Here is a 60,948-nt window from a genome sequence, read left to right as displayed (position 1 = left end):
GAGGTCACTCGGGGGTGGCAGGCGCGGCCCCCATGGGCAGCCGCGTGCACTGCCAGGCAGCACGCGGCTACCTGGTGGGGGCCGCGCCCCTGTGCCAGGGGGGAGCGCCCCCTCCCCCGAGTGGACGTCACTCGGGGGAACAGTACCCCCGAGTGACCCCACTCGGGGGAAGGCAACCGCGCGCACGGCTGCTCGCGCGCGGTTGCCCGCGCAAGGCCGCGCGCGCGGCTGTTCCCGCGCAGCCACGCGCGCAGCTAGCCGCGCGCGCGGCTGGCAGCATATGGCTACCCGCGTAAGGCCGCGGCCGCCCAGGGATCCACACTCGCCTCCGCGGGCCTCCCATTCTTACTCAACCGCCTCCAAGAAAGTCGGCCTAAGGCTATTCCCGTGAAACCCGGTCAAAGCCCCTCCGAGATTCTTGCCACAAAACTCGGAGTAAGCGACACATGGATGCCCATCTTGTTGCTATAAATAGGAGGTCACTTTCTCTCATTCGGTATGCAATCTCTGGCTCTCGCATTTACTCTCTTACTTTCGAATACTCAATTTCTACGGTGATCTAACTTAAGCATCGGAGGGTCCGCGCGGGGATTTTCGCCCGCGCTCCTAACCGATTCTTTCTCTAATAGGTCATCCATTGCTCGGAAACACCTCCGGAGACTCATCCATCGCTCAGAAACGCCCTACGAGACTCACCCATCGCTGCCACATTACCCCGGGAGACTCATCCATCGCTCAGATAAGCCATACGAGGGTCATCCATCGGTGGTTTCCCATTTTATAAATTTTATTGTTGTAATCGTGTAACAACAATTGGCGCCGTCTGTGGGAAACGCAAACAAAAAGCTGCAACACTCTTCTCTCATCATGGCTCAAACTCGAAGCAATCGCCAGACCCTCTCCCGTGGGGCCCAATCGCCTCGACGAGAAACCCTCCCTCGAGCGGAAGATCAGCATCAGTCTACTCGCGATGGCCCGTTACCCCTCGTCCATGGGGGCCATCCGCCCCTCTCCCATGAGGGACAGCCTCCCCTCACTCATGGTGGCCAACCGTCCCTCACCCATCAATCCCCTCGTGAGGGTCACCCGTCCCTCACACACCAGCAGCCGCCCCTTCCAGAGCCCTCTCACCCACTGGGGGCCCAACTTCAGGTGCCTCCTCTTACCGCCCCACATATTCACTCGGGACCCTACTCAGGTATGCAGATCCCATCCGTCGTGCCTTGGGCTGAGTACGAAGCCCTACGACAGCAACACGCTGAAGGAATACAAGCTCTGAGGGAAATGGCTGGTATTTTGCAAAGTCTGGTCCCCCACAGGACAATCCCAGCTGCATTGAGAAAGTTCATCCCGGGGATAGTTCCATCTCACAGGGCTCGTCAAGAGGTACCAGGGAACGACTCCTATCGAGACGCAAGCCCTGAAACCCACGTCCAACCTGTCCAAACTCGAAACAATCAACCAAGGTCTCCTTTAAGGGAAGATCACAGCTAAACATCTCCTCTTCGAGGAAATCATGGAGGAACTGACCGTCGAAAGACAGAAAGACGAAGCCCACAACGAGGAAGATATTCGGAAACAGTAGCCAGCACTCCGATGGAAAGAGGCCGGGAGGCAAAACCCATAACCAAGCAAAATGATGGGCCTGAGGATAACCTTACTGCATTTAGTGCACGAGAGGCCGCCGATATGAAAAAGATGATTGAGCGGGTCCTACAACAGAATAAGTTATTACCTACCTCGGAGGAACAATCCAGAGGAAAGTTACCATTCGTGGTCGAGGTAATGGAGAAACCTTTGCCGAGGAAGTTCAAGATGCCTCAAATAAATCCTTATTCAGGAAAGAACGACCCGTACGATCACGTGCAAAATTATGAATCTTTAATGATGCTTCATGGATGGGACGACGAGATAATGTGCAGGGCATTTCCTTTAACCCTAACTGGGCATGCTCGAGCCTGGTTTAACGGCTTACCCGAGGCATCTATCTCCTCATTCGGGCAGCTAAAAACAGAATTTATCAAAGCATTCATTATTAACAGTCAGAGAAAGAAGGATGCGACATATCTGCTTAGCATTCGACAAGGGAATAAAGAGACCCTAAGGCACTACGTGGACAGATTTCGAAATGCCACACTTGAGATCTGTAATTTACCGATTGAAATGGCGGTGTCTGCCATGTTCCAAGGGACACGACTAACCCCTTTGCAAGAATCATTATCCCTAGACCCTCCGAAATCTCTGGCAGACCTGTTCGTCCGGGCTAACAGGTACATACTCCATGCGGAAATGATGAGAACGATAGGGGGAAGTGAAGACGGAGAAAGAAAGAGGAAAGAACGAGATATTGAAGAAGGATCAAACCAGCGAAAAGAACGGACCAGGAGGTCGGATACCCTGGGGCCACAATTTCATCATTACACTAGGCTCAATCAACCCCGATCAGCTATATTGGCGACAGTAGAGGGGTCTGGTCTCCTCCAGCTTCCGAAAAAGGCAGATCGCCCCATGGGGAGAAATCAAGAAGAGTACTGCAGGTATCACCGAACTCGGGGACACTCTACCGATCAGTGTAGGGAGCTAAAAAATCAGATAGAAGCACTCATTCGTGAAGGGCACTTGCAAAGATACGTAAGGACTGAAGGTAGAAATGACAGAGACCGTCAAAGAAGGGAAGAAAGGCCCGAAGGTCAAGATAGACAAAATTTACGGCAGAATGAAGGGATAAGGGATGACAGAATGGTGGCCCCCCCTGACAATGAGCCGACTCATCAAGCTATTCATGTTATATCTGGGGGCGAGACCTTAGCTGGGAATACTTCTTCTTCTCGAAAGGCCTATGCCCGTCAGGCCTACCAAGTCAACTCTGTGATGGAGGTGAGAGAGGACGAGGAGCCAATCACGTTCACCCCTGCTGATAGAGGTGATATAATGCTTCCACATGATGATCCAATGGTAATTTTTGCAGTTATCGCCAAACACCCCATCAGTAGAATTTTGGTGGATAGCGGCAGCTCTGTTAATCTAATCTATTGGAATTGTTTCGAACAAATGAACATATCCCAAGACCGGTTGAGAAAAGTGTCCTCTCCCCTGTACAGCTTCACTGGAGAACCTGTCTCGGTAGCAGGATCTGTTCAACTACCTGTCACATTAGGCGCCGACCCACAAAGTGTGACTCGACAGGCGAATTTCATGGTGGTCAAAGCCCCTTCTGCAGCATACAACATGATTTTAGGCCGACCGCTCCTCAATGATATGAGGGCTGTAGTGTCCTCTTGCTACTTATTAATGAAATTCCCCACACTCTCAGGAGTAGGGCAAGTTCGTGGAGATCAGAGGAAGGCTAGATCCTGTTATGTATCGTCCACAAAAGGAAAAAAGGCAGAAGAGACTTTATCTATCGCTGAGAAAGCCATACACAAATCCCTGGAAGAAGAGACTGCTCGCAAGCCCCAACCAGTGGAAGAGTTAGAAGCAGTGCGATTAAGTGACACAGATCCCGAGAAGTTAGTGTATGTGGGCATGAAGCTTCCGAAACCAGTAAAAGATGAAATCATGGGGTGCCTTAGAGAAAATTTGGATGTCTTTGCTTGGACACCAAGGGATATGCCAGGGATTAGTCCCGACGTGATATGTCACCATTTGAACGTGGATCCTCAGTTCAAGCCTGTTCGACAAAAAAAAAGGAATATCGCCCCTGATAGGCTACCGGCGTTAGAAGAAGAAATTGATAAGCTACTAAAGGCAGGTTTCATTCGAGAGGTGTTATATCCAGAGTGGTTGGCCAATGTGGTTATGATTAAAAAACCCAACGGAAAATGGCGCGTGTGTATAGACTTCACTGGCCTCAACAAGGCGTGTCCTAAAGATTCCTACCCATTACCTCGGATTGATCGTCTGGTGGATGAAACATCTGGGTATCATCTAATGAGCTTCTTAGATGCTTTCTCAGGGTATCATCAGATAATGATGTATCCTCCAGATCAGGAAAAAACATCATTCATTACAGAAAAAGGGACATATTGTTACCGAGTTATGCCATTCGGGCTCAAGAACGCGGGGGCCACTTATCAACGCATGGTGAATAAAGTTTTTAAGGAATTATTGGGTGATACAATGGAAGCATATGTCGATGATATGATCGTGAAAAGTCGGGAGAAGGAATCGCATGTTAAAAAGCTGGCACGAGTGCTTGAAGTCTTTAGGCAATACAAAATGCGCCTAAACCCAGCAAAATGTGCATTTGGCGTTCAGTCTGGAAAATTCTTAGGATATATGATCACACAAAGGGGCATCGAGGCGAACGCCGAAAAGATACAAGCGATACTAGATATGGAACCCCCAACATCAATTAAGGAAGTGCAGCGGCTGACAGGTCGAATGGCGGCTCTTGGGCGTTTCCTCTCCAAATCGGCCGAAAGGGAACTCCCGTTTCTTCAGACGTTAAGGACAGGAAAAAAGTTTGAGTGGACGGAGCAATGCCAAAAGTCATTTGAGGCATTAAAAGAGTACTTGAAGGAAGTCCCTTTATTGACTCGACCTGAAACTGGGGAAATGTTATATTTGTACTTGGGTGTAAGTGACAAAGCAGTAAGTGCAGTACTGATTAAAAAAGAAGGGCAGGTGGATCGACCAGTGTACTACGTCAGTAAGGTTCTACAAGGGCCGGAAACGCGTTATCCCTTCACAGAAAAGGTGGCACTGGCCCTATTGAACGCCTCCAGAAAGTTGAGGCCATATTTCCAAGCTCACTCCATTAGCGTACTAACAGACCAACCATTACGGAGCATTTTACAAAAGCCTGAGTGTTCCGGTCGTCTCACCAAATGGTCCATTGAGTTGAGTGAATATGACATACAATATCATCCTAGGCAGGCTATAAAAGGGCAAGCATTGGCAGACTTTATTGTCGAATGTACACCCTCCAAGGAGGCCAAGGAAAAGAGCATAACAGAGTGGTTACTGTTTGTTGATGGGGCTGCCAGTTCCCAAGGGAGTGGAGCGGGAATAGTGCTTATCCCACCAGAAGGAGAATCCCTTGAATACTCTCTAAGATTCGCTTTTCCAAGTTCGAATAATGTGGCCGAGTATGAGGCACTAATCGCTGGTTTGAGGTTAGCCCGAAAACTTGAGGTAGCACAATTGATAGCCCACAGTGATTCTCAACTGATCGTTCAGCAATACTACGGGCAGTACGAGACTAGAGAGCCGGCCATGGGACAGTATCTCCAGAAAGTCAAGGCACTCGCACAGTTGTTCGAAAGTTTCCGGCTAGTACAGATCAACAGATCCCTTAATGGCCATGCAGACGCTTTATCCAAATTAGCATCCACTAAAGAAACTACTGGGAGAACAGTATATGTGGAAGTCCTTCAACAACCAAGTATCGAAGAATCTGAAGTAGCATGTATTGAGAATAGTAACGACTGGAGAACCCCTTTCTACAAATATTTGACCACGGGAGAATTACCGGCAGACCCAAGAGAGGCTAAGAAAATTAAGTTTAGAGGAGCTCGTTTCACAATAATAGATGGGATGCTATACAAGCGAGCGCACACTATGCCACTCCTCAAATGCTTAGGCCCTCGAGAAACCAATTATGCTTTGACTGAGGTTCACAGTGGAGTATGCGGTGAGCATCTGGGAGGAAGGGCCCTTGCGGCCAAAATCCTAAGAGCAGGCTTTTTCTGGCCCACATTACAACATGATGCTCAAGCAAAGGTCAAAGAGTGTGATAAATGTCAGAGGCACGCCCCGATTCATTCTGCTCCGATATCGTAACTACAACCCACATTCCAGCCCATTCCATTCGCTCAATGGGGCTTGGATATTCTCGGCCCATTTCCGCAAGCTACAGGGCAAAGGAAATTCCTTTTAGTGGCAACAGATTATTTTACCAAGTGGATTGAAGCCGAAGCCCTAGCCACCATCAGTGCGAGGAAAGTAGAGGCCATGGTATGGAAAGACATTGTATGCCGATTTGGAATCCCACGAGTCATTAACACCGATCATGGAAAGCAGTTTGACTGTGATTCTTTCCGAAATTTTTGCAAAGGCTTGGACATTCAGCTAAGGATTTCTTCAGTAGCATATCCCCAAGCTAACGGACAAGCAGAAGTCAGCAACAGAACAATTTTACATGGCTTGAAAACTCGGCTAGAAGGCGCAAAGGGAGCATGGGTGGATGAATTGCCTACCGTCTTGTGGGCCTACCGAACAACCAGTCGGGTCTCAACAGGTGAAACGCCATTTAACCTAGTGTATGGAACAGAAGCTTTGATCCCTGTGGAAATCTCGTGCAGATCACCCCGATTGGATGCTTTTGATAAATGTGACGGTTCGAAAAACTCTGATTCATTAAAAGAGAGTCTTGATCTCATCGAGGAACAGAGAGACAGGGCGGCTGTGCGAATCGCTGCCTATCATAAAAGGGTCGCCAACTATTACAACTCTCGTGTAAGGAGCCGACCTCTCAAGAAGGGAGATTTGATCCTCAGGAAATCAGCCATCACCAATGCACACCGAGAGGATGGAAAATTTCGAGCAAATTGGGAAGGGCCGTACCGCATTCAAGAAATGATAGGTCCTAGTACCTGTATCCTCCAAACGCTCCAGGGTGAAACCATGGGTAAAACTTGGAGCACAAACCACCTGAAATTATATTCCCCTTCGGACATGTAACGCAATAATAATATGAACCCGAAGAGGGACCGTGGACGTAGGCACATTTTGCCGAACCACGTAAAATGCTTGTGTTTTCCCTTTCTTTATTATTCAAGGCAAAGGAAAGAGAACGACCCGCTATGGGTCCCTTCTCGCACCAAAAAAAAAAAAAAAAAAAAAAGGGCCTTTTTTGTTGCTTCCCCGCAGAATAATAAGACAAGTCTTGCCCGGAGGTGAAAAAATCAAATGGCATTAGCAAGCAAATTAATGTCCCGCTAGTAAGATATTTTACTAAGCCCGATAACAATGCAAAAGGCCCTGCCGCATAATACGCTATGAGAAAAGCACGGCTCAATAGGCCCGACGACTGCGATAGCCGTCCTGCCTCAAAGCCAAGTGGCCCGGTCTAGCGAAGTGACAAATATGTCCACAGCACCCCCTCAACATTGAAATCAAAAGGTTATCCCGCTAGCCTACTCAACTGGCCTGGCTCGATAACAGGAAAAAGGAATGGCCAAAGGACCACTATGGGCTGAAGCGCCCATAGTCCACCTTGTGGCATGAAGAGTCTAAAACCCTAAGGTCGGAACCAGACTTTCGATGGGAGATAATAGTAAAAATCAGCAAGCTGTAACTACTGTTTAAGAAAAAAGACGAATCTTATTCATACAAATAAAAGATACTTCACTCAACAGAGAAAAAGCTACTACACTTAAAAAAAAAAAAAAAAAAAAAAAAAAAAAAAAAAAGGGTCTATTCTAAGTCCGCTTCCTCCTGCCAGAACTGGGAGCACCGCTACTCGGAGCAGATGGGGCCTCCCCTTCTCCTTGGCCCGAGGATGCAATAACTGTGTCATCAGCTGTGGGTAGGGCATCTGTCATCTCCACTTCCTCTGAGGCGAAGGCATACGGCTCCCACGGCCCCGACAAGTTCTCCAGATTATCAACCAAACGAGCATTCAAATAAGCCCTGGGACTAGTGGGGTCAGGATCATTATATCTTCGCCAGTCAGGAACATCAGACTCCTCAACCTCATCAGTATAGACCAATTCAGGGAACTGTTCTCCGGGGCGTTTTAATTCCAGATACGAGCGTGCGAGATAGAATCCATACTTCGTAAAGCAGCCCCCATAACTGATCTTTCTCTCTTGACAGTCCGTTGAAAGGCGATAGTCCCTCACAGCCTTCTCCTGTGCTGCTAAAATCTCTTCCTTCCTTCGGTCCTTGAGCGACCTATATTGCTTCTTCTGACGAGCAAGCTCGTCTACCCTCAAAGAATGCTCTTGCAAAAGGTTTTCATGAGTTTCCTTAACTCCTAAAAGCTCTCTCGTCAGCGATTCTTTGCTATTCCGGAGATCCACTATCTCCCCCTTTATGCTTGACGATTCACCATCAGCTTCCGCCAGCTTGGAACGCATGTCTTCTACCTCTCGGTTCAGCTTTCTGATATCGGCTTGATAGCAACGCTCGTGATCCCTCCACTTTATCGCGTTTTCTCTTGCCTCCGCTTTCTCCTGTTCTGCTCGATGATGATAAGCTCTCCCGATGGCGTTGGATATCACCAACCCTTGAACCCCCTGGGTGCAAGCAATGTATTAGAAGACCAACAACCAAGTCAGACGGCAAATACAACATATAGGCACAATAAAGGCATCCTACCTCAATAATCTTTTGCTCAGGAGAGTTGGCAACGCTAGGCCAATTGCCAAAAAAATTCTGCTCATCTTGAGGGAGCACGGTAGCATACATCATCCTGGCGCCCACCCCCGGGTCCCTTATAGAGTCTGAATCAATCAGCCCGGGCTGCACCTGGAAGTGGTCACCCCTCACTCTAGTGCTGTTAGGAATTGGCACGGAATTCCGTCTAGGGTCAGCGATGGGAGGAAGAATAGGCCTAAAGTCTGGGAGCTCAGCCTTTAGCTTTCGTCGTTCCCTACGAAAAGGGACAAAAGGTTGGCGACTCTCCTCCCTGATTCTATCAAGCTCGCTGCCAAAAGAAGAGCGAGAGCTGCCGGTCCCCTTCCTTCGTGAGCCAGAGGCATCGGTTAGATGTGGTTCCCCGAGGGCGACTTCGGGGACAGAAAGGTCTGACATGGAAAGGCCTGAAGTGGGAACCGAGGGTTCCGGACAAGAAAGGCTGGGCAAGACACTCACCTCGGACCTCTTCACTTTTAGACGCCTTCGAGACGAGCTAGGAACTGGCGGAGGAAGAAGGCTAGGATCGGGAATGTCAGACGGAGGCCCCTGCGACAAGTCATGGAGCGCTTGAGGAGGAGGTTGTTGATCTTGCTCACCAGCCTGTTGAGAATTCCTACCACGTCGTCTGAGCGTTTGTTCCTTGAATATGTTCATATCGTCTGCAAAACAAGAGATAAAAGTCAACCACTTGCATGGATAATCTCTACAATTTTGGGGGTCTACCATCAGAAGAAGAATAACCAAGAAAGACCATACTCCCTAGAGATCTTCCCTCTTCCTCGGGGCCCTCGTCCTCTTCCTCGCCGCCCTCTTCCTCCTCAACTTGTAAGGCGTCCTCGGGCATAGCCAGTGGTGGCACAAAAGCGAGAGTAGAGGTCCCGGGCATGTCTTCAAGCCGAACACCCCACCCTGCGGCAGCAATATTCTCTGAGGTAAGCAGGTCGGGTAGATTACAAGTGCCAAGGGCACATAATCTCTCAATTACTCGGCGATAGACAGCCCGGGAAATCCCGATGTCATCAAGCTTCTCCGACCAAAAGTCCCGCTCGTTATCCCAACACCAACGAAGCGGTGCTTTCCAGCTAGGAGGAGGCTCGACCACAATCCATCGGGACTCGAAGTCCACCTTATTTTGGAGCTTTTGAAAGAGAGGAGATAAACCCACAATCCTTTGAAGTGTGAAAAAGACGCCCCTCCGTTCGACCCTCCTCAACCTATAGAAGCAACCGAACAACTCTACGGAAGGAGGCACTTGGATCATATGGCAAAGGATGGTGAATCCAACTAACTGACCCCAACCGTTAGGATGAAGTTGAGCAGGGACAATGCAATGATAATCGAGCCACTCCATGCCAAAGCTAGACAAGGGGAAACGAAGACCTGCTCTTAAAGAAGCTAAATATACCCCGAAGCCATGTCCCCCTACCATAGCGGTACTTGTCTCCTCAGGCGTAGGAAGTCTAATATGATGATCAATTGGGATATGAAAGCGAGACTGTATCCCAGCTAATTCTCTCCCCTTCACCGAAGACCGTCGTCCCAAAGATATATATACATTGGGAGCAGGAGGTGGAGGTGGTAAAGCATTCTTAAAACGGCCCATGTTAAGTGCTTAAATCCTAAGGCGCGGGTGCGAAAAGCAAATTTTTTGAGCGAGTTATGACTCCTGGGGGTCACAAAAGACTAAGGGCAGGACCCATGGATGAGGGTCACGCTTAGATGGTAAAGAGACCCATGAGAAGACTCGCGCATGGTTAAGGCCAATAATTAAACCTATGGGTGAGGTCACGAAAGACTAGTAGTTTTCCCATGGGTGAGGGTCACGCTTAGATGGTAAAGGGACCCATGAGAAGACTCGCGCATGGTTAAGGTCAATAATTAAACCTATGGGTGAGGTCACGAAAGGCTAAGGGCAAGACCCATGGATGAGGTCACATAAGACTAAAAGCAAGACCCATGGGTGAGGGTCACGCTTAGATAATGAAGAAAACCACGAATAGACTCACGCATGGATGAGATAAATAACAAGACCCATGGATGAGGGTTACAAGAGGCTACGACCAGCAATTGGACCCATGGATGAAGAAGTATACCGTGTCAAAACCTGGAATGCTGAGAGAATTCTCACGGAAGAGTGGTTGAGTAATAAAGAAATGAAAGGCCAAATCTCCCCTTTTTATAGCGGTCATGGGAGACATTGTAGAAAGGATAAAGCACGAGAAACCTGAAGATGAAGGAGATAGATGCAGAAAGAAAACATTTCAGAATGAAAACGGCCTCAAGAAAATGGAGTTACAGCATAAACAAAATACTCTTCCTCCCGGTACTCCCGACAGAAAGAGTAGGGAGCAATTGTTATGTATAAAATAAATAAAAGCAGAGTGAGTGCCGAAGAAATCGGGTCAAGAAAGCGCCCCATGGCCCCCCGAGAGAACGCCACGTGGCACCCCAAGAGAGCGCCACGTGGCAGCCCCTGGGTGGCCAAAGAAGGCCACACAGGGGGAACCACCCCCGAGTGAGGTCACTCGGGGGTGGCAGGCGCGGCCCCCATGGGCAGCCGCGTGCACTGCCAGGCAGCACGCGGCTACCTGGTGGGGGCCGCGCCCCTGTGCCAGGGGGGAGCGCCCCCTCCCCCGAGTGGACGTCACTCGGGGGAACAGTACCCCCGAGTGACCCCACTCGGGGGAAGGCAACCGCGCGCACGGCTGCTCGCGCGCGGTTGCCCGCGCAAGGCCGCGCGCGCGGCTGTTCGCGCGCGGCCACGCGCGCAAGGCCTCGCGCGCGGTTGCCCGCGCAAGGCCGCGCGCGCGGCTGTTCCCGCGCAGCCACGCGCGCAAGGCCTCGCGCGCAGCTAGCCGCGTGCGCGGCTGGCAGCATATGGCTGCCCGCGTAAGGCCGCGGCCGCCCGTGCACGGCCCCTCACGCTCTTTTTTCCATGCTAACAGATACCCCCGAGTGAGGGTCACCCAGGGATCCACACTCGCCTCCGCGGGCCTCCCATTCTTACTCAACCGCCTCCAAGAAAGTCGGCCTAAGGCTATTCCCGTGAAACCCGGTCAAAGCCCCTCCGAGATTCTTGCCACAAAACTCGGAGTAAGCGACACATGGATGCCCATCTTGTTGCTATAAATAGGAGGTCACTTTCTCTCATTCGGTATGCAATCTCTGGCTCTCGCATTTACTCTCTTACTTTCGAATACTCAATTTCTACGGTGATCTAACTTAAGCATCGGAGGGTCCGCGCGGGGATTTTCGCCCGCGCTCCTAACCGATTCTTTCTCTAATAGGTCATCCATTGCTCGGAAACACCTCCGGAGACTCATCCATCGCTCAGAAACGCCCTACGAGACTCACCCATCGCTGCCACATTACCCCGGGAGACTCATCCATCGCTCAGATAAGCCATACGAGGGTCATCCATCGGTGGTTTCCCATTTTATAAATTTTATTGTTGTAATCGTGTAACAACAATAACAAACAACCGAAAGTATGCAAAATAAATGATCGACTATTTATAAGAATCGATTGATAGTTTGGACAATCAGTTGACAGTTTTTACTCCAAAATAAGTGTTTTATTTAAAATTTTATAAAACCAATTATTATCATCAAAATTAATACAAAATAAATATCTTCTACTACATTAATATTATCTTTCTTTAGATATCTATTGGTATATAAACGAATAATATTGTTAATAATTACAAGTTTTCTCAACCAATATATATATATATATAACTTTCTAATTAACTAAGAATTTCTTATTTTTAATTAATTTTTTTCTAAACCAATCATTTGTACAACAGGAATAAAAAAATAAAAACAAAAGTAGTTCTAAAATAAAAAATTAAAAAATTAATACATCAAAATAAATACTTAAATAATAGAATAGATGATTTTTTTATATAGCACTAGAAGAAGGCAATCGCATTATTAATATGACAATCAATCCTTCCAAAAAGATCTTCTATAATGTATAATGAAGGATTTTAGTTTAAATTTTGAGTCTTATTAATGAAGTTTAGAGACAAGATAATAAGACTTATGTAAAAATTTCCATGTATAGATTAAGCATTTAATTATACTAACTATTGTGCTCAAGGCAATGACTCAGTGATAATAAATATATTTTATTTTTAGATAAAATATAATTATTACATTTTATTTTTAGTTTTTAAACAAACCTATTAGTTACACGGCACAAAGGTTGGGGAAGATTCCCAAACCCAATGAGGGTTTAGTAAATTTTTAGTTTAATCAGTGAGTGCTTTTAGTTTAAAGATAAGATTTAAGAAACAAAACAACCAGTCGACTGAGAAGGCAAAAAGACAAATTTGCGATATATTAAGCTTTGTCCCTTGTCTTGTTCAGTTGAGTAGTTGGGTCACTTTGATTTGATATTTTGATATTGAGTTAATTACATCAATAATTACTCAATTTTATATTTTATTATCATTTGATCACTGAATTTTAAAATATTACATGTTAGTCACTAATATTTTAAAATTATTACTATTCAATCACTAAATTTTAAAATGTTATCTGTTAGTCATTAATATTTCAAAATCATTTCTTATCCGTCACTCGTTAATCAGTGAACTTTAAGTTTACGAGTGATGGATGAAAAATAATTTTAAAATATTAGTGACTAATAAGTAATATTTTAAAGTTTAGTAACTGAGAAATAACAGTTTTGAAATATTAGGTGGTATTCTCTTTGTGTTTCAGTTTTGTGTTTTGAGTTTTGAATTTATTTTGAATTTTGTGTTTTGAGTGTCTGTTTTAAAATTTTTAAAAATACATTCTTTTTGTCATTCTGAAAAATTATTTCTCAAAACAGAAAACTAGAAAATGCGTTTACTTTGAAATTTTAAAAACGATTTTTTTTGTTATTATGATATTTTATTTAATAAATTTAATTTAAAATAAATAATAAATATTTATTAATAAATTATAAATTTGATTCAAATACTTTAAACTATAAAATAAAATTCAAATAAAATAAAATAAAAAAATCAACAACCTTAGAAATATCATTTAAAAAAATTAATATAAACAAAATATCACATATTCAGTTTAATAAATAACTAAAATAAATTAAATTAAATAATACAAAAAAAATCAAATCAACCGCAACCCATCTTCTTCATCTAGGGTTTTTTGGGGAAGGGGGCCCGCTGGTCACTGTGGCGATGGTAGTGGGAGGCGGTGGCAGAGAGGGGTGGGGTTGAAGGTCGATGACGGTGGTTGCGGAGGAGGGGGCGTGGTGGCGATGGCAGTGGAGGCGGTGGCGATGGGGGTGCTGGTTGCAATGACGGTGGCTGTGGAGTTGAAGGTCGATGATGGTGGTTGCAGTACTGGTCGCAGTGGCGTTGAGAGGCGCTGGTCGCGATGGCAGTGGAGTTGAAGGTCGATAACGATGGTTGCGGTACTGGTCGCAGTGGCGTTGAGAGGCGCTGGTCGCGATGGCGGTGGAGTTGAAGGTCGACGACAATGGCGATGGCGATGGCCAGAAGAGGAGAGAAGAATAGAGAGAAGATGGGGAGAGAGAGAGGGGGGAATGGGTCTGTGCGTGTGCCCGAGGGGGTGGGGGAGCCTGTTTTTCGCGTTTTGCATTTGGTTTGTATTTTCGGTGTATTTTTACTGAAAATGCCCAAAATAACAAAATTTGGGTTTTCTTAACAAAATTTTTAATTATTTTTGAAAACGCATTTTAAAAAATAACAAAAAGAACGCGTTTTCTATGTTTTCAAAAACTGAAAACAAAAAACGGCCCGAAAACAGAAAAGAGAACAGGCCTTTAGTGACTAACAAGTAACATTTCAAAGTTCAGTGACTAAACAATAATACAAAGTTGAATATTAATTAGTATAATTAACCCTATTGATATATGATATCTATCACAACCCTTAACTTAAAACACTATTCCTTCGGTTTTCATTTTTTAAGAGTTTCAACCAATCACGGCTTTTCTATGCATTATTTCGATTTCTCTTGCATACATCTGCTATTTCCAAGACAAATCCTAATCAAACCAAGATGTATTTGTGTTTTGAACAATCAGTAGCAGTACTTTATTTATTATTTTCTTCTGTTTTCTAATCAAAGAGGACCCGGGCGGGCAGAGAGCCTCCTTCTTCTTGACCTTGCTTGTGGATCGTCAGAGCTTGGCTCTCTGTAACTCCAATCTAGCAATGGTTCCCAAATGGACTTCATCTGGGCCATCAGCAATTCTCAGCGTTCTTGCGGTTGCCCAGAGATGGGACAAGACTGTGTCGGAAGATAAGCCCGCTGCACCGTGAACTTGCATCGCCAAGTCGAGCACTTGTAGCGCCATATTCGGAGCTGCCACCTGCTCAAAGAGTCACCAAACCAATTTGCACAGGCAATTCTATCTAGCGAGGAAGGATGCTGCAGAAATAAGAACCGGAAGCCAAGATCTAAGATTTATGACACACCTTTGCCATCGCAATGGTCCCACGTGCCTTTTTGTTTCCAAGTCGATCAAGCTCTTCTGCTGCTGCTAAGACCAACAGTCTAGTTCTCTCCAGCTCTATGCGACACTGCAATAGGAAGTCGAAGTAAGTATGCAACTGGACATTTCATTTCACGGCAATATAGGAAGAAAACCAATTATAGTGAATTAGGCTAGTTTTTGTGGACCATACCAAAAGAAGTTTTGAATCAAAGTTACCTTGGCAATATCGGATTGGAATGATCCGTGCTCAGCAATTAATTTTCCAAAAGTTCTCCTCTGAAGAGCCCTTTGGACCATTATTTGCATGCCTCGCTCGGCTGCACCTACTAGTCTCATGCAATGGTGCAACCTTCCTGGGCCCAGCCTACCCTGCAAGAATGCAATAATCGTGCAAGATGAGAAGTAGTAGCCATGACACATGCAAGTGCTTGGCGATATCAATTGAAGAGTAAACACCAGGAGCTTCCCTGTGGCAGGACCTAAAACCTATCAGTGACAGAACAAAAAAGCATGGTCTTCAACCAACCCGGGCCAATTCTAAATAAGTTAGCAAGTTTGCATCTTCTTTCAGCCCCACCGTTTCCAAGTGCAGTTTTTAGAGGTGACAGTGAGCATGGTCCAGGGCTAATTGAATCTCCGGAGGTAGTATTTGTTGATGGAAGACAAAATGAAACAAGAAAAACAATAGCAATGAAATTTTGATTATTAATTTCCATATTTTGGTTTGGTTAATGAGAATGGCATCTGCCAACAAAATCATTTTTTGATTTGATTACTCCCAAACATATTTCCCTTTCATTCTTATTTTCCTTGACACAAACATACCTAAATGTTAGTCCATACCAGATTTGTCATATACCTAACCAACTATTAACCAGGGGAGACCTGGGAAGGGACAGACATACTCCTGTATATCCAACACAGCAAATATATATATATATATATATAGAGAGAGAGAGAGAGAGAGAGAGAGACTTGATGCAGGTCCGTACCACTACTAAAATTTCATAGTTTCTCAAAAAATTGAATATAAATATCTGGATGTTAAACTATGCTTACTGAAGGTATAGAACACTAATTTCTAGTATTCTCCTAACTTATGCAGGTTTCTTTGAAATGCACTAAACAACTTTACCTGGGCAATCTCAAAGCCACGCCCTTCTCCCAACAAAATATTCTTGGCTGGCACACATACATTGTCAAAGGATATTTCTGCATGCCCATGAGGCGCATCATCAAAGCCAAATACTGTGAGTGGTCTCTGTATGCAAATACCAGGTGTTTGAATATCTACTAAGATCATTGATTGTTGCTTATGCTTGGGGGCTGTGAAGTCAGTCTTTCCCTGTAGAGTGTTCAAATAATGTCCGTTAATGCCATCAACTACAACCTCCGTTAGAACAGAAACGGGAAACTGATATAACACAAAATGGAAACAAGAAAATGTCATTTTTTAAAAAAGTAAAAAACGGAAACATAAGAGAAATGCGTAAATAAAAAAATATAAGGGCCTTTTTGTAAATATAATTTTTAATATAAAAAATAGTTATTCAATCTAAAAATAAACATAAATTCCATAATGCATTCAAGCAAATTCTAAAAAAAAAAATTAAAAATTTTGATTTAGAGACGAAAAAAATTTCATCTCTATTTGTGGATGGAAACTTGTTTTCATATCAAAAATATGATTTCTATATTTTCCTAATATTATGAAACAACCACAAAAAGTTTCTGAAATTGCAAAAGTAGGCTGGAAATGTTTCTTAGCGTGTCGAAAATAGAAATGTTTTGGAAATGCCGAAACGAAGTCCCCAACAAGTTTCCATGCATCATAGACTACAACAAGATTAAACTGTTTCTGTCATGCCAATCAAGAAGAACTAACCATTACAATAAGAAGTCTGCACCTAGGATCCATTGCTCCACTGGTCCACCACTTTTTCCCATTGATAATATATGAATCCCCTTGCCTGTACAACACACATGAGCTGAGTGACGTATATGTATTCAGCGGAAACTTTGTATAACAAAAATAGACAGGATTGATATGATTACATAATTTGAAAAACTACACCCTTTCATTTTCCCTATTTGAGATTCCTGATTCAAAAACCTAAAGATTTTAATGAATAGAATCTAGAGTCCTACTTGCAAATCAATCAATGAAATATAGGAACTGCTCATGTTTTGTCAAATCCAAGTTGGAGAGGGCAACAAATAAAGATGCAAAAAAAGACATGTCAAAATCAGCAGTGCAGACGCCTCTTTCAGATATCATACATTCTAAGCTAGCATTGTCAAGAATAACTGAAGTGGGTTTGTTAAATTTATTTTCATTTTCATTGTGACATTTTCTGGCTTGGGACATTCCAGTTTGCATCAGACGAGGGTGTGAAGGAAGAGGATAAAAGCAGCTCTGCAGCACATAATCCCCAAACAGTTATTTGTCGGCCATTCAGATGCTTACACCATAAAATACCTAACAGTACAATATGAACAACCCTAATAAATTAAACAAGCAAGCAAAGTTAGACTATAATGTTCCACTTTTATAATTTTGGAAGCCCTATTTTTAAAAATCAAGTTGAAGTTAGACTATGATCCTCTTTAACCTGTGACTTTATTATGTCAATTTTTATTTGATTTATGGCTATTATTTTAATGGACATAGTTAACAAAAATATATAAGAATACAATTTGCTAAGTGCATCCACATGGTGTGCATCTCCTCGTGTTTTCCAGATTGCCATCTCCCGTGTCCAGATGCATGCCTTTACCTCTATCTGAAATTCTTACCTTTAAATACTACTATCAAATGTGGAGAGGACCAAAGCAGACGGAAATATCTTTGACTGAACTAACCAAAACTCTATTTTGCCCAGAGTTTTTAAAACACACAGGATTCAAAACAGTATTTGTGTTTTCAATACAGTTGAACTACCAAAAATCAGAACTTAGTAGATGAAATGCTCAATATAGCTGTGGTAGTGGTTTAGCACTAAACTGCAAATATATCATGAAGGGGATTTTGTACTTCCATTTGGTGAAATTATGGGCAATAGAGACTAAAAATTAGTAAGAAAAAAACGACAAGAAGAAAACAACAAATTTCCTATATATTATAAATTTTGATGAGCTTTAGGAGTTCATCACAATAAAGATAACCTTTAAGTCAATACTAGATGGTTTACATAAATGCCATTATAGAGAAGATAGAACATTCATGCTCAACATCCTCAACAGTATAAAAACCTGTCCAAGATTCTAAAACCATTGTCTGATAGAGGTGATTCATTGCAACTGCTTTCTCAAATTTCACAGGGTGATAAAAGCCTGTATATTACATAAAACATCAGTTTCCATTTTAAATGCAAATGAAGCACCATTTTTGTTACATTCTCTTCCTTTTCAAAATCTAACTGGTATTCTGGCAAAAAAAAAAGATTCAGTACCTGCCACTTTTGCAAGATGGTACAGATTCTTGATTATCAAAGTAGAAACCCTAACCTACCTTTTAATTGAGCATTCTATATTGGTCGCATCAGAAGATGCAACTTGAGGTTCTGTCATTGCAAAGCCAGACCGGATCTTCCCCTCAAGCAAGGGAATAAGCCATTCCTGTAACTGCTCTTTGTTCCCGTAACGCAATAGTACCTAAAATGATTGGATGATGCGCACAGTTGCTGGATTAGTTAAAGTTTGCAGTAAATTCCCATACATTGCAAAGACAAATAACTTATACTGGTCAACTAGAAATTCAAAAAGACAAATGCATAACCTGTCTGTTCATTGGTAAAGTTCACCAACCAAAAGAAAATAAAAAAAGTAGCCATTTAATATTTTGTCAGTTTGAAGCAAGTACCATTATTTTCTTCCTCATGCTGTTAAAGATCAGTAGATGATCTGATGTAGGACAGAATAGTAAATTTAGAAATTAGTATCGTTTATTTTATTTATTTAGTTTATTTCCTATTTTTAATTTCTTTCCTAATTTATTTTGATTTCTTTTAATATCTTTTTGTTTCCTTTAGTTAGTGGAATCCAAATTAGATTGGATTAAAGACTCCTAGTTAGACTAGATTTTTATCTATCAGTTGTCTATGAATAGTCTTTTAGATTGTAATTAAAGGCAGACTTTGATTATTGAGATTGATTAATGATATTGATTTGAGTAATTGGGATTACTCTTGTGTTTTGATTTCGGGTTCTGCATCAATTGGTATTATAGAAACTTATTGAGGCTAAATACAAATATTCCACATATGATAAAGAGTTCTAGTCTCATCGCTATTGGAGGTACCATCTATTGTTACAAGAGTTTGTCCTGTATTCTGACCATCAGGCATTGAAGTATTTGCAATCTCAAAAGAAATTAGGAAACAAAATAAAAATAAGAAATAAACTAAATAAATAAAATAAACAATACTAATTCCTAAAATTTACTATTCTATCCTATATTATGATCTCACACGCTGACTATGATAAGTTGTACCACTTGCAGTATACAATGAAAATGGGAATGCCGCTGTTATACTAAAACCAAATTCATTATTTCCCAATCATATTGAGTCTTTAAGCATTTACCTCCATATTTCCAGTGTCAGGTGCCCCACAGTTGAACAACTGTGGTGCCCAAATAGAACGGCCCATAACATCACACAGGTATCCATATTCAAGATTTGAGAGGCCAGCACCCAGAAAATTAGTGCATTCCTTGTGACTTGGAAACTGATTTCTCCCATCTAGTAGTAATTCTCTAGCTCTAGCAGCACTATCAAACTGCAATAACCATAACACAGTCAAATGTGTTCATCAACAAATATTTTGTCCCATACAAAATCACTGCATCTTCTGAAATCATTTGCTTAAACTTGGCTACCAAAGAGGATAAAAAAATATGGAATAGATGAGATAAGATAAATGGGAGCCAGAAACAACACATACAGGTATCCATAGGTTCCACAATCCTTCTTTCTTTGCTAATTCCTTCAAATTCTCCTCTTCTGGGTGCACTGTCCAACGCATGGTGGATTGAGCAAGTTTGTAGAACTCATTTTCCATAGGGTATACATGATCTTCCATGAACTTAATTAGTCTTATTCTAAATTCCTGAACCTTCTTGCTAGGAACAAATTTCCTCATCTCGTGAGACAGGTCTTGACTTTCAACCTCATTTCCTAACTCTTCTATACGACCTTGCACTGCTGCACCTGACAATTTAGAGGAGAATAGGACTTCAGGAAATGGTTTTGGTTAACACTATAAATGCTGTTGAAGGAAATAGAAAGGTGAGCTTCTTATAACATCAAATGGCATGCAGTTTTTCAATCACTTGGCCTATATTTGGAACATTGGATATTAATTTGCACAATGCCTAGGATTTGGTCCATCAATTCAGAACAATCATTTTAACACCAGCATATGAGCAATAGGAAGATTCACCATATAAATTAGCATGCAAAAGGAAATTGTTCACAATATTTCAATTTGGCATGTCAGATAGCTCTGATGATAATGAAAATGCCCACCATTATAGTTTATAAGCTTTAAAGCAGTGTATCACAGGGATAAATCTAAAATTATTTTCCATTCCACCAAAATACAATCTTTCTCTTCTTTAAAGCAAGAAAAGGATCCTATGTTGAAACCTCAAAGCCAACCCAATATTTAAATATTGCACATGTTTGGCCCAGTTATGTAGTAAAATCTAACCACATATAAGGAGACGTTGAGAGTAAAAATAATAATAACAAAAAATATAAAGTTACCCCTATGTCTAACAGAACTTCATTAGTTTGGAGTTAGATTATTGGCTTTGTGAAGGAATAACTTTATAATCTCTCCAAAGCTTTGTCAAAATCCACAAGATTGTGCTGATGCAAATCCATAAATAGTCCACTATGAAGTTCTAATAATAAATGAACTTATCACTAAGAATCTCTAAATACCATACTGTCAAAAATAGTGAAAAAGATATATATATATATATATATATAAACAGCAGAAATACCAGATGAAGAGTGCTCGGGAAGTACTGACTTTCGTCCAATAAATGACCATGCAGTATCTATGAGGACATCAGCTTTTATCCCTGCATGTTGGGCATGCTCACCTCCTGAGGCATTGCCCTGAAATGCACAGCAAACAGAATCATACTGCAGACTCTTTCTGATAACATTTTGTTTGCAAATCAATAATAGTTTAGTTGGTAGATATACCATAATCCATCTACTATGTACCCCAGTATAAATTGATGCTCCACGGAACAAGGAAAATGCAACATAGAACTTCCAGTCAGCAGCAGGCCACGGTTTTCCCTGTATTATTATGCCAGTACACTTGAGGCCTTGAAAGTGAAGCATACAATAGAAAATACCATAAAGACGAATGCTATTTACATATTGAACATACACACTCAAGAGAGTAGATCCTCTCAGTCATCTGCCCCAGAAATCAGGACATTGTGCTCATTAGAAACAATTAAATGCTCTATGCAGTTTGCCTTTCAAAAAAGTCATAATTTATTCAAATCAGTTAATGATCCACATCAACACAAGATATCTTATATGCAATAGTAACCATTTGCTGCATCAGCTTATCTATGTTCTCTCATTTTCAGAACTTGGGTATATGTGACAGCAAATCCATAGATGTAACTAATGAGTTGCTTCTTACAGCTGCAGAGCAATAGTCAGCCAGATATTCTGCCAGTGAAGGAATTCCTTCAGGTATCCCAGTAGCTTCAAAACCTTCGTCTTGCCCTACTTTATCAAGTCGTGCATCCACAATGTAGTGCTGCCATGAAAGGAAACTAGAAATAAACATATAAATCTCACTAGCTGTGTAAACTCTTTTTTTTTTTTTTTTGGTGTGTGTGTGTGTGTATGTTGTTTGGGGGGCGGGGGGGACATTAAAATAAAGCAAAAGCAAACAGCAGGGGAACAAATCATAGGCAGCAAAATACTTGGACATTTTACATTTTTATACACCAAAATAATGAATCCCTTTCCATGACAAATGCTGAGATTTGTAATATGAGGCAAGTACCAGGCAGCTGTATGCAACATCACACATTTGGTTTCCAAGGGTGGATAACTCCCAGTCAAGAATACCAATCACCCTATCCTACACAGTAAAAAATAAGAAATTAGGTGCAACTCAGATTTCTTTTGACATTTAGGATGGTATTCATTAATGATTTTAATGGCATTCCAACTCAGAAACAGATAAAAATAACATAATTTTATATTTATTTTTAAACTAGGGCTTCATTAAGAATTTCATCATCTCTACAGCAGCTGAGACTGAACAACATTAACTCATTCAATTATAGGGTTCTAATATACTGCACCTCAGTGGGATGGAATACAAGATTATCAATCCGATAGTCACCATGAACTATGCCTGATGTTGCTGTTGAGGAATCTTCAAGAGGAATATGATTTCGTAACCAATCAACCAGCTCTATCATTCTTGGATTTCTATTGGACTTCCCCTCCCCAGTTGAAGCAATGTATTGTTTGGCCCATCTCTCTACCTAAGGTAGGCATCATTTGTCAGTCAAATTAAGCTACAAAAGCTTTTATTCAAATTTTTAAATGCCGAGCAAAAAGTCAATACCAAGTCCAAAAAAACAGAAATCTCAAACTGCAAGCAAAAAGCAAAATGCGAGCATTGGATAATGGCCCAACAAACTTCATAAGATTCATTGTCATGTGTAAACAAGCTGTAATTGCTTTTTCGTATGTTCATTGTAGGGCCAATCACCCTATATATACAAGTAGAGAGTTACAAAGTAGGAAAGATTACAAGAAGGAAACTGTGAGGAAAGGAAACCTAATCAAATCTGTACAACAAAGTCTACCGATAATTATAGAAAGATTCCCACAATCAATCTCCTGTGATGGGGCTAAATCCGATGGGATTGATTCCCCAACAATCTGGTGGGACTGATTCTCCCAACACTCCCCCTCAAGCTAGAAAGTATACATTAACCATTCCCAACTTGCATGTAATCCCCTAATATCTAGCCGATGGAAGACCTTTGGTTAGGATGTCTGCTAATTGGTTTTCTATTGGCGTATAAAGAATAGAAATTAAACCACCGTCCAGTTTTTCCTTGATGAAATATCTATCAACTTCTATATGTGTGGTACGATCATGCTAGATTGGATTGTGAGCAATGCTAATAACAGACTTGGTATCACAATACAATTTCATCGTTCCTTCCGATTTGATTTTGAGATCATTTAAGATAATTCTCAACCATAGAAGTCCACATACTTCATGAGCCATAGCTCTAAATTCTTCCTCGGCATTTGATCTAACAACCACACTTTGCTTTTTACTCCTTCATGTGATTAAGTTTTCTCGTAGAAACGTACAATAGCCTGATATTGATCATCTGTCCATAGGTGAACCTGCATAGTCAGCATCAGAATAGGCTTTGAGAGTCATACCACCATTACTCCGGAACATGATTGCTTTTCCTAGAATTGCCTTTAAGTAATGCAGAATCCGGTTTACCGCTTGTAGGTGTTCCTCCCTTGGGTCATCATATATTGGTTAATTGTTCCGACAGAGTAAGCAATATCGGGTCTGGTATGAGACAAATATATTAACTTGCCAACTAACCTTTGTGTTGAGACTCGACAGAAAACTTAGGGTTTTTCCTTAAGCAATCACAAAATATTTGATGGTCTAAATGAAACAAACATTCACAGTGCTAGAATCAAAAAATATAAACGCAGAGAAACAAAAATAAGAACAGAGACACAAGAGTTTTTATCGTGGTTCACCTCAAACTGAGGCTACATCCACGTTGAGCTCGAGAGAGAAGAGCTCACTGCACTATGAGATGAAAATCGGATTACACTCTCATAAGCCCTCAAACAAAACCCTCAAACAATCAATGGTTCGAGAACACAAAACTGCCGATCAATCACTTAATACAGATTAAAGGCAAACCTATCGAACCACTAAAACTATACAGACATGTACAGAAAAAGAATTCGGGAACAAACCAGAAAGAACCCTAGCCAGAAGGCGAGAGCCTTCAACCCGCAAGAACCAACCCGATAGAAAAAACCCTTTCTGATTTTCCTTCCGTCTTTTTCTTTTTGCCTCTCTCACAATTCACATCTCGAGGCAGCAATTAAAAGCGATCAAGAGCGGCTGGGATTGCGCCTCAAAAAGTGTGGATTAATGGACCAGATCAAATCGTGCAAGCACGATTATAATCCCAACAGAAAACAGCAGAGGAGCAAGAGAGCAGGAGATGATCGGGCAAAGGATGAGGGAGCATGATCAGGCGCCAGCTGAGGGTCAGCTGATGGTTGCCACGTGCAGCCATCCAGCGGCTGCCAAATGGCAGCACGCGGTTGCTGCACGTGGCCATCCAGTCAGCAAAGAGAGACGACACCGTTTGGAGCTTCACAATTAACAATCTCCACCTTGAAGCACCAAACAGAAAAAGTGAAATCCAAACATCATAACAAAAAATGCAGCATGCTACAATTCTCTCTTTCATGGCTCTGGTTGATAAGATCAACCAACACCCACATGCAACAGGTCCAAGCAATGCTTGAACTTTGTTGCATTTAGCAACTTTGTACCCATATCAGCAGGGTTATTTTCTGTAGGCACTTTAAGTATAGATATAGTGCCATTAGCATAGTTATTAAAGGCGCGCCTAGGCGCAAGGCGCCTTAAGGCGCCAGTTTGGCGCCTCGCCTGGGCTGAGGCGAGGCAGTTTCTGCAAGGCGCGCCTCATGAAAACCGCGCCTGCATCCTGCCTGCATCATTTCTTTCTCTCCTCTCCAGCATCCCCTCTTCTCAGTTTCAGCATGTATACATCACTACTTATTTACATTTCTTTAGTTTAAGTAAATGTCCACATTTTCTTTTATTTATATTTTACCTTCCATTTACTTTAATACATAAATGTAAATAAGAAAGTACCCCCCATTTGGATTCAATAAAAATATCTAAAAAATCAAAATCCATAACAATAAGAAAATAGAATTTTGATTTTAGTACAAATTCAGAATTTAGCGATTTTACCACCCCCAAAATACATACCTACTATTTCTTGAAAAATTCATTAAAAATCATTTTAACAACAATGAATATTAACTATCAAAATACCGGGAGTTAGTTTTTCAAAATGAAAACATTTTCTTATATGTCTCCTTATAATGCCCTAATCTTCTAGACTTAGAAAAAATGCGCTAATCTTCCAAACCTAGAAAAATAGCATTTTTCAAAATGAAAGCATTTTCTTGATTGTGGACTTGTAATGTTTATTGATTGTGGAGAATACTAAAGCTATTCCAAAATGTCCTCTATCAATAAAACAAGAGATTGGAGAGTACATGCAAAAGAAGAAAAATAACAAGGAATCAAGGATGAGCAAAATATGGCACCGTAAGATGATGATTTTCAATTTGGTGAAGGGTATGATGATGATGATGATTAAAACTTCTTTATTGATTGTGGACTTGTAGTGTTTATATGTTTGTTTAGAACTTTGCACGATGGTTGGTACTTGTTTGAGTTTGAGACTTTAAGTTTGAACTTTGATGATGTTTCTAGTTTAGAAATTGTATGATGAATGAATTAACTTTGATGTTGTTAGTTTAGAATTTGAAGATAATGAAACATTAATGATATGCATGTGTTATTATTGATAATTTGATAGTTTTTTATGATTTTACAAGATTTTTAATTTTTTTTCTAAAAGGTGCGCCTCGCTTCGCAAAGGCGCGCCTCGCCTTGTGCGCCTCGCGCCTCAGGCTCCAGGACCCTTTGCGGCTCGCGCCTTTCAGAACTATGGCCATTAGCAACCAAATCTCTAATATAATGATACCTGACATCCACGTGCTTGGTGCGTTCATGATAGACTGGATTTTTGGTCAAGTGAATCGCACTTTGACTGTCTGAGTATACCACAGCCTTACCTTGGAGCAGTTGGATTTCCTGGAGGATACCTTGAAGCCACACTGCCTCTTTAACAGCATCAGTTACTGCTACATATTCAGCCTCAGTGGAAGACAGAGCAACCAGAGGCTGCAGCTATGATTTCCAGCTGATGCAATTTCCACCTAAGGTGAAATATAAAGCAGTAGTGGACTTACGAGAGTCTCTATCCCCTGCAAAGTCAGAATCTACATACCCAACAAGATCAAGAGAATTAAATCTTTTCTTGTAACTTAATCCAACATTAACTGATCCATGTATATATCTCAATAAATATTTAAGAGCATCCCAGTGAGGTTTACCTGGGTTGGACATGAATCTGCTGAGGGTTGAAATGGCATAGGCTAAATCAGGCCTTGTGCTAATCATAGCATACATGATGGTTCCAATAGCATTAGCAAATGGTACACTTTCCATTTTAATGATTTCAGAGTTGGACGAAGGGCATTGAGATTTAGTTAAGACAAAATGTCCAGCTAATGGGACACTCACTGGCTTGCAATTTTGCATGCCAAACCTTTTCACAGATTTCATCAAGTAGTCATTTTGATGAACCTTTAAGATGAAATTTTTTCTATCCCTTTCTATTGTCATTCCTAGAACTTTCTTAGCTGAACCTAAGTTTTTCATGTCAAAACTTGTGTTGAGCATCTGTTTTAATTCATTTATCTTTGACTTAGACTTGCTAATTAACAGAATGTCATCAACATATAACAATAGATAAATGGGATCATTTGAGAGAATAAAATAGAAACAGTTATCATATTTACTCCTTACAAACCCAATTCCTAAGACCAAATTATCAAACTTTTTATACCATTGTCTTGGGGATTGTTTTAAGCCATAAAGGGATTTCTTTAGTAAACAGACATGCTCAGGTTTGTTTGAGTCAATATATCCAGCAGGTTGTATCATGTAAATTTTCTCCTCTAAATCTCCATGTAAAAAAGCTGTTTTAACATCTAATTGTTCTAATTCAAGATCAAATTGAACAACCACAGACAGCATCATGCGAATGGTTTTGAATTTTACTACAGGGGAGAAAATTTCAGTGTAGTCTATTCCTTCTCTCTGAGTAAACCCCTTTGCCACTAATCTTGCTTTATACCTAATAGGGTCAATGAGAGTTATGCCTTCCTTTAACTTATACAACCATTTACACTGGATTAACTTCTGTTTTTGAGGTCTAGGCACCAACTCCCAGGTGCCATTAATTTTAAGTGAGGCCATTTCCTCATCCATGGCCTGCTGCCACTTAACACTTTCCTTAGAGCTGACAGCCTCCTCATATGTAGAAGGCTCACTGCTCCTTAATTCCAGACCTGCCACAAAGGCACAAAACACTAGATCCGAATAGGCATACCTGGCAGGGGGTCTAGAAACCCTCCTGCTTCTATCTCGAGCTAGGTGATAATCACTAAGATCTTGGGTGGGGCTGAAATGCTCCACCTCAATCTCAGATTCTCTTTCTTGTTCCTCTTGATCATCATCATGATCAGAGGTTTGGTTTTCATAAGGGTTTGGAACATCTTCTAGGTTGGATTCTGTTGGAGCAGCTGGAAGAGAACCTTCTGCTTGCTCCACCTCAATTTGAGACCCTCCTAGAATAATGAAATCATCTGGGTTACTATTATTATTATTGGTTTCTTCAGGATTTATGATTTTACAAGGGAAAATGGCTTCATTAAAAAATGACATCTCTGCTAATAATAATTTTTATCCCACCAGATTGTCTTTCCCATAATCTAAAGCCTTTGGTCCCCTCTTGGTAACCAATGAACACACACTTAATGGACCTAGCATCTAACTTACCATCTGATTTGTGAGCATATGCTTCACAACCAAACACCCTTAGGTAATCTAGATTTATTTTTCTATTGGTCCATTTTTCTTCAGGGCATTTTAGATTTAAGGCAGTGGAAGGGCTTCTATTTACCAAATAGGCTGCTGTAGACAAGGCCTCCCCCAAAAAGACTTTGGCATATTAGAGGTGAACAAGAGGCATCTAACTTTTTCAAGAAGAGTTCGGTTCATCCTCTCAGCTACCCCATTTTGTTGGGGTGTATACCTCACAGTCCTATGCCTAAGAATACCTTGGGTATTACAAAATTCATCAAACTCTTTGTTACAGAATTCTAGACCATTGTCTGTCCTTAAGGTTTTAATCTTTCTATCTATTTGATTTTCAATTAAGTTCTTCCAAGTCTTAAACTTCTCTAGGGTCTGGTCTTTAGATTTTAAAAGAAAAACCCAAACCTTCCTAGTGAAATCATCAATAATAGAGAGAAAGTATCTGTTACCACCATGAGTAGGGACCTGAGAAGGCCCCCATAAGTCAGCATGTATATACTCTAGGCATACCTTCGCCAGGTGGGTTCCCTTATGGAAACCCAGCCTGTGTTGCTTGCCTAGGACACATGGCTCACAAAAGTCGAGGGACCCCACTGGCATTGAACCAAGGTAGCCTTGGTTGGACAGTGCCTTAAGACCTTTTAGGCTCATATGACCAAGTCTCAAGTGCCATAATTCTGTCTTATCAGATTTTACTATGCATGCAGAATTAATAATATCAGAAGGAAAATAACAGCCATCCAACACATATAATCCATTTTTCTTAACTCCAGTTAGAATTAGATTATCTCCCTTAAACACATGCATGGATCCATTTTCTGCCTTATAGGAGAACCCTAGTTCATCTAATGTGCCAAGAGATATTAGATTCCTTTTTAGATCAGGAACATATCTTACATCAGTTAATGTTCTAATTTTGTTGTCATGCAATCTGAGAGATATGTTTCCTATACCTCTAATCCTACAAGATTGGTTATTACCCATAAACACTGTTCCTGATTCTCTTTTATCAAATTTGTGAAACCAATCAATGTTAGGACACATATGAAAAGAACAACTGGAATCCATGATCCATTCATTATCAATAGAAACATTTGAAACAGTAAGTACCTCAGCTAAGCAATTTGAATTATTTGGATTAGCATTTATATTTCCCCCTTGCTTTTGTTTCTTGATAAAGTCATAACAGTATTTTTTGATGTGTCCTTTTTTCCCACAGTGATAGCATTTTTGATCATTATTATTTGTAAAGTGTTTTTTCTCATTCTTACTCTTTACAAATAAGTTATTTCCAGATTTCTTAGATGTTCCCAATTCTAGTTCTCTAGCCTTAATGCCTGAAATAACAAGGTCTAATGTAGGTACTATGCCAGTATATCTTAATGCATGTTTAACAACATCATAATCATCAGGCAATGCATTTAATAAAATCATAGCTTCACTCGAGTCTCCTAAAGCTTGATCAGTACCCCTAAGTAGCAATGCAAGTTTAGTGAATTCATCTATATTCTCATCCATTGTCTTAGATGTACTCATTTTATAATTAAATAACATGCCTTTCAAATATACTAAGTTAGATGCAGTAATGACAGAAAATAAAGCATCTAATTTATTCCATAGCTCTAAGGGAGTAGTCATACCATCCACTTTGCGGATCACACTGTCACCTAGATGGAGGAAGATCAAATTAAAAGCTTCCTCCCTGATTTCCTCTGTTCTTGCAAGCTGGTCTGCTGACCATTTGCGATCGTCTGTCTCAAGTGCTATAAGCACTTTATGATGAGAGAGTAATACTCTCATCTTTTTCTTGCAGCTTCCAAAGTCTCTTTTTCCATCAAATATACCGATCTCAAATCGGGTAGAGTTCATCTTCGTATTGCACGAAGGTAACCTAAAAGGGCTCTATTCACTGAAATGAATCAATACAGCAAACACCCGCTGACATGGACTCTATCAGAGAACCCTAAATATTGAAGAACGATTGACCTTCCAGGAAAAACCTTAGGAGCCGAACTTAAAGTGGCTCTGATACCACTATTGAGACTCGACAGAAAACTTAGGGTTTTTCCTTAAGCAATCACAAAATATTTGATGGTCTAAATGAAACAAACATTCACAGTGCTGGAATCAAAAAATATAAACGCAGAGAAACAAAAATAAGAACAGAGACACAAGAGTTTTTACCGTGGTTCACCTCAAACTGAGGCTACATCCACGTTGAGCTCGAGAGAGAAGAGCTCACTGCACTATGAGATGAAAATCGGATTACACTCTCATAAGCCCTCAAACAAAACCCTCAAACAATCAATGGTTCGAGAACACAAAACTGCCGATCAATCACTTAATACAGATTAAAGGCAAACCTATCGAACCACTAAAACTATACAGACATGTACAGAAAAAGAATTCGGGAAAAAACCAAAAAGAACCCTAGCCAGAAGGCGAGAGCCTTCAACCCGCAAGAACCAACCCGATAGAAAAAACCCTTTCTGATTTTCCTTCCGTCTTTTTCTTTTTGCCTCTCTCACAGTTCACATCTCGAGGCAGCAATTAAAAGCGATCAAGAGCGGCTGGGATTGCGCCTCAAAAAGTGTGGATTAATGGACCAGATCAAATCGTGCAAGCACGATTATAATCCCAACAGAAAACGGCAGAGGAGCAGGAGAGCGGGAGATGATCGGGCAAAGGATGAGGGAGCATGATCAGGCGCCAGCTGAGGGTCAGCTGATGGTTGCCACGTGCAGCCATCCAGCGGCTGCCAAATGGCAGCACGCGGTTGCTGCACGTGGCCATCCAGTCAGCAAAGAGAGACGACACTGTTTGGAGCTTCACAATTAACACTTTGGTAGCTGCCTTTATTAACTATGTTGCCTTAATCTTTTGACCCTAGTCTATGATTCGGGTCAATGGGAGAGCTTGTTGGCTTGCTGTTAAGTTTCCCTATTTCCTTTAGCAGGTCCAAAATATACTTCCTTTGGGATAGAAATATATTGTTTTTGGAATAGGTTATTTCAATTCCAATAAAATATCTCAACTTACCGAGATCTTTAATCTCAAATTCTCAGGTCAAATGTTCGCTTAGAGCAAACCTTTTAGTATCATCATTCCCTGTAATAATAATATTATCAACATAAACCAACAAGGCTATGATCGTACCTTTCTCATTATGTTTTATGAACAAGGTATGATCTCCCAAACTCTATTTATATCTTAGTTACCTCATTGCCTGTGTAAACTTGTCAAACCATGCCCTCGACAACTGTTTTAGACCATACAAGGCCTTTTTCAATCGACACACCTTATTATCCCCAAGTAGTCCTTCGAACCCAAAAGGAGACTCCATAAAAACTTCCTCTTCTAAGTCTCCATGAAGGAAGGCATTCTTAACATCAAGCTGTAACAATGGCCAATTAAAACAAGCAGCAAGAGAAATCAGTATTCTAACTGTATTCATCTTGGCTACCAGAGAGAATGTTTCTCGATAATCAATTCCATAGGTTTGTGTGTATCCTTTTGCTACCAATCTCGTTTTGTATCTTTTGAGTGTCCCATCAAATTTGTATTTCACTGTAAACACCCATATACATCCCACTAGCTTTTATTCTTTGGTTTAGGTATAACCTCCCAATTGTTGTTCTTTTCAAGTGCTTTCATTTCCTCCTTCATAACAAGTGTCCAATTCTTATCCAAGGTAGTTAAAATCGGGATTTTAAGTGGGATCGAAAAAGAGTTCATAAAATCGGATCGTAAAATTTTAGAGACAATTAAAAATACCCTTTAATTTTTATAAATATATGTTTATAATAACATAATTTTATAAAAAATAAATTAATATCATTTAATAACCTAATTATTCCTTATTATAACTCAAAAGATGATGCTTCCAAAATATAACTCAAAACTAACATGTTGGTATAGGCAATTTAGAGGCAAAATATAGCTTAAAATTCTTTAGAGGATGATTCCAATATTCTCCATTAGATTTAAATTGCAATTTATACTTGAAGCGTAAAATTGTAAATTTGTACACCTAAAATCGAGATTTTATAAGATTTTACATGGGATTTAAATCATTTGGGGGTCTCCAAAGCGTAAAATCGTAAAATCGTACGAGTAAAATCAAGATTTTAACAACAATGTTCTTATCCTTTAATGCATCATGAACCGATCTTGGGATTTCTATAGTGTCCAGTGAGGTAAAAAAGGCTTGATACTGTGAGGACAGTTTATGGTTAGATACAAATTAGGATATATGGTAAGATAGGATGTTTTGTGCATGCTCGGGTTCCCTTTCTTAATGCAATGGGTAGGTCAAGATCAGAGATTGGAGAAGGGATAGTGGTATCACCTTCCGTTAGGCAGGGATCTCGAACTTGTGTTGGTCTAGGATCAACTTCCTTCTTTCTTGAGTAGAGAGTTTCTCCTGGATTCAAGGCTGGCTGTTGCACTTTGGTTGTATGCTCATCACAAGCAGTGTTTATCTGAATTGGGGTAGCTGGAAGAGATAAGGTGGGAGGTTGAGATGGAAGGGAACTCGGTGAAGAGGTTGAAGATGGTTGGCTAGGTTGTTGAGAGGATACAGGAAGGTTTAGATGGGTGTTAAGATAAGATCTGCATCTTCACAATGGTGCTCCCCCCGAAGATGAGGGTGAGAAGAAAGGAAAAATGGGGTATCTTCATGAAAGGTGACATCCATGGAGACAAAGAATTTACAAGTGGAAAGATGATAGCACTTATACCCTTTTGGGGTGTTAGAATAGCCAAGGAAGATACACTTGAGTGTCCGAGGGTCAAGCTTGTCATGAAAATGTTGATGAAGATGTACTTAAGTTGTGCACCCAAAACCTTTGGAGACAAGGAATGGGGACAGACGGGTAGTGTTGTTGAATGAGGAGCCAAATGGGACTCTTGTTGTCCAGTGATCGAGAAGGAATGTGATTAATCAGATGAGTGGCAATGAGCACAGCTTCGCCCTAGAATTATTTAGGTACAAAGACTCAAATAACAGGGAATGGGTAACATTTAAGAGGTACGATTTTTCCTTTTAGCCACACCACTTTGTTTGGGGGTGTCTACACAAGAGGACTCGTAAATAATGCCTTCTTTGAGAAAGAATTGGTTGACACATTAATTGAAGTAGTCCTTGGTATTATCTGATCGAAGTTGTTTTATACACACCCCAAATTAGGTTTTGATCATTTGACAGAAATTGGGAAGAATAGTGGAAACATCATATTTGTCTTTCATGAGGTAAACCCAAGTGATTATAGTGCAATCATCAATAAAGGAAACAAACCATCTTGCCCTAGTGCAATTACAAACCTGTAAAGGACCCCATACATCACTATGGATTAATGAAAAAGGGAAAGTAGACCTTTATTAATCAAAGGAAAAGAAGTTATGTGATGTTTAGCAAGTTCACAGAATTCACAATGAAGTTTGTCAAGAGATACATGGTGAAATAAGATCGGAAAGCATAGTTTTTAAGAGACTAAATGGGGGATGGCCAAACCGATAATGCTGCAGCAAGATCTTGGAAGTAGTAAGAGAGGGGTTACATGTGATGAGAGTGCCAACTAGTGCCCTGATCCATTCGAAGTGCTCGTTGTCTCAAAATAGTAAAGTCCATCCTTAACCTTAACAAGTCCAATCCTCCTCCCTCAAGTCTTGTCTTGGAGAACACAATGTGTGTCCAAAAGGTTAACATTGCAGTTCAAAGATTTAGTAAGTTGGCTTATGGACAAATAGTTGGTGGATAGCTTGGGAACATGACGAACATTGGTTAATGGGATATGGGGAATGAGATTGATGTTTCCTTACCAGCAATAGGAATATGAGAGCCATTTGCAACAGCAATCCCTTTATAGCTCGAAAAAGGTTCATAGGTTTCAAAAAAGGTGGGACGCAGTGTCATGTGGCCGGTTGCTCCCAAGTCAAGAATCCATGAAGCTTTCATTAGCATTAAAGGAACAAGCAGAGAGACACTTACCAAAAGTGGCTATAGAGCATGCAGAACTATGTCACAACCCCGGGGGCAAATTTGAATTTTTGTTGTTGATGCATTAGCCAATTGTACTAGTTAGTTACTGCTATGATGATTGTACCTCTACGGTTAAGTTGTTAGCGAAAGGGAAGAGCCTATATAAGGCTAGAATGTATGAGGATGGGAATTCATGTTGAGCAATATAGAATTCTTTCCCTCCTAATTCTCTTTCCCTCTCAATTCCCCTCCCATCTTTCAAATTCTCCCTCCAAAACTCTCTATCTCTCTTTCGGTTACTCTATAATTCTAGAATTGCTCAAACCTCACATTAGAGACTTGACATTTTGGTATCAGAGCCAGCAATCCTTGGCAGAGAAGTGGTGTCTGGTGCAAGTACAAGCTGTGGACCAGATCATGGCGAATTGTGATCTGCGATTGGAATTGTGGATCTATCCCAATCAGAAAAAGTGAGTAGGTTACAGATCTAGATATGGCGAAAGGGACGTGGTTGAAACAATTGGAATCGATGATAGAAGCACTAGAGTTCAGAATGACACAGACTCACGAATCAGTCACCCAAAGCAAGGAAGATGTGGTGGCGATCAAAGAAGGCATGTGTGAGGATCTTACTACCTCTCGGGAGAGTATGCAAAGGGAATTGGAAAGGCATAGGGAGACAATGGAGTAATATGGCCAAAGGATTAACAACATGTTTAATATGCTGTCATCACTTCTTCACTTCCGATTACCCCTGAAATTTCCTCCCTGATCAGTAGTTGATCCGGGCATGCCCGACCAATGCCTCCCTAGACCATCGGGAGTGACAAAGGCAGGGAACTTGCCTGACGATGAGCCAAGAGTTTAGGTAAGGGAATCAGCCTCTCATAATACTAATCATACACCAATGCCGAGATTGGAGATACCTTTGTTTGATAGATCCAAGCCCAGGTGGTGGATCCGTCGGTGTGAACGTTTCTTTCATTCTATAATGTAGCTGAGAATCAGAGGATTACCCTAGCCACAACTTATTTGAATGATACGACTAATTCATGGTTCCAAGGATGGTCCAGATCTAGAGGGGTGGAGACAAGGTGGATTGATTTTGCTGAGGAATTGTGCAAACGTTTTGGGGAAAGAAACATGGTTGATGTGATCAAGGAGTTTAACAAACTTAAGTAGGAGGGATTGGTGGAGAAATTTGAAGAGTTAGGTGCTCTAATGTAGAATGCCCAACCCTCCCTCACAGAGCAATATTTCGTGTCAAGTTTTATCAGTGGCTTAAAGGATGAGTTAAGATCAATGGTGAAGATGATGATGCCAACCACAGTGAGACAGGCCGCCAAGAAGGCGAGGTTGTAGGAGTTGACCTTAGAAGCAATCTGTAAGAGGAACAAGACCATGCCAAGGTCAGTGCCTACTATTAGCCAACCCATAGGAGGTAATTCTCGAGCTATTGTGGTAGGTTTGACCAACACTCTTGCTATCAAGACTACCACGATGGAATAGAGGAGATTGATGGGATTGTATTACAAATGCGGGGATCGAAATAGCCTGGGTCACCAATGTAAGAGGCAACTGTTAAACATGGAAGGGATGGATGAGGAAAAAGAAGAAGGAATAGAAAAAGAAGAAGAAGGGGAAGTTGCAAAGAACGCCCCTGAGAAAGAACATGGGGATGAAGGTGGAGAGATTTATTTCCATGCACTCAAAGAAGAGGTTCAACTGGGAAGATCATAAAGGTGAGGGTCAGGTTGGCAAGAAGAAACTCATGGTGTTGATTGACAGTGGCAGTATCCATAGTTTTTTAAACGAAGCTACCACCACCGAATTTAAGTGTAAGATGACAACTACTACCCCCTTATCAATAACGGTGGCTAATAGTAACAAAATGTATAGTTAAGGTTGTTAAAATCGAGATTTTAAATAGGATCAAAAGAAGGTTTATAAAATCGAATCATAAACTTGGATTGTAAAATCTCAAGATTTTAAAGACAATTAAGAATATCCTTTAATCTATGTAAATATAAGTTTATAATGACATAATTTTATAAAAAATAAATTAATATTGCTTAATAATATGATTATTTCAACCTTGGGATGATCGCCCTTGCGCGGCCCCCGATACTCGTGCCCTCAATAATTTCAACCTTATTCCTACTATGAATGAAATACATGTTACCTATTTCAAAATAACTTCATCTATCAATTTCAATATGAAAATTTTAAATATTAAGTCCATTTATCATCATTCATCCATCCATAATGAAAATTTCGAATATTAGTTCATATAATGTAAATTCTCACAAGTCATATGAGTCATAACCTAATAAAAATAAAAATAACACATGTTGGTAAACTTTTACATTATAAGAAATAATTATAATAAAAGCTCCAACAAACATTCAATTCTTTAAGGAAACCAACAATAATTCACTTTCAAATTAAAGAAACCAACAATAATCAAATTAATGAAGGCAGAAGAAGAAGAAGAAGAAATAGATGAAGTTGTGGTGAACAGGAATCACCGAATCAGACATAAAATTGCAAAAGAAGAAATAGACGAAGTTGTATACCCCTTTAAGCTAAATTGACGACAACAACGAGAAATTGGAGCTCTGAATCGATTCATGTTGCACGGTGAGCACGAAAACATCAATTTGTGTTTTTGAATCGACGGCAACTCAGCCGGCAATTTTTGTGTTTGTGAAGTTATGAATTGACAGCAACACTAAGCACCAAGCAACCATGAGACAAGGGGAAACGACAAAAGGCTGTGACAAAGGTGCTTGAGAAAGATAAGGGTTCGCAGAGGCAAAGGGCATCCCTCGAATTAGAATTAATACTATGCTGGTTAGAGACAAAAAAAAAAAATTGTTTCTAACCTTTCTGTGCAAGAAAGATGAAATCGGTAAAATCGTTATATAACTCGGGATTCTACTGATTTTTACCAAGTTGAATCGGGATTCACTCAGATTATTTAGATTTTATATGGATGTTGAATCGTTTAAAGGTTCCTGACAAATAAAAACGTAAATCGTAAAAGTTGAATCGGGATTTTGACAACCATGTGTATAGTCACTACAAATATGTTGATTTTAAATGGATGATGCAAGGACAAGAGCTCAAGGCTAATCCAAGAATTTTGGAGCTAGGAGGCTGTGACATTGTCCTAGGAGTCGACTAGATGCGTACATTGAGCCCTTCAACGTTTGACTTCAATAAATTGGAAGTCACTATGGAGATAGGGGGTAGGAAGTTAACATTGGTGGGTAGGCTGGAGCAAGGGGAGTGTAGAATGATCAATGGGAGAAGATTATAGAAGCTGATATAGAAAAAAATGGGTCAAATTTCACAATTGTATTCAATACAAGCGATGGAATGGGAGGAAGAAGCATCATTTAGCTGTAAGCTCTGCTAATCTCCAACTTTCCACTGAAGTACAAACTTCCGATAGCTTGCACTTACTTTTGACAGAAGTTAAGGACTTATTTGTTGAACCCAATTCCCTACCACCCCAAAGACCACTAGACCATTCTATACACCTCAAGCCCAATTTTGAACCCGTGAACAATAGAGCCTACAGATACTCCCCAATTTAGTAGGCAAAAATAGAAAAGCAAGTATCAAACATGATAACCTCGTCAATCATTCAACCTAGCCAAAGCCCATTCACATCTCTAGTTCTCCTTATGAAAAAAAAGGATGGAACGTAAAGATTTTGTGTTGATTACCGTCGACTCAACTCCAACACCATCAAAAACAAGTTTCCTATACCCCTCATTGATGACCTACTAGATGAGTTATCTGAAGCCAAAATCTTTTCCAAATTGGACCTAAGATTTGGTTATCACCAAATCCGGATGAAACCCTCTGATATCCCAAAGACAGCCTTCAGGACACACCAAGGGCTATATGAATTTGTTGTCATGCCCTTTAGACTCACTAATGCCCAGACCACTTTCCAAGCATTGATGAACCGAATTTTCAACCCTTATTTGACAAAGTTTATATTGGTTTTCTTTGTCGACATCCTCATCTATAGTCCAAACTATGAACAACATCTCTCCCACCTCCAGACAACCCTTGAGGTCTTTAAATCTAACCAATTGTATGTCAAGCTATTGAAGTGTACTTTTGCTAAAGAGGAGGTGGAATATTTGGGCCATGTGATCTTTGGAGGAGTTAAAAACTGACCCAGGTAAGGTAACAACACTGGTGGAGTGGCCTAGACCTAATACGGTGAAGGAATTAAGGGGTTTCTTGGGGCTAGCAGGGTACTAAAGGAAGGTCATACAACACTAAGGGATCATCAATAAACCGTTAACAATGCTAATCAAGAAAGACAACTTCCATTGGAACCCTCAAGCCGAGGCTGCCTTCGTAACACCAAAAAGGGCTATGACACAAGCTCCAATGCTGGCATTGCCAAACTTTTCCAAGCCTTTTTGTAGTGGAGACAAATGCTTGTGACAGTGGAATAGGAGCAGTGCTCATGCAAGAAGGGAAGCCCTTAGCTTATATTAGCCAAGCCTTGGCTCTAAAGCACCCTGGGGTTAAGTGTTTATGATAAAGAGTTACTTGCAGTGTTAGCGGCGATGGATAAATGGAGGCACTATCTGAAAGGAAATCCCTTCATAATCAAAACAAATCATAAGAGCTTACAATTCTTATCTCAACAAAGGCTACATACTCACTTGCAAAGGAAAGGGGTTTCAAAGTTAATGGGGCTAGACTATACAACTCTCTCCCGCAAGGCAAAGGAGAATGTAGTAGTTGATGCCCTATCAAGAAAGAAGGAGAAGGGCAGTTCCCAAGCCATCATTGTTGTGGTCCAAGATTGGGTTAAGGAGTTGGTTGGAAGTTATGAACAATTAGGGTGTTTGAAGGACCTCATATCGTAACTGACAGTTCATCCTATAAGAAGCTCAGGGTACACACTCTCAAATGGCCTGGTTAGATTCAATGGAAGGCTAGTGGTTTGAGATGATATGGCCTTGAAAAAAAGGATCCTGAAAACACTGCATTGCTCCCCATTGGGTGGTCAATCCAGGATAAGGGCTACATATCATAAGGTGAGACAATTGTTCTTTTAGCCTAGGTAGAAAAAGGATGTTGTGGAATTTGTGCCATCATGTATGTCATGATCCTAGGGCTTAACCTAGGATCAGTTTGGGAATTGGAAGAATCCGATTCAGCTAAAGCCAAGAACAGAAGGAAATTAAGGAGGAAATTGGAAGAATGAGGGAGAGATTAGAAGTAGTATTAGGGGGATTAGAAGAACAGAAAAGAGGGAGATGAAAATCAAGAAAGGGGAGAGAATTTGGAAGAGGAGAAAAACAGATTCAATTCATTAATTTTTTCGATAACAAAACAAACCATTACAGCAATCTTTTATAGGCATATTTGCCTTCTAACAGTCTAGCACATGCTCCCATGTGCTTCTAACCACTTGCTAAAATATCCCTAACAAACTATTTTATCCTATTACAATAATACCCTTTTATTGTTCATAGGGTCATGACAATTCCCCCTTCCTTAAGAGAGTTCTTGTCCCCAAGAACTTGCAACAAGTAGTCATGTCTCTTCATCCAATTCCAGCCTTTTCCATTTGGTTCATCCTTCTTTCCTTCTTCCTCCTTCTAGGTCTCTTCTTCTTCATTTTTAGGTTCTCAATTGAAACAAAAATGATAATCATTGCAGACAAGGCTGCATCTTCCTCCAAAAAGTAACATACTATTTCCCTTGGGTTTGTAATAGCTACCAAATTAAGGTTGCTAGTACTCATAGTCTGGGGATCCAATATAATGCCAAAACCTGTCAAAGTGTCCACATCAAATGCCTTCAATGAATTTAGCCGCTCCTTGTCGTAGGTAGCATCTGAAATCTGCAACCCTACAGCCCTCAAATGTCGATCATTCTGAAACTCTAACCGACCAGCTACCACATATGTTCCCCTCTTCTTATCATCTCCAAAATTGGCAGGAACATGGTGGCATTGTTTAGGATCAGCAAGTCTTCCTTCTACTGGGGCTGTCTCCCTCTTATCGTTTGATAAAAATCCCTCCACGTTATCTAATCCTTCAGCCTTCAATTGTTGTTGCTCCTCAACCTCAAAATTTACAGCAACATTGTGGCACATTTTAGGATCAATTCTACACACCTTCGCAACATTGGAAGATATTTCAGCTTCAAGTAGGCCATCTTCATAGCAGTTCTGCTTCTGGTTCCGCCTTTCCTTCACTTCTGATTCATGCTCCAACTCTTTCATAAAATGATCAATGCTCCTTGCTTCCTTGTTTGCTCTTTCTTTCAGCTTCTCCTCCTGCTCCATTCCAAGGAATTCCTCCTTGTTAAAGCTTCCATGATAATCATCAAGATATTCCACTAGAAAGTTGTAATGATACTTCTTAATAAGTATCATTGCAAACTCTTGTAGCTTCTCGCGGAACATTCGACCGAATTCCTTGCACTCTTCATCAAACCCACTGCTAGTTCCTTTGTCCAATTGGCTTATCCCCTTCTTATGTTCCTTGTTGCTGCCAACTGAAAATTCAGCCTTCTTTGGCTGCCATTGAGGCTCCATTCCCACTAAAAATGCAGCCTTCTTTGGCTGCCATTGATGCTCCATTCCAACTAAAAATGAAGAATTTTTCTGCTGCAACTGAGACTCCAATGGTCTCAGATATGCATTGCTACCCATGGCTGAATTTTCACCAACAACATACTTCGATGGTGAAGGAATAGGAGTTCTATACATTCTGGATCCAACCCCTCTGCAAGCTAATCGGTTCTGAATTTGAATTGCCTCAAACTACACGGAATTACCGTCGGAAGCACCGGCCTACTCTCCTCCAAAAATTAGACGGAAATTCTAATCACTGGACCCTTACAGCCATGAAGATAACCTGGCTCTGTTGCGCCTACCCGTTCACAATCGCTTGGCCTCAAATTCGCTTCAGCTTATGGCAAGTTAGTCGCAGCACCTGCAAGCACCAGTCGGAAGCCTCACTGTCTGTCCACTCCAGTCACAATCACCACTATCACCCTCCCAAATCAGGTTGGAGTCGCTGGTGGCGCTCGCTAATAAACACCGAGGCCCTAGAAATTGTTGGAACTCCAGAATTCGTTGGAATTAGCTGTTGGGAGTTGCTGAATTCACAACCCAGAAGCGTGGGTCACTAGACTACAGTGACCTAACTTAGATCAACTCCACTTATGCCTCCAATCCTCGCCCAATCGAATTGAACCCACAGAATTCCGAACGGGATGGCCGATCAAAACCGCAACACCATAGCCGCACTTGTAGGAAGCTTATTGGTCTGGGTCGGAATGGTCTTCCAACCTGGTCACAACTCGCTGGGCCATCCGCTTCACCTCCGACGGACTCACTCTCGCCTTGGACAATCGCACCCCTCTGGTCACCCACTCCAGTCACGACCTCCTGGCCGTCCGCGTCAACCTTCGACAGACTGTCGCCTCTGGAATCGTCTGGGCTGCTCGCCTTCCTTGAGCGAATGCGATGCAACCAACGAAATTATGCAGAATTGAGAATTCGGTGGTTGCAGTAGCTTACGACTTGGCTTCCAAGTCCGTTGAAGCTGCGTTCCCTTCCACTTCGAGCAAGACTCACTGAAATTCGTGGCCAAGCATCAATGGTCGGCTTCGTCTTCAAGACTCGAACACACTTTCAGAATTCTCAAGCCGAGAGTCACTCCTCTGTCGGACTCACGGGAAGCTGAATTCGCTTAGCTTTGCTTCATCGTTCGGACAAGTCGGATCGGAATGACTGAAATGGTCTCCTCGTTTGATCGATGCTAATCTGGCTCGCTGAAAATCACTTGAGGCTTTGCTTCGATCACGCCTTCCTTCTCGCCTATCACATCATAACCAAGGAAACTCGTTGGAGTCCTTGTATTCAGCTGGAATCACTTAACAGGAAGAACCGCAGAGAAACGGTGGCTCTGATACCAATTTGTCATGATCCTAGGGCTTAACCTAGGATCAGTTTGGGAATCGGAAGAATCCGATTCAGCTAAAGCCAAGAACAGAATGAAATTAAGGAGGAAATTGGAAGAATGAGGGAGAGATTAGAAGAAGTATTAGGGGGATTAGAAGAACAGAAAAGAGGGAGATGAAAATCAAGAAAGGGGAGAGAATTTGGAAGAGGAGAAAAACAGATTCAATTCATTAATTTTTTCGATAACAAAACAAACCATTACAGCAATCTTTTATAGGCATATTTGCCTTCTAACAGCCTAGCACATGCTCCCATGTGCTTCTAACCACTTGCTAAAATATCCCTAACAAACTATTTTATCCTATTACAATAATACCCTTTTATTGTTCATAGGGTCATGACAATGTACAACTTGCCAATGTTGTAAACATAAGCAGGTGGCCTATCTGGGTCTATTACAACCATTAGCAATACCTAAGCAAGCCTGGGAGGGAATCTCCATGGATTTTATAGAAGGTCTACCCAAATCTAAAGGGAAAGAAGATGTATTGGTGGTGGATTGATTAACTAAATTTGCCCACTTCCTTAGACTCACCCATCCATTTACAATTCAAGAGGTGGCAAAAGTGTTCCTAGATTTTGTGGCTAAAATTCATGGGGTGCCTAAATCAATTCTATCTGATAGGGATAAGATCTTTACTAATACTTTCTAACAGGAGTTATTTATTAATTTGGGAGTGGGATTGCATATGTCTACTGCTTATCATCCACAAACAGATGGCCAGACTGAGAGGGTCAATTAGTGCCTGGAAACTTACCTGAGGTGTATGTGTTTCACTAAACCCAAAAGTTAGAACAGATAGTTATCCCTAGCACAGTGGTAGTATAATTCTAGTTACCACAATGCCATCAAGAGAAGCCCTTTTGAAGCAATGTTTGGTTATAGACCTCCCTTATTGCCAACAAAATCCAATTCCACAACCACCACCACCACAACCGTGGAATAGTATTTACAGCAAAGGCAAGAGGTGCTAACTATACTTAAGAGAGAATTGGCCATAGCCTAGAACAGGATGAAGCAAAAGGCTGATAAAAGGAGGAGTGACAGGTCTTTCAATGTGGAGGACAGGGTCTACCTTAAGGTGAAGCGGTTCCTACAGCAACCCTTTGCAGCCACACCAACTTCCAAGCTTAGTCCTAAGTACTTCGGGCCCTATCCCATAGAATCCATGGTGGGAAAAGTGACCTATAAGCTGCAATGGCCAGCAAGGGTCCACACTTACCCCGTGTTCCATGTCTCACTACTGAAAAGGTCTATAGAACCTATTGTTCCTATGAGCCAAGACTTGCCAACTGTAGATGAAGATCTGGAAGAGGCTCTCGAACCCCGAACTATTATAGATAAGAGGGTGATTTATCAAGGCACTACACCTCTGACCTAGGCGTCGGTACAGTGGTCACACATGCTCCCTGACCATACAACTTAAGAATATCTACCAGAGCTACTCAAGCAATTCTCGAGAGCTACTAGCCTACTCTAAAATTCTTGAGGACAAGACCCCAAGGGAAAATTTGAATTTTTGTTGTTGATGCATTAGACAATTGTACTAGTTAGTTCCTGCTATGATGATTGTATCTCTACGATTAAGTTGTTAGCCGAAGGGAAGAGCCTATATAAGGTTAGAATGTATGAGGATGGGAATTCATATTAAGTAATACAGAATTCTTTCCCTCTCATTTCTTTCTCCCAATTCCCCTCCCATCTTTCAAATTCTCCCCCCAAAACTCTCTCTCTCTTTCGACTGCTCTATAATTCCAGAATTGCTCAAGCCTCACATTAGAGACTTGACAAACTAGAGCCAAAGAGGGATAGGATAAAACCTCGCAACTTCTCAATTTCTTCCTTAGTCCACCAAGTTCATCACTATCGGCAAAAGCATCTTGGGATTGATCTGTCATTTTGGCAATGTTCGTTGACTGTTATGCTTATCCCTTGAACCCACTAGTCCAACTTAGAACTTGAGCCTTTCCATGAAGCTTGAAACAGTTTTCTCGTGTAATGTGGCTTCTTACAAAATGTGCACCAAAGACCATCTTTATTGGAGGGCTTAAGGCAATCTTTTTGATTTCCCATGGTTGTCTTTCCTCCATTAGGCTTCCTCGATACCATGGCAGATCCTTCGATTTGCTGAGATTCCAACATAACTAAGCTCCTATTTTTCTCGGCTCGAACAATAGAAAAGACTCCCCCCAATGGTGGCAGCTTTCCTCTTCCGAGGACTTGAACTCGAACTGGGTCAAACTATGGGTTTAGACCCACTAGAAACTCAAATACTCGATCTTGTTCAATGAATTCCTTCAAGGTTTGGGCATCCTTGCTGTCTTTCACCTTCAAATTCTAATAGTGATCAAGTTCTAACCACAAGCCATTCAATGTATCATAATAGTCTGTCACAAAAAAACTAACATGTTTTGTAGATGTGATTTTGGTTTTGATTTCAAACATCAAGGCTACATCCTGCATTTTCGAGTATGTCTTCCGACCAGTCTCCCATACCTCATGGGCAATGGATAGCAACATGAAGTTCCAACTAATTTCAGGTCGCACAAAGCCCCACAACCACGACGTAATACCGAGTCCTCCTCGTCCCATGCTGCGAATCTTGGGTTGTCTTTTGGTGGTCCCATTCCATCAAGATGACTTAGTTTCCCTTTCTCTTCAAGAACGTTCTCACCACTTGAGACCATTGTAGGTAATTTCTCCCATCTAACTAGTAGGATGGATTGAGATTTTGGAAGTCGCTCGCTGCAGCATTGTGAGCAGCTCCAAACAGCATAGAACCAGTGTTAGGGTTAGCCGAGGTGTGCCTAGGGTTGCTGGTTGCAGAAATTGAAGACATATCTTGTCGGGGCAGATCAACAGTCATTGGAAAATGAGCCGAACACTCACAGGAAGTTGAACAGTCACTGGAAAAACACGAACAGCCACCAGAAGATACCAACAGTCACTGAGGAAAGCAAGAGCAGTCGCTGGACATACGAACAGCAACTCGCTGGAGCAGGGATGCCGTGGCGCCAGAGAAGAAGTCCAAACAGTGGAGACGTGAAGCCGGGATCAAAGAGTTGTGGGTTTGTCACTCACTGTGGTCGCACAGAACGAGCGACACGAGGAAGTTGAGGAAGCAACGACAGACGAAAAAGTTTCTGGGTTGAGGGTGCTGGTTGAACAGAAGCAGCAGTACCTCCTCGATCAGAGATGAGGCGACTAAGGCAAACAGGGAAAAACCATAGAACGGATGGCAGTGGCATTGGAAGCCGACAGGGAAGAACTGACAGAGAAAGAACTGAAGGTCAATAGGGAAGAACCCTAGGAATGGCGATTAAGCACTAGCGATGAAGGCCAGAGAATGGCTATGAAGGCCTGCGAAACAGAGGGTCTTGGAAAAGGACGGCAATGAAGGCTGGAGAAATGAAACTCCCTAGGAAACAAATGTCAGATCCGAAGGATCTGGCAAGGGTGAGATTGAGAATTTGGGGAAACCTTGGAGGGAAGAATTGAATGAAGAGAGGGAAAGGGTAAGAAGGAGGGAGAGAGAGAGAAGAGAGAGAAAATAACAGAAAGTTAGAGGGAAAAGATCAATTCATTAGCATGATGACCCCCATCCTCTGCTATGGCTTATTTATAGCCTAGCCATACAATATTCTGGAGTGTACAACCCGGAATAGCATAACTGCCATAACCACTATGTACAAACAATAATAGCAGGAAAATAACACAATTACAGTACTACCCCTAGGAATGTGCCAACGAAATGCTTTGATACCATGTAAACAAAGCTATAATTACTTTTTTGTATGTACATTGTAGGGCCAATCACCCTATATATACAAGTAGAGAATTACAAAGTAGGAAAGATTACAAGAAGGAAAGTATGAGGAAAGGAAACCTAATCAAATCTGTACAAAAATCATCCGATAATTATAGAAAAATTCCCACAATCAATCTCCTGTGATTGGGCTGAATCTGGTGGGATTGATTCTCCAACATCGTGGTTTGACTAAATATTTGATCTGGCATGCAGCTTTTAGTTGATAAAATATGTGATAAAGAACACCGTTTTCCAGTTAAATCAGAATAAAATATTTGCAAAAGTGGACCAGATGTTGGCTCAGATGGAGTAAAATAACCCAAGACTTGGGGAAAATCTCAATTTCAGGAGCAAAATAGTTTGTCTGGAGTCTGACAGAAAAATAGAAACTAACAAAATAGAGCCTCTCCTAAAAATTAACAATTGAAGCTTTGAAAAGGAAATAAAGGCTTTGGTATGCCAAATAAAAACCAAATTCTTCAAGCTAAAGAACTTGTATTCACATGATCACATTATAAAGATGAATTTCACCAAAAGAAATGTTGTAACATATAGTATATTATAGAAAAAATAACAGCAAGTATAAGTAAGGCCAGAGATTTTAGTTATCAAATTTTTATATGCTTCATCCAGGACAATGTGCTGCATGTGCTAGTAGCATGCACAACTAATTGATTAGCACCAATACTTCAAAGAACCATTTCCTACCTCTAAGACCTGCATTCAACCTGCCTGAGACAGAATTTTGTCTCCAGCATCTCAAACTCTATATTTGCATGTCCAAATTGAGGACCTTTAGGCAATGTGTCCTGTAATGTAGTAAAATATAAGTGGAATCTTGTTGAACGTTTGGCTCAACAAACACTTGTGATCAACTACTACAAGCCATCAGTCACATTCACATTTTAACTTCTAAGAACACAATTTACTCAAGATTCTGCTCAACAATATAAGCCCTCCAAATTTACTCAGAGAATTGCACATACCTGACGCTTGCAGTAGTTGTCTCGACGTCCATATTTTCCTAGACCAATGCGATCCACATCAACAGAATGCAGAGAAGCTAATGCTTTTGCAGTTGCATGATATATAGCACTCCTCCTGTGAGGTGCCAAATCCTGATAAAACTCATGAGTACCATTTAAGACATGAAAATGCCACTAAAACAGCTGCATGCTTCATGATCCATATCTATTCATGAACAAGGGCTTGAAATATCCATTAGCTATAAAATTTGGTAATTGAGATAAGGTGACAGTTAAAAGTTCATACAGGCAGAGAAGGATCTATATATATGCGTCCTTCCAAGTATTCCATGATGTAAAATGGAGTTCCAATTACAGATGAATCAGCACACAAGCAGAAGACTTTGGGCACTGGAACAAGAGTATGAGAGCATAATGCCTGTAAAACCTATCAAAAGAAAAAATAGAATTGTGATCATCAAGAAATGCAACTTCCATATACAAATAGCATAGTGTTAACTAACACATCTTTACAGATCAACAATGCATTTATATCTAGAAGATCCACTTATTCAGTTCTCACTTGAAATTCTCTCTCCACGGCATGAGCAGATTCAAGCAATTTCCCTGGGGGCTTCTTCCTCAGCACATATAGCTTGATCAATGCACCCGCTCGAACTTCCATGAGAAACGTAGGATTTGATTGACCATGCCCAAACTGAGAAACAGTAAACTCAAGCCAAGGAAAATGAGAGAGGACAACATTGAACAAGTGGAGACCACTAACAAGGGAAAAGTAGTAAGATAAAATTCTGTTACGATTTTAGCAAGGAAAATCTGATGATTATTTCTGATTCACTGCCTCGATATATATACAGTTAGGAGGAGCACTACCCCACTTCCTTAAAATAAGGAAGCACTTAGCTAACCATTTAAATCACTCACTAAGCCCATAACTTAGCCCACTACTAAGTAAATAAAACTGAAAAAACACATCATCAGCAATTACATGAAACAAATAACAATAATTTACGAATAACATAAATCTATAAAATTTATCTATTATTCTCGACAAATTCAAATGTTGTGGCTTCACACTCAACCAAGCTCCAGCTGGTCATTGAGAAAAATAAGAAAAAGGGGAAGCAAGTAAACTTTGAATGCAATGCCCTCTCTATTCTCTCAGACTTGATGAAGCTCTGTTTTTTGCCAATAAAATCTAGAGAATGGAAAAGAAAATAATTCTCCACTATGCTTGCAGCTTGGACTGCTCAAGAAAGAGGAAAATGGAAGGAAAAACAAAATAATGTAAACCAATTCATTTTGACTGGATTATCAAATCAAAAGGTCAAACTTTGGACATATATCTCACATTGTTATTAAATTTGGACCAGTCAGCAAATCAGCCAGAATACTGGTTCAACTAGTGATTCACCCATTCAAAACATATATAGCCTAAAAGTATAATAATGTCACCATTCAAGTTACTGAATATATGATTGGCAATTATTGAACATTTAGAAAAATATTAAAATAACATAAAAGCATGAATCAATAATGAAATGTTTTATCACAACTCAATCTCATATCGGTAATCTAAGGGAATACCTTAGGTATATTACTTGATCCCATGAACTCATAAATCAGATTTAGTTTAACACTTTGAGATGAGGACTTGTGGTATTGCAAGTGGTATTAGAGCCAACCCAAAACTAGTACTAAGTGAATGTGAGTCAATAAATTGTTTTTGAGATTGGTTTGGGTCAGATTGAGATATGAATTTTTAGTCAAGCGAGGACACCAAGAAATAAAGGAAGATGAGTTTGTCACAACCCAATCCATATTAGTAGTCTATTAGAGAAGTCTTGGGTAGGTATATTCATTCCATGGTTTCATGAACCCATAAGTCACCTTTAGCTACCATTTTTGGTTGAGAACTCGTGGTGTTACAAGCTTAATGGCTACATGAATTATAGGTCTCCAATCATTTCTACGTACAGTCTTATCTTGTATAAGTCCCTTAGAATTCATATCATACGTGGTATTACAAGCTCAAGTTTCATAATTAAGACTAATTACAAACACAAAAGACTAACTAAGATGTTCAAATCTCTTCATCACAATGCATAGAAATAAAGTTAGATACAAACTACTGATGATGGAGGCAAAGCTACGGCTAAACGGAGAAGGCTTTTTGCTCTTTTTTTTTTCTTTGGTTCTTTTACAAAGACTAATTTGCCCCTCTGTTGAAGAAAAAAGTTCTTTAACAACTATGGGTTATCCAATGCTTCGTATAAAAATTAACATTGGCCAGTTTATTTAGTTTTACCGAATCACAAAAAGCGGTCGGTTTTGACCTGCTCATACACATTTACAATATTTTAGCCGAACTAGCCAGGCTTGGTAACTAGGTCTAGACAGGCTTGGTAACTAGGTCATGGTCTAACCAATCCAACCGACTAATCCAGTCCGACGTTCATAATTACAATATCTACACCTATTTAATCAAAATAACTTACAAAAAGAAAATTAAAGTTAAATCCAACTACAATTCCTTCTTTTTCCGTAATTCCAAACTGATCCAACCGCTGTGTATCAAAACCTCAATAATCCGAAAAAAAAAAAAAACAAAGGCTAACAGCAGCTCTGAGTTATTCAAAACAACTAACAAATTTCCATTTTCCCTACAATTTCTTCTCAGGAACCAAACAACAAACAGATGGGAAGGAGAAATCAGACCTTTGAGAGTGAGAAATCCGAGGGAGAGAGAGGGAAACCCTCGATGTTGGCGGAGCAGTAGCCAAGCAAGGCCGGGCAATCCAGCCCCCCATCAGCACCAAGGCTCGCCATTCCCAGCTCGCTGTCTATCGATTTCGAGAGAGAGAGAGAGAGAAAGACAGAGGTTTGAACAGATCAAATTGTGACAATTATGTATGAATATAATATTATATCGGTCGAGTATATTCCCAGCCGCTTCGACGTACATCTCTTATCTGTATATTTTTCTTGATTTCTTCTTCTTCTTCTTCTTCTTCTTCTTCTTCCCCTGTTGACAGCGGATCCAATGATGACTTACACTTAATTGTCCCGTATACTGTGGATTTAGCTCTCGAAGCGGATTGAAATTAATAAATTAAATTGAGGGTTACATCGAATCAAATTAATTAATTAAATTTAATAAATCAAACTAATCGATAATTAAAAAATTAAATATAAACTATTTAAATCAAATCGACCAAATAATTAAACAAACACAAAAAAATCGATCAAAACTAAACTAATCGGTAGACGGAACAGCTGGAAAACTAAACAAAAAATAGCAAAAAGTTGTAAGAAACTGTAAAGATACTATTTCGATATTGAAAATTCATGTTTCTTGGTCCAAATGTGAAATCGTTCATCTCGGACGCCCCCACACTCAGTCCGACAGGACTTGAAGGAGGGTTAATCATGGTGACTCAGCCGGATGCAGTGGCTAGACCCGAGCTCATCACGCACAAAGAACCCCCTCATTTTAGAGAAAGGTACTCCTACACTACCGCTTGCGAGACTCGATCCTTGGTCTTGGTCCAAAATTCACTACGAAAAACTCTTTGTGTCCTCCTTCTTGACCAACTGGACTGTCCATGTGGGCAAAATTCATGTTTCTTACTTTATCAAAAGATTGTTAACGTTGGGTGCAACCACAAGATAGCAAAATTAAATTATGTTTTTGAAAGAACTGTAACCACGTGCATCTAAATATTGGGGAGAAATTAAGAAATCAAATACACATGTAAATTCATAATGAAAAAATAAAAAAGAAATCAAGTAATCAACTTTATAATTATATAAAAACAATTTGACATGGATAAATTAATTTAATATATATACGAAGAAATAGAATTACGTTCAATCACATATTAGTAACAGTTTGCAAATGTTTTGTGAAGAAAATACAAGTATTTGGACCCAAAATAAAAATCCTACTTTGGTATAGTTAAAAAGTGTCAACAATGAAACCAACACACATACACTCACCGTGTGATTAACAAACATATAACTCTAAAAATCTTTTTATATATAAAAGTATAATAGTATAAAAAAAAAAAAAATCTCTCAAAAACTTACATTAATAGTTTGCATGTAATGCTTATTGCATTAATAATTTGTATTAATAATTTAAAATTTTTAATTACTTTGAAATAATAAATATTAATTATAATAAAATTGATAATGAATTTTAAATACATGAGTTTTTCAATGCTAATCATGGGTTTTTTAATACATTATTATGTGAATGTTAAATATTTAATTAATCCATCAATCAATTAAAAATAAATACTATTTATGAAGAATATGAATAGACACTTAAAGTATTAATTAAGTCACAAAAAATTGTCATTAAATAAAATTTTATATTTATATAATATAATAATATATAATATCTTTATATATATAAAAGTAAAATAGTCTGGAAAAAAAAATTCCCCCAGAACTTGCATTAATAATTTGCATTCAGTAATTTAAATTTTCTAATTACTTTGAAATAAAAAGTACTAATTACTGTAAAATTAATAATAGATTTTAAATATATGACTTTTTCAATACTAATCATGGGTTTTCCAATACATTATTATTTGAATATTAAATATTTAATTAATCTGTTAATTAATAAAAAATATTATTTATGAGGAATATTAATAGACACTTAAAGTATTACTTAAGTCATAAAAAATTATCCATTAAATAAAATACTATCTTTATATAATACTAGTGGATCACCCATGCGATGCATGGATATCGTAAAAAAAAAAAAAAAAATTGTCAAAGTGAAAGTTATATAATTTAGTAATTATAATAAATAAAAATCACAATAAAGAAGTAAAGAATAAATAAAATAATCTTATTATAATCATGAAAATACAACAAAAAAAATTACAGATTTTGAAATATTTCCTTATATACATTCAAGGGTAGGTGAACAATTAAAAGCATGTAACTCTATCCTGAAACCATGTAAACAATAAACCTAAATTAACATGTAATACAATAAGCAATGCGTAAAAAATATAAAAATTATACAATAACATGAAAAAAAAATAAATGATAATCTATTTCTTTATTCTAAAACATGCATTCAAGGGTAGACTTTTTTTTTTAGATTTTCACGTGTATTTGTCTCGTATGTGCATATCACACGAACCCTCAAGACCTAATTTTTCTTAGTTGCATTCACATCACTCATTTGACAGAATAGTTGTGCTATGTTACACCAAAATACCAAATTAGGTAAAAACAATGTAGTTAAAATTTACTAAATAAAAGTAAAGAAGAAGATAAAATTTGAAAAGAATAATCGAGAAAGGAGATAAGAGGAAATGGAAAGGTTGAACGGAAATGGAGAGGAAGAAAAGAGAGAGATATTTACTTTCTTTTATTAATTTCTCTTCCTTCAAATTCTCCTATTTCTCTCAATTTATCAAATCACATGCCACCATTAAGTTTCTCTTTTTTCCCACGCTTTGTCACACAATTTGAATCTTCCTCACTTAATATAATTTTCAAAACACAAATTTAATTTGTATTTAATTTCTCCAAGTTCAACATATAGCACATATTCAGAGTAGACTAATGGGAAAAAAGAGAATTAAATAAATGACAATAATAAATTAAATTAAACACTAAAATTATGACATTTAAAATTATAAAAAATAAATTTAAATTAATTAAATTGTTTGTAAAATAAAGATAATTTAAATAATCAATTAATTATATAAATAATAATAATCAAAATTTCAAAATTAATTATCCATATATGACTTTACATATTTCTCCTAACAATAATTACCACATTTAAAACAGGTCAAATTTTTAAGGAAGTGAAAAAAAAAAAGTTAAAAAATAAAATTATAACATTTAAGTTATATATAAAATTATAATATTTAAAATTATAAGAAAATTAATTTAAAATAATTAAACTATATATAAAATAAAGATAATTTAAACAATCAATTAATTATATAAATGATAATAATCAAATTTTCAAAATTGATTATCCACGACTTTATATATTTCTCCTGACAATCAATTACCACAATTAAAACAGGTCAAATGATAATAATCAAATATTCAAAATTGATTATCCATACATGACTTTACATATTTCTTTTGATAATTAATTACTATATTTAAGACAAATCAAATTTTTAAGAAAGTAACAAAAAATAAAATAAAGTTAAAAAATAAAATTATAACATTTAAGTTATATATAAAATTATAAAAAAATAAATTTAAATTAGTTAAACTATATAAAATAAAGATAATTTAAATAATTAATTAATTATATAAATGATAATAATTAAATTTTCAAAATTAATTATACATACATGACTTTACATATTTTTCCTAACAATCAATTACCACATTTAAGATATATATCACATTTTTAAGAAATCAACAAACAAAAATAAAATTAAAAAATAAAATTATAACATTTAAGTTATATATAAAATTATAACATTTAAAATTATAAAAAAATAAATTTAAATTAATTAAACTATATATAAATAAAAATAAAATAAAAAATTTACTTGACAGTTAGTATTCGACAATGTTACCTAATATTTCAAGATTTCTCCCAATTTAAAAAAGTCTCATTTTTCTGTAATTTATTTCAATTAAAATTTTATGCTAATATTTAAAAATTAATAATATGTATAAATTAATAATATTTATCTTACCTCTTCATATACTAGCATGCTTACACATTCTCTAAATACTATTCAGCTATGAAAAAAATCATTTACATGTTCCAAGAACTATATGTTTTTCACAAATCTAGAATTAATTAATGACTTATAAAAATTCCATTTCGGGTAAACAAAAAAAATTTAAAAAATATAATAAAATATCAAAATAGTAATTAGAAATGGGCGGGAAAAATTTGACGGTTGTTTTGTTATAATATATATATATAGATAATAATATATAATATCTTTATATATATAAAAGTATGATAGTTTGCAAAATAATTTTTTTTATCCAAAACTTGCATTAATTACTAAAAATAGCAGTAACTAAATGCTTATGTTTTCTAATAAATTAAATAATGTAATTAAATTAAAAAATCAAGCATGGTTTCGAATATTATTTATAATATTTATTTATAACTTAATTTTAAACTCAACTAGTTCTTAATCCGTGCGATACACGGGATACAATATCCAACAAAAATATATATAAAATAATAGTTCAAAATATAAAATGTACGTTACAACAAATTTAATATACTATATGAATTAGTGAAGAAACAATAATTTTATTTCATTATAATTAAAGTAAATTTTGGAAGATTTCTTTCTATACAATATTTGTGGTCGAAATTGTTTGTTCACCCTCTTTATCACATATTAGCATTTTCAACCCACTGCATCTTGTAACTCTTGATATTGCAACGTACAGTTGCCCATTTATCTACTCGAAGAATTAACATTTAAACCATCATTAACTATATTAGACTGTTGTTTAATGTGTCTAAGATATATATCCGGCAAGGCCAAGAAAACTCCAAATCTCCGTCACTGTCATCGATCTCGGCCAATCCATTACGGCTCTAGTCTTTTTCGGGTCTACTGAGATACCCTCTCCTGAGACCACATGTCCCAAGAAAACAACTCGGGTCTACCAAAACTCACATTTCGAAAACTTGGCATATAACTGCTCTTCTCTGAGCTTCTGCAGAACCACGCTCAGATGCACCTCGTGTGTCTCAGGGTTCGGTGAGTAAATTAGGATGTCGTCAATGAAAACTATGACAAAAGAATCCAAATATTCCTTGAATACCCTATTCATCAGATCCATGAACACTGCAGGTGCATTGGTCAGCCCAAATGGCATGACCACAAACTCATAATGGCCGTAACGTGTACGAAATGCGGTCTTTGCAATATCCTCATCTCTGACTCGCACCTGATGATAACCTGACCGCAAATCTATCTTGGAAAACATCGATGCACCACGCAACTGATTCAGTAAATCATCCACACGGGGTAGGGGGTACTTATTCTTGATTGTTACCTGATTAAGCTACCGGTAGTCTATACACAGTCGCATAAACCCATCTTTCTTACGCACAAATAATACTGGAGCCCCCCATGGCGATGTGCTCGGTCGAATAAACCCCATCTCTAAAAGATCTTGTAACTGCACATTGAGTTCTTTTAATTCAATGGCAGCCATACGGTAAGGAGTCTTGGAAATAGACTGCGTACCTGGTATCAGATCGACTGCAAAATCAATCTCCCGGTGCGGTGGTAGTCCCGACAACTCATCTGGGAACACATCTAGAAAGCCTCGCACCACAGGATAGGCAGCCAACTCCTTCTTCTCCCCAGCTATCACAGTCACAAATGCAAAATAGGCTTCACACCCACATCGTATAAGTCTCTCGGCGTGCATAACCGATATCATCGGTGTAGTCACCACTGGCTTCACACCCCGGTATGTAACAACTGGTCTCCCCGGATGCTCAAATGAAATTACCTTCCGACGACAATCAACCCGAGCATAGTGTCGAGAGAGCCAATCCATACCCAACAGTAAGTCAAAATCCTGGATCGCCAAAACAACAAGATCCCCCACAAATACCTGGTCGTAAATCCCTATCTCGCAATCCCTGACCATCTCACTCCCCAACAACACCGTCCCTCCCGGTGTCGAAATAGATAAATCATATGATAAGGGGTTACACGGGATTGGGATCTTATGCAACAAATGAAGTGCTATGAAAGAGTGGGTAGAACCTGTATCAAATAAAGCACGTACATCGTGGCCATGAAAAGAAAGTATACATTGTACCATATCACTGCCCTCAGCTGCCTCGGCGGTTGACACTGCAAACGCCTTCCCTACTGTAAGTCAACAAACTCGAACACCTTCTGCTCTCTGACCCAAGCCGGTATATAAGTCTCATTGAACGCCGCGACAAACTGTGCCCATGTCGGGCCCCCATCACCATATCGTTGTCTGGTGGTCTCCCACCATCGCTCGGCGTCTCCTGGCAACAGGAAGGTTCCCAATCGAACTCTATGGGCCTCTGCACAGCCTATAGATCGTAGATGCTTCTCTACAGCCTAGCCAATCCTCAGCCACCGTCGCATCAGAGCCTCCACTAAACTCTGGTGGTCGCAGGGCCATAAAATCTCTTAGCACTGTAGCACCTGAACCGTCCCTTGCTCCCGACGTACCTGAATGCGACGCCTGGGCCGTAGCGGTCCTATCATCATGTCTGCCCTCCTGTCGCAACTGAGATGCTGCCAGTACATCTACAGCTCGTAAAATACCCGCTAATGTCTCCTGCATATCTGGTGGCCCTGGCTGTCTCTACTCTCCCGCACCTGTAGCCTGGACCTCCGGAGTAGGAACAAGGTGCCCTCTACCTCGTGACGGCGGTCTACCACGACCTCGCCCACGTCGTGCGTCCATGATACCTATACAACCAGAATTAATTAGAACGCATTTCGAAATAACAGACACGTCCTAACACTCTAACTCTACCTAACAGCCTTGGTGTACAGTTACTTGTCCCCCAAATTGACTTAATGACGCTCTGATACCAACATTGTAAGCACCCCCGCCCGGATATCCCAATCACCCGGTCTATCCGAACGAGTGCGCTCACAGAAGGGAAGAGGAATAGATAAAAGACAAAAATACCCTGGCATGCATAAATAAGAAATTTAACAGCGGAAGCAAAACGGTAAACATGCATGCCCACAAGCACCCCGCTGATACAGCGGTCATGGAGTATATAAAAAAAAAATACATACAGACCCTGTGCCAACAATAGGAGGTACAAATGACAACCTGGCACAGTCAAAAATAAAAGACGACGACTCTAGCAAAACATCAGAGATGACGGGGGCAGCTAACTGTACACCTTACCAACGCGGCCGGCTGCTAAGTGGAACGATCCTCGCCCTCGGCCTTTGCTTTACCCTTACCTGGAATGATGGAAAGCAAGGTGAGTCGCAAGACTCAGCAAGTTTATAAGAAATGAAAGGCTATAAATAAAAGAAGAAACCATCCCAAACATAGCCCCACAAGTACACACAAGTCATGAGACGCTACAACACAATAGTGCAGTATAGTAAGAGCACATACCGGTCCTTGGGGCCCACACAAGACACCTGGCACCCAAGTCCCATACCAACCTGCCGCTGCCCTGAAAGGCAACAATATCCTCAACAAACCTGTGCGCACTGTCCCGGGGCGGTACTCCCGTCACCCGTATCCACGTCGGTACTCTCGACAACCGAGCCATAGGCTCCCTCGGAACGGTACTCCCGTCCGAGAACTAAATACTATCAGTAGCCATGCAATGCACATAAAATGCAATGGCGTAGTGAGCATCAACGTGATACCAGGCGCCCATACATCCAAGCATCAGGCTATGCTCCGCCCATATAGTAAGCCACACACGATGCATATGCCCGTGCTGGATGCATCATAATCAAGCTAAAATGCCCGTGACCAAGCATAACCAAATCATGTTAATCCCAACATGCAGCCCGTACCCATGTGCACATCAAGCCATGCAACGAGAATAAAATATAAGCAGGCATGCTATAATCACATAACGGCTAAGCAAGTTAGCAGTGCCTGGCACCGGTCAACGGTCAGTGGGTAGGAGAGACTCGCCGGCGGCCTAAGGTAGTCCGTACGACAGTCACTCCGTCACCGAACCGTCGATCCTAGCCCCCACTGCACAACCGCTCCAGCCAGAAAATAACCAAAAATCCAATTAATACCCGAACCGTTAAGAACCTAGCCCCGGGTGTGTATGGCATCATTCCCAACAGGCAGGGGGGTGGTACAAACCCCCGTAGGCAACCAACGAATAAAACCCACGAGATCCATTTAATAAATTAAATCTTAAACTAACCGTTTAAAACTTCATATTTAATTAATAGCCGAAACAAACGAAGGGAGGTCCAATAAATTGCCAACGAAAGAAACGACGAGATAAGTAAGGAGAACTTGCCTTAACAGAGATATCCTTGGGCTTGTTGGGTCCAAAAGCAGTAAAAATTATACAAACTACAATATCCCAATTATTTGCCAAAATTAATAAAATTGGACGCAAAACGAAATTCTGACCGTACAGAATATTAATTACTAGCTGCTCTACATACCTGGATAATTAAATCAGGGATTAAACGGAGTTTAATCCAATTTTTAAAGCCCCAAAATCTCAAATTTACGTCGCGAGCTCGCTGCCATTTTCTGCAATTTTCCTTACTGCTTGCTGTTCAAATTCACGCCCGAAATCGGGCTAAATTACGGCAAAAAATGAGTGGGGAGGGAGGCGCCACGTGGCAGCACGCGGCAGGCCGCTGGGGGAGGCCACCGCCTCCTTCGAAACGACGCCGTTTTGACGCCTATGGCTGAATTAAATCAGCCAAAATATTCCCCTCCTCGCGCGCAGCCCCCGCGATTCGATCCCTCATCCGCCGCCTCGCGCGCGAACCGCCCGCGCCCACGCTCGCATCTAACCTATATAGGTTTTAAGTTATATTTAATGTGACTTTTGGCCTCTTCCGCGATTCACGCCAGCACCCCTAAACTTTCATTATATACACAAACATCCGCTATAATAATTACAGAAATGCCCAGAACTTTCTAAAAATCACACAAATTAATTTATTTTATTTTTTTTTTCTTTTTCCAGAAATTCCTAAATAACAAAATTAATTTATCTTAATTTCTTATTTCCTTAAAATCACATAAGTAAATTTTATTAAATCACAATAAATTATTTTAATATTTCTTTTAATTTAAATTACCCCAAAATTAAATTAAATTGGCATTTACGGGGCGTTACAAGCTGCCTTGGGCTGGCCAGGGCAGATCAAGTGTAAATCCGCCCCTGAAATTGAATAAATTATTATTGAATAATTTATTTTTTGATACATTGAAACTTGTTGTATTCAATAAATTGAATGTAGATACATTCAATAATATTTATCTGCTTGAAGAATTAATGTTAAAACCATCATTAACCATATTTATCTATTGTTTAATGTGTCTAAGATATATTTTTTTATTTTTTAATTCTTAAATATTTATTTGTTGTATTCAATAAATTAAATAATTTATTTTTTGATGTATTGGAACTGTTATATTCCATAAATTGAATAATTCATTTTTTGATGCATTGGAATCTGCTGTATTCAATAAATTGAATAAATCATTATTGAATAATTCATTTTTTGGTGCGTTGGAATCCGCTGTATTCAATAAATTGAATGTAGACACATTCGATAATATTTATCTGCTTGAATAATTAACGTTTAAACCATAATTAACCATATTTATCTGTTGTTTAATGTGTCTAAGATATATTTTTTTATTTTTAATTCCTAAATATTTATCTGCTATATTCAATAAATTGAATAATTTATTTTTTATTGCATTGGAACTGTTGTATTCAATAAATTGAATAATTCATTTTTTGATATATTATAACCTGTTGTATTCAATAAATTGAATAAATCATTATTGAATAATTCATTTTTTGTTGCATTGGAACCTGTTATATTCAATAAATTGAATGTAGGCATATTCGGTAATATTTATCTACTTAAAAAATTAACGTTGAAACCATCATTAACCATATTTATCTCTTGAATAATGTGTCTAAAATATATATATATTTTTAATTCTTAAATATTTATTTATTGTATTCAATAAATTGAATAATTTATTTTTTGATATATTGAAACTGTTGTATACAATAAATTGAATAATTCATTTTTTGGTGCATTAGAACATGTTATATTCAATAAATTGAACAAATCATTATTGAATAATTCATTTTTTTGTGCATTAGAACCTGTTGTATTCAATAAATTGAACAAATCATTATTGAATAATTCATTTTTTAGTGCATTGAAACTTTGATATATTCAATAAATTGAATGTAGACACATTCGGTAATATTTATTAGAGATGGCAAAATGGGCTTGGCCCAACGGGCTGGCCCGTTGGGGCCCGGCCCGGCACCGGGCTAAATGCTGGCCCATTTAAGGCCGGGCCAATTTAGCCCGGCCCGCTTAGCCTGGCAGGCCAAATGGTGGCTGGCCCGCTTGGCCCGCTAATCGGCCACACCCCCCCCAAACAGCTCGCGCCCCTCACTCTCAGCCTCGCCTCTCACCCACTGTCTCGCCCTCGCCCTCACCCTCTGTTGCCCTCGCCCCCGCCCCTCGCTCTGGCCCTCGCTCGCCCTCGCCCTCACCCTCGTCTAGCCCTCTGTCTCGCCATCGCCCTCGCCCCTCAGTTGCCCTCGCTCGCCCTCTGTCGCCTGCGCCCCTCACTCTCAGTCTCGCCCCTCGCCCTCTCTCGCTCACTACCTGCTGCTGCTCGCCCTTGCTCTCACGCCGCTTGCCTGCTGTTGCCTAGCTAAAGGTAAGTTCAAGTTTTATTCCCCTGCCAAGTGTGATTCTTTTAAATAAATTGTGTTAATTTTGTGTTAATTATTTGCAGTGTGGATTCTTTTAAATTTGATCATAATTTAAAATGAATTGTTTTAATTGTTTACAGTGTGGATTCTTTTGTTAGAATGGATGGTGATGATCAAATTTCAAGAGGAATCCTTAGTAATGTTAATGAGGAATCCATATCACAATCACAATCAAAAAAGCCTAAGACTTTAACCTTTGATGTGTGGAACCATTTTGTGAAAATTGGTGTTGGTAGTGATGGCAAACCAAGGTGTAAATGCAAGGGGTGTGGTAAAGAATATTCATATCCATCTAAATCAAGAACCTCTCATTTAAGTCGTCATATTCCTAAATATATGATGATTTCTAAGTATAATAATGCGGGAGATATGCTTATTGATTATGAAGAGAAGTTGAAGAGAAAAAAATTTGACCCTAAAGTAAATCGTGAACTTATTGCTCAGATGATTATTTCACATGGTGCTCCTTTTAATATGGTTGAGTGGAAGGGGTTTAGAAATTACCAAAATTTTCTAAATGAACATTGTAAGTTCATTTGTAGAAATACTGCTAAAGCGGATGTCTTGAGAACATATGAAATAGAGAAAGAGAAGTTAAAACAACAATTGGCCCAAATTCCTGGTAGAGTTTGTTTGACTTCTGATGTTTGGACTGCATGCACTAATCATGGATTTATTTCTCTTACTGTTCATTATGTTGATGGCAGTTGGAAGTTGAATAGTAAGATATTGTCATTTGCTCATATGAAGCCATCACATAGTGGACATGATTATCATTGAAGGTGTTGGAATTTTTAAAGGATTGGGGATTGGAGAAAAAAAAAATTTCCCTCACTTTGGACAATGCCACTTCAAATGACAACATGCAAAATATATTGAAAGAACATTTAAATTTGTCGAATACTTTGTTGCTTAATGGAGAGTTATTTCACATTAGATGTTGTGCTCATATACTGAACCTTATTGTTCAAGATGGTTTGAAGGTAGCTAGTGAGGCATTGCAT

General features: G+C 39.6%; 3 protein-coding genes across 4 annotated transcripts; 2 read left to right on the top strand and 1 right to left on the bottom strand.

The window, feature by feature from the left end:
- The first annotated feature begins 867 nt into the window (after nucleotides 1–867).
- LOC127811224 (uncharacterized) lies at nucleotides 868–1,494 on the top strand. The gene has a single exon (XM_052350932.1). The coding sequence runs from the start codon at nucleotides 868–870 to the stop codon at nucleotides 1,492–1,494; it is 627 nt and encodes a 208-aa protein (XP_052206892.1).
- Nucleotides 1,495–1,596: 102 nt separating this feature from the next.
- LOC127811223 (uncharacterized) lies at nucleotides 1,597–5,784 on the top strand. The gene is made up of 2 exons (XM_052350931.1): nucleotides 1,597–4,027; nucleotides 4,127–5,784. Exons 1-2 carry the CDS (start codon nucleotides 1,597–1,599, stop codon nucleotides 5,782–5,784), a joined length of 4,089 nt encoding a protein of 1,362 aa, XP_052206891.1.
- An 8,378-nt stretch (nucleotides 5,785–14,162) lies between these two features.
- Nucleotides 14,163–49,522, bottom strand: LOC127811425 (probable acyl-CoA dehydrogenase IBR3). 2 transcript variants are annotated; one of them, XM_052351284.1, is made up of 18 exons: nucleotides 49,428–49,522; nucleotides 49,183–49,307; nucleotides 47,027–47,161; nucleotides 46,751–46,891; nucleotides 46,465–46,596; nucleotides 22,193–22,378; nucleotides 21,889–21,966; nucleotides 21,517–21,636; nucleotides 21,060–21,158; nucleotides 20,852–20,969; nucleotides 19,786–20,051; nucleotides 19,426–19,620; nucleotides 18,353–18,495; nucleotides 16,727–16,811; nucleotides 15,977–16,186; nucleotides 15,058–15,210; nucleotides 14,822–14,926; nucleotides 14,163–14,715 (listed from the first exon to the last, which is right to left on the bottom strand). In XM_052351284.1, the coding sequence occupies exons 2-18, from the start codon at nucleotides 49,291–49,293 to the stop codon at nucleotides 14,524–14,526; spliced, it is 2,469 nt and encodes an 822-aa protein (XP_052207244.1). In that variant the 5' UTR covers nucleotides 49,294–49,307; nucleotides 49,428–49,522; the 3' UTR covers nucleotides 14,163–14,523. The 2 variants fall into 2 exon arrangements, with proteins under 2 accessions (XP_052207244.1, XP_052207246.1); XM_052351286.1 differs by lacking the exon at nucleotides 49,428–49,522 and having other exon boundaries at nucleotides 19,786–20,045; nucleotides 49,183–49,391.
- Nucleotides 49,523–60,948: the final 11,426 nt, after the last annotated feature.

Source organism: Diospyros lotus, chromosome 10, assembly GCF_014633365.1.
Source record: "Diospyros lotus cultivar Yz01 chromosome 10, ASM1463336v1, whole genome shotgun sequence".
NCBI lineage: Eukaryota > Viridiplantae > Streptophyta > Magnoliopsida > Ericales > Ebenaceae > Diospyros > Diospyros lotus.
Note: the sequence above shows the minus strand (reverse complement) of the source record. Positions and strands in the feature narration are given on the sequence as shown.

Excerpts from the sequence above, each read along its gene's own strand:
- LOC127811224 (XM_052350932.1), top strand. The coding sequence starts at position 868 with ATGGCTCAAACTCGAAGCAATCGCCAGACCCTCTCCCGTGGGGCCCAA.
- LOC127811223 (XM_052350931.1), top strand. The coding sequence starts at position 1,597 with ATGGAAAGAGGCCGGGAGGCAAAACCCATAACCAAGCAAAATGATGGG. Across the intron at positions 4,028-4,126 it reads TACAGAAAAAGGGACATATT|CATATGTCGATGATATGATC; the intron begins GTTACCGAGTTA and ends ATACAATGGAAG.
- LOC127811425 (XM_052351284.1), bottom strand. The coding sequence starts at position 49,293 with ATGGCGAGCCTTGGTGCTGATGGGGGGCTGGATTGCCCGGCCTTGCTT. Across the intron at positions 46,892-47,026 it reads CCGTGGAGAGAGAATTTCAA|GTTTTACAGGCATTATGCTC; the intron begins GTGAGAACTGAA and ends TTCTTTTGATAG. Across the intron at positions 15,211-15,976 it reads GTGGCTTTGAGATTGCCCAG|GGTAGGCTGGGCCCAGGAAG; the intron begins GTAAAGTTGTTT and ends GCATTCTTGCAG.